The sequence below is a fragment of the Rhinoraja longicauda genome, chromosome 4 (genome assembly GCF_053455715.1).
Source record: "Rhinoraja longicauda isolate Sanriku21f chromosome 4, sRhiLon1.1, whole genome shotgun sequence".
Lineage (NCBI taxonomy): Eukaryota > Metazoa > Chordata > Chondrichthyes > Rajiformes > Arhynchobatidae > Rhinoraja > Rhinoraja longicauda.
This window is the reverse complement of record NC_135956.1, coordinates 42,664,941-42,737,029: the sequence shown is the minus strand read 5'-3', so window position 1 is coordinate 42,737,029 and position 72,089 is coordinate 42,664,941. Positions and strand designations below refer to the sequence as shown.

General features: G+C 44.9%; 1 protein-coding gene across 5 annotated transcripts; it reads right to left on the bottom strand.

The window, feature by feature from the left end:
* Positions 1 to 22,921: 22,921 nt before the first annotated feature.
* stard3nl (STARD3 N-terminal like) lies at positions 22,922 to 65,710 on the bottom strand. Of its 5 annotated transcripts, none has more exons than XR_013547173.1 (9): positions 65,531 to 65,705; positions 40,127 to 40,400; positions 38,229 to 38,306; positions 38,058 to 38,135; positions 35,185 to 35,238; positions 34,961 to 35,081; positions 33,939 to 34,037; positions 27,976 to 28,074; positions 22,922 to 25,283 (listed from the first exon to the last, which is right to left on the bottom strand). XR_013547173.1 is itself a non-coding variant. In XM_078397586.1 (9 exons), the coding sequence occupies exons 2-8, from the start codon at positions 40,349 to 40,351 to the stop codon at positions 28,034 to 28,036; spliced, it is 696 nt and encodes a 231-aa protein (XP_078253712.1). In that variant the 5' UTR covers positions 40,352 to 40,400; positions 65,531 to 65,706; the 3' UTR covers positions 22,922 to 25,283; positions 28,031 to 28,033. The 5 variants fall into 5 exon arrangements, 4 of the variants coding, with proteins under 4 accessions (XP_078253712.1, XP_078253709.1, XP_078253710.1 ...); XM_078397586.1 differs by having other exon boundaries at positions 28,031 to 28,074; positions 65,531 to 65,706; XM_078397587.1 differs by having other exon boundaries at positions 25,197 to 25,286; positions 28,031 to 28,074; positions 65,531 to 65,708.
* Positions 65,711 to 72,089: the final 6,379 nt, after the last annotated feature.

Genomic DNA, 72,089 nt, shown 5'->3' with positions numbered 1-72,089 from the left:
CAACATTGGGAACATGTTTCCTGCCTCTAATGTGTCCAATCCCCTAATTATCTTATATGTTTCAATAAGATCCTCCCTCATCCTTCTAAATTCCAGTGTATACAAGCCTAATTGCTCCAGCCTTTCAACATACGACAGTCCCGCCATTCCGGGAATTAACCTAGTGAACCTACGCTGCACGCCCTCAATAGCAAGAATATCCTTCCTCAAATTTGGAGACCAAAACTGCACACAGTACTCCAGGTGCGGTCTCACCAGGGCCCGGTACAACTTTAGAAGGACCTCTTTGCTCCTACACTCAACTCCTCTTGTTATGAAGGCCAACATTCCATTGGCTTTCTTCACTGCCTGCTGTACCTGCATGCTTCCTTTCAGTGACTGATGCACTAGGACACCCAGATCTCGTTGAACATCCCCTCTTCCTAACTTGACACCATTCAGATAATAATCTGCCTTTCTATTCTTACTTCCAAGGTGAATAACCTCACACTTATCTACATTAAACTGCATCTGCCATGTATCCGCCCATTGACACAACCTGTCCAAATCACCCTGCAGCCTTATTGCATCTTCCTCACAATTCACATTACCCCCCAGCTTAGTATCATCTGCAAATTTGCTAATGGTACTTTTAACCCCTTCATCTAAATCATTAATGTATATCGTAAATAGCTGGGGTCCCAGCACCGAACCTTGCGGTACCCCACTGGTCACTGCCTGCCATTCCGAAAGGGACCCATTTATCCCCACTCTTTGCTTTCTGTCTGTCAACCAATTTTCTATCCATGTCAGTACCCTACCCCCAATACCATGTGCTCTAATTTTGCCCACTAATCTCCTATGTGGGACCTTGTCGAAGGCTTTCTGAAAGTCGAGGTACACCACATCCACTGACTCTCCCCTGTCAATTTTCCTAGTTACATCCTCAAAAAATTCCAGTAGATTTGTCAAGCATGATTTCCCCTTCGTAAATCCATGCTGACTCGGAATGATCCTGTTACTGCTATCCAAATGCTCAGCAATTTCGTCTTTTATAATTGACTCCAGCATCTTCCCCACCACTGATGTCAGACTAACTGGTCTATAATTACCCGTTTTCTCTCTCCCTCCTTTCTTAAAAAGTGGGATAACATTTGCTATCCTCCAATCCACAGGAACTGATCCTGAATCTATAGAACATTGAAAAATGATCTCCAATGCTTCCACTATTTCTAGAGCCACCTCCTTAAGTACCCTGGGATGCAGATCATCAGGCCCTGGGGATTTATCAGCCTTCAGTCCCATCAGTCTACCCAAAACAATTTCCTGCCTAATGTGGATTTCCTTCAGTTCCTCCATCACCCTAGGTTCTCCGGCCCCTAGAACATTTGGGAGATTGTGTGTATCTTCCTCAGTGAAGACAGATCCGAAGTAACGGTTTAACTCGTCTGCCATTTCTTTGTCCCCAATAATAAATTCCCCTGCTTTTGTCTTCAAGGGACCCACATTTGCCGTGACTATTTTTTTCCTCTTCACGTACCTAAAAAAACTTTTGCTATCCTCCTTTATATTATTGGCTAGTTTACCCTCGTACCTCATCTTTTCTCCCCGTATTGCCTTTTTAGTTAACTTTTGTTGTTCTTTAAAAGAGTCCCAATCCTCTGTCTTCCCACTCTTCTTTGCTATGTTATACTTCCTCTCCTTAATTTTTATGCTGTCCTTGACTTCCCTCATCAGCCACAGGTGTCTTTTACTCCTCTTAGAGTCTTTCCGCCTCTTTGGGATAAATTGATCCTGCAATCTCTGCATTATTCCCAGGAATACCTGCCATTGCTGTTCTACCTTCTTCCCTGCTAGGTAGGGCCTCATTCCAGTCAATTTTGGCCAGCTCCTGCCTCATGCCTCTGTAAACCCCTTTGCTATACTGTAATACTGACACTTCCGATTTTCCCTTCTGCCTTTCCATTTGCAGAGTAAAACTTATCATGTTGTGATCACTGCCTCCTAATGGCTCTTTTACCTCTAGTCCCCTTATCAGATCAGGATCATTACACAACACTAAATCCAGAATTGCCTTCTCCCAGGTAGGCTCCAGTACAAGCTGTTCTAAGAATCCATCTCGAAGGCACGCTACAAACTCTCTTTCCTGCGGTCCATTTCCAACCTGATTTTCCCAGTCTACCTGCATGTTGAAATCTCCCATAACCACGAGAAAAGAGCGGAATTCGCATCCCTGCACAAGGGAATCTATACGATGGAATTCTTACATTCCGCAATTTAAATTCCGACCATCATTTCGCAAAGTTACACTGGACATTCCCTACAGTAAGAGTTTGCTCGTCTCGGCACCTTCCAATGTGCTGGCAATCGGCTAATCCAGAATGGGAAAACAAAGCTGATGCGCTCCCTTATTGTTCTTTTACGTTACACCTAAATAATCGACCAGGTTCCGAGAGAATCTGGGACGTTTGGCTTGGTTGCAGCTTGATGCTTTTCAATAAGACGGAACGCAGGGTTTGGGAATGTACATTTTCAACCCGAGGGATAAGTTATACAGGCATTTGGACGGACAAAGACTGATTAGGGATAGTCAGCATGGTTTTGTACGTGGGAGGTAGTGTCTCACAAATCTGATTGAGTTTTTTCAAGACGTGACCAAGAAGGTTAATGAGGACAGAGTTGTAGACGTGTACATGGATTTCAGTAAGTCATTTGACAAGGTTCCGCAAGGTAGGCTGTTCTGGAAGGTTAGATCGAATGGGATCCAAGGAGAGATAGCTGAATGGATAGCAAATTGCCTCCATGGAAGGAAGCAGAGGGTGATGGTGGACGGTTGCTTCTTGGAAAGGAGGCCTGTGACTAGTGGTGTGCCTCAGGGTTCAGCGCTGGAGCCGTTATTGTTTGTCATCTACATCAATGAGGGCAAGATTAGCCAGTTTGCTGATGATACAAAAGTGAGTAGTTTTGCAGACAGTGAAGATGGTTGTGAAAGATTGCAGCAGGATCTGGATTGATTGGCCAGCTGGGCTGAGGAATGGTTGATGGAATTTAATACAAAGAAGTGTGAGGTGTTGCATTTTGGGTCGTCTTACAAGGGCAGGACCTACGCAGTGAATGGTAGGCCTCTGGGTAGTGTTGTAGAGCAGAGGGATCTAGGAGGGCAGGTGCATGGTTCCTTGAAGGTCGAGTCACAGGTAGGTAAGGTGGTAAAAAAGGCTTTTGGCACATTGGCCTTCATCAGTCAGAGTATTGAGTATAGAAGTTGGGAGGCCAAGTTGCAGTTGTATAAGACGTTGGTGAGACCGCATTTAGAATATTATGTTCAGTACTGGGCAGCGTGTTACAGGAAAGATATTGTCAAGGTTGAAAGGGTTCAGAGAGAATTTGCGAGGATGTTGTCAGGACTAGAGAGTGTGAGCTATCGGGAGAGGTTAAGTAGGCTGGCTCTCTATTCCTTGGAGCGCAGGAGGATGAGGGGTGATCTTATAGAGGTGTACAAAATCATGAAAGGAATAGATCAGGTAGATGCATAGAGTCTCTTGCCCAGAGTAGGGGAATTGAGGACCAGAGGACATAGGTTCAAGGTGAAGGGGAAAAGGTTTAATAGGAATCTGAGGGGTAACTTTTTCACACAAAGGGTGGTTAGTATATGGAACAAGCTGCCAGAGGAGGTAGTTGAGGCTGGGACTATCCCAACGTTTAAGAAGCAGTCGGACAGGAAAATGGATAGGAGAGGTTTGGAGGAATATGGACCAAGTGCAGGCAAGTGGGACTAGTGTAGCTAGGACATGTTGGCCGGTGTGGGCTAGTTGGACTGAAGGGCCTGTTTCCACACTATCACTCTGTGATTCTATGACTAATCAAATTCCACTCTAAAAGATGTTTAGTCCTTAACTCTATTCCAATGTTGACACCAGTAACGGGGTATTTAACAAGCGAGATCAATTTCAGTTTAATTTTGCTTGTGGTGATTATTAATATGGTACTCGAAACGTTTGAAGGTGAGGTTGAATGTGATGTTTAGGAATTAGTTTATTGTCACATGTACCAAGATACAGTAGAATACATTATTTGCATGCAATATTGCAAATCATACCATGCACAAGTACAATTAAAGCAGGTAGTGCAAAGGAAAAAAAATATCAGAGTGCAGAGTAGAGTTGTACAGCATTAGTGGAACAGAGAAAGTACAAGATTCCCAATGAGGTAGTTTGGTAGACCAGGAGTACGTGAGGACATTGAGTAATCTGATAATATCAAGAACGAAGCTGTTTGTAAATCTCATAGTATGTGCTCAAGCTTTTGTTTATTTCATCCGATAAAAGAAGCCGGGAATGACCAGGGTGAAAGTAGTGCCCGATTGTTGTTGGATGCTTTCCCACGATAGCGTGAACTGATGATGGGGTTAATGTTGATGCCTCTCTAAAATAAGACATGGAGATTTTTTAATCCATTAAACTTTAAATCTTCCCAATAGTTGCAATTTAGCACCCTTAGGGACTGTGTAGGATGACTATACACTCCATCTCCCTTACATCCACTGTGAATGTTTAAAGCTTTTGTTTGAGGTCGTGACAATTTTAACACAAAGTGTAGCTGTCTCTAAATGAGACGAATAAAAAAATTGAATTGCAAATCGGAAACAATAGAGAAAAAACTATCAGAAGGCTAGGCAGCATACATGAAAGAAAAATAAGTAACATTTAATTCCGAAGTGGCTTCGACTTGCAACGTTTACTGCTTCTCTTTCCGCGGATGTTGCTTGGTAAAACCGAAGCGTGTAATATGGTAAGTTTGAATAAATCCACAGTTTTTATTAAGCGACTGTTTTTATTAGGCATGCTTTTGTCGAGAGATAGTTTTGTCGAGAAAATATACATAAAGGAACTTAAAACTCACAAATATCATAAATGATCTAGCAAGCGTAATGGGAAGTCTGACTTTATCTCTTTGCTCTGGCATCTTTACGAATCTCATCCAGGAATTGAAATCCTCTCAAGAAAGAGAATGTAGATTCTGTGCACATTGTTTGTGAGGATCTGAACGTTAGCGGCCATTTCAGAGACCGAAATCCCGTGAACACCGCGCTGGCGTGATGCCAGAGAAGAGGTTGGGTGAATTGGGCCTCCAGTTTCTCCTCAAACAGGCGAATCTTCATATTTGGGTTCATTTATCTAACGGAATTCACCCGTGCTAAAAGATACAAAGACTTGTAATACAAGAAGTGTCCCGACCTGAAATCTCACCTACCCATGTCCTCAAGAGATGCTGAGTTACTCCAGCACTCCGTGTTCTATGAAATACAAGTTCATAATTTCATAAATTCAAGCAGCAGAATTAGGTCCATCAATTCTACACTGACATTCATTCGCGGCTTATCTACCTTTCCCTCTCAATCCTATTTTCCTGCCGAAATATAAACCTGATGTGTATTGAAATTTTCCTGCATGGGAATCGAACAACACTTCAATCCTCTCCTACTTGCCTTCTTCAGCATTTGGCTTTATCTAATTGCAGCCACTTGCATTAATCGTATCCGGGGCAGAAAAGTGTGACCGATTCCTAATCACAAAAATCTCCAAATTACTGAAGTTATTTTCTGAACTTTGCGCAATAATTAAGAGTGGGGATAAATGGGTCCCTTTCAGAATGGCAGAACTAGTGGGGTACCGCAAGGTTCGGTGCTGGGACTGCAGCTATTTACAATATACATTAATGACTTGGATGAAGGGATTAAAAGTACCATTAGCAAATTTGCAGATGATACAAAGCTGGGTGGTAGTGTGAACTGTGAGGAAGATGCTATGAGGTTGCAGGATGACTTGGACAGGTTGTGTGAATGGGCGGATGCATGGCAGATGCAGTTTAATGTGGATAAGTGTGAGGTTATCCACTTTGGTGGTAAGAATAGGAAGGCAGAGTATTATCTGAATGGTGTCAAGTTAGGAACAGGGGACGTACAACGAGATCTGGGTGTCCTAGTGCATCAGTCACTGAAAGGAAGCATGCAGGTACAGCAGGCAGTGAAGAAAGCCAATGGAATGTTGGCCTTCATAACAAGAGGAGTTGAGTATAGGTGGAAAGAGGTCCTTCTGTAGTTGTACAGGGCCCTAGTGAGACCGCAGCTGGAGTACTGTGTGCAGTTTTGGTCTCCAAATTTGAGGAAGGATATTCTTGCTATTGAGGGCGTGCAGCGTAAGTTTACTAGGTTAATTCCTGGAATGGCGGGACTATCATATGTTGAAATACTGGAGCGACTAGGCTTGTATACACTGGAATTTGGAAGGATGAGAGGAGATCTTATCGAAACGTATAAGATTATTAAGGGGTTGGACACGCTAGAGGCAGGAAACATGTTCCCAATGTTGGGGGAGTCCAGAACAAGGGGCCACAGTTTAAGAATAAGGGGTAGGCCATTTAGAACTGAGATGAGGAAAAACTTTTTCAGTCAGAGAGTTGTGAATCTGTGGAATTCTCTGCCTCAGAAGGCAGTGGAGGCCATTTCAAGAGCTCTTAAGGATAGCGGAGTCAGGGGGTATGGGGAGAAGGCAGGAACGGGGTACTGATTGAGAATGATCAGCCATGATCACATTGAATGGCGGTGCTGGCTCGAAGGGCCGAATGGCCTCCTCCTGCACCTATTGTCTATTGTCTATAAAGAAAATGTAATAAACTATCGAATACCGTGGTTAACAGCGATATTTGAAGTTTTAGTTGGTGTGACCAGCTCCGTGTTAGGGAATTATTTGGTGATGTAGTAACTATCATGTTTACGACCTGCTGCTAAACCCACCCTGGAGTGCGCACCTGACTTGCTGCTAGTACGATTACAGTGTGTGCCCTTGACATGTCCCATTTACAAATACAGGAACACTGTAGTGATAACTGTGAAGTGGTACATTTTGCTAGGAAGAATATGAAGACAAGTTATTACCTGGTAGGTAGAGGAATAAAGAGATCACAGAGTACATATACTTCTCAGCACTAAAGATTGCACTCAAAGTTTATTTTCTGATGGGTAAAATAGGGAAATTATTTTAAATCTGCTGCATCCAACCTATCCCACACAGTACAGCATAATGTCCGTTCGAACATGATGCCAAGTTAAATTAATCTCCTCCGTCTGTGTATGGCCCACAGCCCTCCATTCCCCGCATATCCACTTGCCAGTTGAAAGCCTCTGACATGCCACTATCGTATCTGCCTCCACCACCACCTCGGGAAAACAAATTCTAGATAGTAGGTGAATCGAGGGATATTGGGGTAGGACAAGAAAATTATGCTGGGATTCTAGAAAATCATCAACCATAATCTTGTTAAATGATAGAGCGGCCTTGAGTGCCCAATACTCCTGCTTCCGCTCTGTTGATACGTTCATAAGGGAGTTCAGACAGTCGTACTAGAGAGGCAAGAATAACGAGTTAGAGGGATTTAGATGAGACAAAATGAGAGCAGGCTCATATCGAGCATTGCTAAGGACTGGTTGTGATGAATGGCTACTTGTTGAGCAATGTTCAGTTACTTGTTGAGCTTAATCCTATTAACCAAATGATTATACATACAGAAAATACTGGTTTACCTCATCTGGAATATTGTTTCCGGTCTAGGCAACGTACTCTGGGAAGGATGTCAAGGCCTGAGAAGCGTAACAGATGGGAATCACAAGGACAGCACGAGGGAAAGAAGCCTGAAAGCACGTGCAGAGTCTGGAAATGCTAAGCAGCCCTTTTCGAATGGAAAATGTAATACAACTGTTCAAAGGTTGAAAGAAGAGAAGCTAAAACGTTTGGGTTTAGTGAGCCATTATTTTAAATAGTTTTGGTGCTCACAGCGAAGGAGGAATTCGTTTGCTTCCAAGTCAATGCGATGCAGATTTTCTACATTGATATTTAGATAGGAAAGAATGTCCCATGGACGATGATTAAGACAGTCCAATACACACGGGAGTTGGGAAAATGGGAGGTAATCTCATGGAGATAGGTTTTGATGGAGAGTGTGGTTGGCAGAGTGGACATTACAAGGCTGTTTCCTCGGAGTGGTGGGTTTGCATCCAGGTGCAGAATCTCAGAAAAGGGGTGAGCATTTTGGGTTCACACGATGAGACATTTCTCCATACAAACTGTTACACGTATTCTGACATTATCTAAGAGTGCTGTGCATACTCAGTTATTTTCTATATTCTGACTTAAGAATAAGGGGTAGGCCATTTAGTGCAGTGTAGCCTCTGTATTTCTGTTCATGAAGTCTTCTGTGGACAATGGTCATTGACAAATCCACACCTGAACAGTGTTTCTGATCTGTGAGACAGGTATTTGGGGATTTTTCTTTATTATAGTGAGAATTCGTCTGTCATCAGCTGTGGAGATCTTCCTTGGCCTGCCAGTCCCTTTGCGATTAGTAAGCTCACCAGTGCTCTCATTCTTGTTAATGATGTTCCAAACAGTTGATTTGGGTAAGCCTAATGCTTGGCTGATGTGTCTAACAGTTTTATTCTTGTTTCTCATTCTCATAATGGCTTCTTTGACTTTCATTGGTACAACTTTGGTCCTCATGTTGATAAACAGCAATAGAAGTTTCCCAAGGTGATGGAAAGACTGGAGGGAAGACTAGGTGCTGAGAGCTCTCTTAGATCTGCATTAAGGAGGCACTTAAACACACCTGAGCAATTACAAATGCCTGTGAAGCCATGTGTCCCAAACATTATGGTGCCCTGAAATGGGAGGGTCTATGTATAAACACAGCTGTAATTTCTACATGGTGAAACTAAAATGAATAAAAATGGCCCTTATTAAAATCTGACAATGTGCACTTCAACCACATGTGATCTTTTTTTCCATTACAAATCTCAAATAGTGGAGTACAGAGGCAAATAAATAAATGATGGGTCTTTGTCCCAAGCATTATGGAGGGCACTGTATGTATGTAACTGGTGTTCATGGGTGTTTAAACAATAATGGAATTGGAAATAGAGATGGGATGAGAAAATGCAAATGCAGTATTGCATCAGCCATGGTCATGATGCAATTTGGAGCAGGTTCAAGGGTCAAATGACCCATTCCTTCTTATTTCTACAATCCGACATTCTAGGGAAAATAGTCAGGGTACGTTCAAAGAATATTTTATTTAAACAATTATTTGTTGTGATCTGGAATTCATTAGTTGAAATCAAATGGGAGCATATTCAATTGTGAAAAGGAAATTAGATAAGCCTAGGAAGGGAAAGTACCACGTGCTGTGAAAAGGTGCAGGAAAATAACTCAGCAGGTCAGGCAGCATCTCAGGAGAGAAGGAATGGGTGACGTTTCGGGTCGAGACCCTTCTTCAGACTGATGTCAGGGGGGCGGGACAAAAGGAAGGATATAGCTGGAGACAGGAAGATAGAGGCAGAACTGGGAAGGGGAGGGGAAGAGAGGGACAGAGGAACTATCTAAAGTTGGAGAAGTCAATGTTCATACCGCTGGGCTGCAAGCTGCCCAAGCGAAATATGAGGTGCTGTTCCTCCAATTTCCGGTGGGCCTCACTATGGCACTGGAGGAGGCCCATGACGGAAAGATCAGACTGGGAGTGGGAGGGGGAGTTGAAGTGCTCAGCCACCGGGAGATCAGGTTGGTTAAGGCAGACTGAGCGAAGGTGTTGAGCGAAACGATCGCCGAGCCTGCGTTTGGTTTCGCCGATGTAAAGAGGTTGACATCCAGAACAGCGGATACAATAGATGAAGTTGGAAGAGGTGCAGGTAAACCTCTGTCTCACCTGGAAAGACTGTTTGGGTCCTTGGATGGAGTTGAGGGGGGAGGTACAGGGACAGGTGTTGCATCTCCTGCGGTTGCAGGGGAAAGTGCCCGGGGATGGGGTGGTTTGGGTAGGAAGGGACGAGTGGACCAGGGAGTTACGGAGGGAGCAGTCTCTGCGGAACGCAGAAAGGGAAGGGGATGGGAAGATGTGGCCAGCAGTGGGGTCCCGTTGGAGGTGATGGAAATGTTGGAGGATGATTTGTTGGATTCGCTGGCTGATGGGGTGGAAGGTGAGAACGAGGGGGATTCTGTCCTTGTTACGAATGGGGGGAGGGGGAGCAAGAGCGGAGCTGTGGGATATAGAAGAGGTCCTATTGAGAGCCTCATCTATAATAGAAGAGGGGAAGCTCCGTTTCCTGAAGAATAAGGATATCTCTGATGCCCTAGTGTGAAACAGCTCATCCCGGGCGCAATTGCGGCGTAGATGTAGACGTGCTGTGAAAATATCTGTGCATGTGTTTAGAAGTGCTGTGTGGAACAAATGGAGAGGCTTGAAATATTTTACAGAACCGCAAACGGTTATTTTAACTGTTCACGGCATGCCACATCCTCTGCATTAGCAGATATCTGATTAACCGTCCTGGAAGTTGACAAAACAGGAAATAATGTTAACTTAATCATAAACTTTAATCTTCTGCTCTTAGCCTAGCTCTCAGACAGGCCATGGTTGAACCTATAAAGTTTCGTCCATCTTTGTTCTGTTCAGTTACTTGAGAATTGACATCTTTTGCCACGAATACCTAGCACAATTGTTGCTTCTTCTCTCTCTCTTCCTCCCTGCCTCACCCTCCCTTCAAAATGTTAAAAGTAGCAAAGTATAAGCGATGATAATGAAAAAAAAACGAAGTCAAATTAATAACGTGGCAAAATTGGAATAAAATGTTTCCCTGTCGGCTTTACTTTCTTTTCTGTCAAATACATGCGAATGATGTATGATCTGATTAAGGCGTTCACAAAATTAACACGATTTGCTCGGGTAAATGCATTGAAAATTATCCTTCGATAATGGATCAAAAACATGAGGATATTAGTGCCATGTCAATATGCACTTTTATCTTTAGGCTAGAAAGTTATGTTCCAATACCATTCCAGAGACTTGAGTCCCTTTATCCAGACTGGCGGACTATATGGTGCCAGAGACGTCGTCTTTCCGAGCCCCTTTCATCCACATGTGAAATTAAATAGATTTCAGATCACTACAACCTCTGAGGAGAGGGATAGTTCTTTCGCGTGTCGCAGCTAATATTTGAGTATTTATCCCCGTCAACATTCCGAAACAGAACATTTCGTCTTCATCATATTCTTTTTTGCGAGAACTTGCAAAATGGGTGCTGTGCTTTATTTCAAGTGTGACTTCAATAAACACTTAATACTTCTGGTATATTACATAAAATATTGGGATGTCCTGAGATTACGTGATGAAATATAAATGCAAGTATAACGTTCATAGTTGGGTCACAAATTAAAGCATACAGGGTGGGGCAGAAGCGTGGGGGAGGGGCATATACAGTGATGAGACTGTGGTTAAATTATCCCTCTGCCAGTCTCGAGAATTGAGCTCAAACCCCACTATGGCCGACGTGGAAATTTAATGCAGCTAACAATCTGTACTTACAGAATGAACAAAAATGTTAGCCTTGCACATTTAAAGCAAAACGAGCACATAACAACAGCAAGGGAACGAAAAAAGTAATTTGCTTTCACCATCCTCAAATGCTGGGGATTTTGAAGAACTGCTGAAAACACGAGCGTTCAACAGAAAGGAAACGGTTAATGATATAGTCCGGGACCATTGGTTTTTGGACCAATATCAAATAATTTTCAAGTGCACAATAAAATCTCCAACATTTTGGTCAAATATTTCTGTTAGTTTATTTGCAGAGTATGGATTGGGTTGATGAACTAAAGCGAAGGGTATGCTGGAAAAAGTAGTTTATCCCTCGAGTTCCACATAAGTTAGCAAATCTATATTCTAAGGGTCCAGGTTGGATCTTGTTGATCCACACTAGTAGGTAACTGGGAGGCGTGAAGCGAGATTTGTGTTGAATCAGTGATTTCATAACGGACTGTTAGTTGTTTCGGCTTTAAGGTGATTTAAGAGGCTCAGGCTGCAGCCAAAGCTGAAATCGAACGAATGTATGTAGGTTAATTGGCTGGGTAAAATGTTTAAAAAAAAATAAATTAAAAAAATTTTAAAAAATTGTCCCTAGTGGGTGTAGGATAGTGTTAATGTGCGGGGATCACTGGGCGGCACGGACTTGGAGGGCCGAAAAGGCCTGTTTCCGGCTGTATATATATGATATGATATGATGATATAACAATCCCGAAGTAAAATTACCCTTTCTCGGAAGCTGACGGCAGTTTGGAACTGGGCTTGTGGCTGCTTTGTTGTGGAGTAAGGTAAAGCGGCAGAGCACTGGCAGGGAGAAATAAAGAACTGCAGGTGCTGGCTAATACATAAAAAGGACAGCGTGCTGGAGTTACACAGCAGGTCAGACAGCGTCTCTGGAGAACATGGATACGTGACGTTGCAGGTCTCGATCTGAAACGTCACAAATCCATTTTTCTCCAGAGATGCTGCTGAGTTACTTCAGCACCTTATGTCCTTTAGGGCAACGGACGTATTCCAGTATTTCTCTTATTGCATCTATTAATGATAAAATAAAGAAAATGTCCCTAAACTGTACCCACTAAACAAAGTGAACCACTTTCGTTATAAACCGCCGGCCTGAAGTTACTCGGTCTCCCTTCTTTCTCGTGCTCTTGCACCTCGCTGTCTCTTTGGACAAGCCTGCCCTTTCCGCACGTTTTAATACCGCAGGCAAGTCGCCAAATGGCGTTTCAATACCTGGGAGAGTTTTCATTAAACTACTATTTGACTTGAGATTCATACCAGATGAAAGGTGCTCCTTATAGATCACTTTTTAAGAGCGAGCGCGTTTTTTTGCTGTGATTGTGTATAACATGCAGCTCACGCCAGGGGCGAGTTTCTGGTGAATGCGACATCTAGTTCCATCCGCGAGTTAAATGAACTACATTTTAGGAAATATTACATCTCATCGGTAATCTTGGCCCTTAGGTTATCGTGAAATAACGTGGAAAATATTTGTTTAGTGAGATTTTATTATTTAAAAAAATTGTATCATATTTTATAACGTTTTGAAATGGGTTGATTTCCACTTATTCACTCGATGCCTCTCTATTCGTTGTAATGATTTCACTTATTTTTCGTTATAGCAATTCCTAAGAGTGCTGTATATCAATGGGGTCTAGAAGGCACCGTGGCTATTCAACTATACAGTTAAAATGTAGACTAACTACATGGATTATTATTCTGTCATTAAGGATGATCATTACACTGCCCATCCCCGTCCCAATACATACACACACAGTAACCAACAGCAACCATACATGAATGCGACAAGAGGTAGGATGGTTGCTCATCCCTCTAATGTGCAAGGGCGCCACTGCTGTATTTTCACCACCTTATCACTCTCCAGTGCTGCTCCTGGAACCCTTTAATGTACCAGGGAACATTGGGCAACAAGGTCATTAAATATTTGATGGGGGGGACACAGATGAGAGGTATGTGTAGTTGCAATCAAGTGAGTCATTTGAGAAATAACAATGATGCAAGAGAGTAGCACAAAATTAGGGGCACAAAAAGAGGCCACACAATATTCTTGGCAGATACAAATAAGGAGAATCCTAAATCATTCTATGCATATTAGGACAGTGTGATCGCCTGTGCAGTGTTGGACAGATACATTTACAACAGGTAGATAGGCAGACAGATTCCCATCAGCACGTTTCCCTGATGGTTAGCTCATAATTTGGCTCAGCTCAAGTCCATATCCTTCAGGATTTGACTAGCTTGGTCAGTGTCATACAGCAGGAAAATTGGCCCTACAGACCAACTCATTCATGCTGACCTAGATTCTGAGTGAGGGCGCAGTCCCTCCTCATCAGTCCCTCCCCTGCCTCCTGCCTTTCCTGCTTCCTTTTCTTCTTCCCACCTCTCCTGCTTCCTCTCACTCCTCCTTAAGCTGGAACTCCCTTGGTTTATAAGGAGTAAGGCTGACAAGTTGCAGGTGAACATTGCAGGACGGGTCATCACAACATATAGGGTCTGTTCAGGTCCTCACGTGATTTGGAGCTCCTTTGTGAAAACATTTTGCAGAAATGGACCCTCACAAAATTGATCGGCCTGTTGCTTTCCTGATGCTACCCAATTTGTAAGCCACTTATTGGTGTTGTAAAATGCAAACTGAGTTGTGATTTTGGGCAGTGCTGTGGCAGAGCTAGTGGACCTGCTGCCTCACAATGCAGCCACCCGGCTTCAATCTGATTTCATGTGGCACAAGGAACTGCAGATGCTGAAATCTCGGGTACTGTCTGTACAAAATTTCGATATTCTCCCTGAGAATGCACCATGGGTCTCTAGGTTCCCTCCAAATCACAAAGATTTTAAAAAATGTGTTGATAGTTTAATTACCTTGTCCAATTCTAAATATTGCCCTCACCCTGCAGGTCAGACATGTCCAAAGTCCGGCCCGGGGGCCAATCGCGGCCCGAGGTCAGATTTTATACGGAGCTTCTGTCTTAAAATTTATTATTTATGGCCCGCCAGCACTAACAGAATGAATAAATCATACAGGTTCAAAATGAAATTCCTCTTTTCACATCATGGTGGCAGCACCACTCTGTCCGGCAGTGTGAACCATGCTGTGACCCCTTGCCGCCAATTTCTGCCATGACTACTCTAAATAAAAAGTGGAAAATTTGTACCGAGGGCCGCCGCTTCCAGGAAAGATGGAAATTGCATTATTTTTTCACTGAAAACCGAAACAATTGTGTTTGCCTAATTTGTCAAGAGACTGTTGCCGTGTTTAAGGAATTCAATGTAAAGAGGCACTACGAAACAAAACATGCGAATGCATATGACAGGCTAACAGGAAGCGATCGTGCTGAAAAAGTAAATCAACTCCATGCTGCCTTGGCCTCACAACAGCGGTTCTTCTCGAGGGCCCTTGAGTCAAATGAAAACATCACCAAAGCAAGCTACGAAGTGGCCATGTTAATCGCTAAACATGGCAAACCGTTTACGGAGGGTGAGTTTATTAAAGACAGTGTCATGCAAATGGTGGAGAACATTTGTCCCGAGAAGAAGCAAGAATTTGCTAATGTTTGCTTGGCGGCAGCTGGAGCCGGTTTCCAGAAATGCGAACATTGGCAAAGAAAATGCTGAGCTTGTTCGGCTCCACATATTTGTGTGAGCAGACATTTTCAATTATGAACTTCAACAAGAACCATTTCAGGTCAAGACTCAGTGACTCCCACCTGCGTGATATTTTACGCATCTCAACCACTGCTTTCAAACCAGACCTGGCCTACATACTGAAGTCAAGATCTCAGTATCACCCTTCTCATTAATGTCAGTACCTGTTTCTTGGCCATCTGAAATGAATAAATTCTAGTTTCTGAGTATTTTGAATTTGCGTTAGATTTGATATGTCAGCTTTTTCAAATGGTAATAGCTGTCACTATGAAAAGCAACAAAAAAAAAGTATAAATACAGTACTGCACATGGACTTACGGCATTTATTGTATTTATCTTAAGTTGTTATGTTATGTTATGTTTTGATAAGATTAAGATTTATCTGCAACTTAAATGTTAACAGACAACATCTAATTTCCCATAAGTTACCTAATGCATTTCAATTGGGAGTGTTTGTCATACGGTTGTGTTTGAGTCTACATGGTTCTCAATATTGTTGTCCTCTTAAACAAAATATTTAAAAGTGAGGACTGGTTGGTTGCCCTGTTTAGGTACTCCAGACACCTGGACTATCTCCGACATCTCCCTCCCGTTTCTGGACCTCACCATCTCCATCACAGGAGACAGACTAGTGACGGACATTTACTATAAACCCACTGACTCGCACAGCTATCTGGACTACACTTCTTCCCACCCCGGTCCCCTGCAAAAAGTCTATCCCCTACTCCCAATTCCTCCGTCTACGCCGCATCTGCGCCCGGGATGAGGGGTTTCACACTAGGGCTTCAGAGATGTCCTCGTTCTTCAGGAAACGGGGCTTCCCCTCCTCCATTATAGATGAGGCTATACTAGGGTCTCTTCTACATCCCGCAACTCCGCTCTTGCTCCCCCTCCCCCCACTCGCAACAAGGACTGAATCCCCCTCGTTCTCACCTTCCACCCCACCAGCCAGCGGATCCAACTAATCATCCACCAACATTTCCGTCACCTACAACGGGACCCCACCACTGGCCATATCTTCCCATCCCCTCCCCTCTCTGCGTTCCGCAGAGACCGTTCCCTCTGCAACTCCCTGGTCCACTCGTCCCTTCCTACCCAAACCACCCCAACCCCGGGCACTTTCCCCTGCAACCGCACGCGATGCAACACCTGTCCCTTTACCTCCCCCCTCAACTCCATCCAAGGACCCAAAGTCTTTCCAGGTGAGACAAAGGTTCACCTGCACCTCCTCCAACCTCATCTATTGCACCCGCTGCTCTAGATGTCAACTTATTTACATTGGCGAAACCAAGTGCAGGCTCGGCGATCGCTTCGCTGAACACCTGCGCTCGGTCCGCATTAACCAAACTGATCTCCCGGTGGCCGAGCACTTCAACTCCCCCTCCCATTCCCAGTCTGACCTCTCTGTCATGGGCCTCCTCCAGTGCCACAGTGAGGCCCACTAGAAATTGGAGGAACAGCACCTCATATTTCGCCTGGGCAGTTTGCAGCCCAGTGATATGAACATCGACTTCTCCAACTTTAGATAGTTCCTCTGTCCCTCCCGTCTCCTCCTCCTTCCCAGATCTCCCTCTATCTTCCTGTCTCCACCTATATCCTTCCTTTGTCCCGCCCCCCTGACATCAGTCTGAAGAAGGACCTCGACCCGAAACATCACCCATTCCTTCTCTCCCGAGATGCTGCCTGACCGGCTGAGTTACTCCAGCATTTTGTGAATAAATACCTTCGATTTGTACCAGCATCTGCAGTTATCTTCTTATACTATATATTGTTCTTTATGTTATTTGATTCTTTAGATATGAAAGAAAGGCAAAATTGTTTTTAGGTTTTTCACACCTGAATGGCTTACAGTTGGGTACATGTTCATTTAAAAAATGACTATTGTTGTGTCATTGCAAATAAAATAGTTACATAACTGGATTTTTATGTGACTTTTATGGTTCAAAAAGTCTCGAGAGGGGCCATTGGCCCTTGGGTATTTTCACATTATCAAATCTGGCCCTCTTTGAAAAAAGTTTGGACACCACTGCTGTAGGTGAAACTGATGAGAAATTGATGAGAATGTGGAAAGAATGGGTTAAAGGGGAAACAAAATGCAGAGATTACTCTGAGCCAGCATAGATTCAATGCCTGCAAGGGACACCTTACCCTTCATAAACTATGAAAATATGGATTCTGTTATGCAGAACTCATGGAGCAACTTGTAAGCATCTGCATCTTTGATGTTCAAAAAAACAAATGAAATGCAGACAATGTAGCCAAGTTACTGCAGTGAAGACGAGATGAATGGGAAAAAACCCCAGAATTGACAGAGTAGGAAGGATCTATCAGTCAAGGTCAAAGTAGCAGCAGCAATCAGCAGTAGCAGCAGTAGCAGTAGCAGCAGCATTAGCAGCAGCATTAGCAGCAGTAGCAGCAGCAGCAGCAGCAGCAGCAGTAGCAGCAGCAGTAGCAGCACCAAGCTGTGTTGCTTGGGAAGTAGTGTGTGGGGATTGTGTGGGGATAGTAAGGAGTAAGACCTGTGTGATCTCCCGGACTAGTTTCGATCGCCTAGCTTGGGGTCGGAGAGGAATTTCCCGGATTTTTTCCCAAATTGGCCTGGGTTTTTTATCCGGTTTTTCGCCTCTCCCAGGAGATCACTCAGTTCTTTTGGGTGGGCGGTTGGAGCGGTTGGAGTAGCGGCCGGGCGGTAGGTTTAGTAACCGAGCGCGGGGCTTTGTTTGGAGAGTATGACTGCCAGGGCAGTTTTTTGTTCTGGGTGTCGGATGTGGGGAATCTGGGAGTCTGATAGTCTTCCAGACATCCACATCTGCGCCAGGTGTGACGAGATGGGGCTCCTAAGGGACCGTATTAGGAACCTGGAGCAGCAGATTGATGACCTCCGTCTGATCAGGGAGAGTGAGGAGGTTATAGATAGGAGTTACAGAGAGGTGGTCACTCCTAGACCACGGGAGGTAGACAAGTGGGTCACTGTTAGGGGGGGCAAGGAACAGAGGCAGGGACTAGGGAGTACCCCGGTGGCTGTACCCCTTGGAAATAAGTACTCCTGTTTAAGTACTGTTGGGGGGGACAGCCTACCTGGGGGCAACGACGGTGCCCGGGCCTCTGGCAAGGAGTCCGGCCCTGTTGCTCAGAAGGGTAGGGAAAGGAAGAGGAGAGCAGTAGTAATAGGGGACTCTATAGTGAGGGGGTCAGATAGGCGTTTCTGTGGACGCAGTCGGGAGACCCGGATGGTGGTTTGCCTCCCTGGTGCCGGTGTCCGGGATGTGTCTGAGCGTGTCCAGGATATCCTGAAAGGGGAGGGAGAGGAGCCAGAGGTCGTGGTACATATAGGTACCAACAATATAGGTAGGATAAGGGAAGAGGTCCTGAAAGGAGAATTCAGGGGGCTAGGAAGAGAGTTTAAAAAAAAGGACTTCCAAAGTAATAATCTCAGGCTTACTGCCTGTGCCACGCGATAGTGAGAACAGGAATGGAGTGAGGTGGAGGATAAATACGTGGCTGAGGAACTGGTGCAGGGAGCAGGGTTTCAAGTTTCTGGATCATTGGGACCTCTTCTGGGGGAAGTATGACCTGTACAAAAAGGACGGGTTGCATCTGAACCCGAGGGGAACCAATATCCTGGCGGGGAGATTTGCTAAAATAACTGCGGAGACTTTAAACTAGTACGGTTGGGGGGAGGGACTCAAACACAGATAGCTAATAGGCAGTGTGTGAGGCAGGAGGCAGAAAAGGGAAACACTCAGACCCAATATGTAGGAGAGAAAGAAGGGAAAAGAAATAAACTGAGAATAAGAAATGATGGGTCCCTTAAATGTGTATATTTTAATGCTAGGAGCATTGTAAGAAAGGTGGATGAGCTTAGAGCCTGGATTGACATCTGGAAGTATGATGTTGTGGCGATCAGTGAAACATGGTTGCAGGAGGGTTGCGATTGGCAATTAAATATTCCAGGATTTCATTGTTTCAGATGTGATAGAATCGGAGGGGCAAGAGGTGGGGGTGTTGCATTGCTTGTCAGGGAGGATATCACAGCAGTGCTTTGGCAGGACAGACTAGAAGGCTCGATTAAGGAGGCTGTTTGGGTGGAACTCAGAAATGAGAAAGGTTTAGCAACACTTATAGGGGTGTATTATAGACCGCCAAATAGGGAACGAGAATTGGAAGAGCAAATATGTAAGGAGATAGCAGATATTAGTAGTAAGCACAGAGTGGTGATTGTGGGTGATTTCAATTTTCCATATATAGACTGGGAATCACATTCTGTTAAAGGGCTGGATGGTTTGGAGTTTGTTAAATGTGTGCAGGATAGTTTTTTGCAGCAATACGTAGAGGTGCCTACCAGAGAAGGGGCAGTGTTGGACCTCCTGTTAGGAAATGAGATGGGTCAGGTGACGGAGGTATGTGTTGAGGAGCACTTTGGGTCTAGTGATCATAATGCCATTAGTTTCAATATCATTATGGAGAAGGTCAAATCTGGACCAAGGGTTGAGATTTTGGATTGGAGAAAGGCTAATTTTGAGGAGATGAGAAAGGATTTAAAAGGAGTGAAATGGAAATTGTTGTTTTATGAAAAGGATATAATAGAGAAATGGAGGATATTTAAAGGTGAAATTTTGAGAGTACAGAGTCTTTATGTCCCTGTTCGGTGGAAAGGAAAGAATAATAATTTGAAAGAGCCGTGGTTTTCCAGGGAAATTGGACACTTGGTTCGGAAAAAGAGGGAGATATACAATAAATATAAGCGGCAGGGAGTAAATGAGGTTCTTGAGGAATATAAAGAATGTAAAAGGAATCTTAAAAAGGAAATTAGAAAAGCAAAAAAAAGATATGAGGCTGCTTTGGCAAGTAATGTAAAAGTAAACCCTAAGGGGTTCTACAGATATGTCAATAGCAAAAGGATAGTGAGGGATAAAATTGGTCCATTAGAGAGTCAGAGTGGACAGCTATGTGCTGAGCCGGAAGAAATGGGGGAGATATTAAACAATTTCTTTTCTTCGGTATTTACCGAGGAGAAAGATATTGAATTATGTGAGGTAAGCGAAACAAGTAGAGTAGTGATGGAAATTAGGAGGATTAAAGAAGAGGAGGTACGGACACTTTTGAAGAATATAAAAGTGGATAAGTCTCCAGGTCCTGATAGGATATTCCCTAGGACATTGAGGGAAGTTAGTGCAGAAATAGCAGGGGCTATGACGGAAATATTTCAAACGTCATTAGAAACAGGGATGGTGCCGGAAGATTGGCGCATTGCGCATGTTGTGCCTTTGTTTAAAAAAGTTTCTAAAAGTAAACCTAGCAATTATAGACCTATTAGTTTGACGTCTGTGGTGGGAAAATTAATGGAAAAGATACTTAGGGACAATATATATAATTATTTGGATAATCAAGGCCTGATTAGAAACAGTCAACATGGATTTGTGCCTGGAAGGTCATGTTTGACTAATCTTCTTGAATTTTTTGAAGAGGTTACCAGGGAAATTGATAAGGGCAAGGCTGTGGATGTTGTCTATATGGACTTCAGTAAGGCATTTGACAAGGTTCCACATGGAAGGTTGATTAAGAAGGTTAAATCGTTGGGTATTAATAGTGAGGTTGCAAGATGGATTCAACAATGGCTGAATGGGAGATACCAGAGGGTAACGGTTGACAATTGTATGTCAGGTTGGAGGCCAGTGTCTAGTGGAGTGCCCCAAGGATCTGTGTTGGGTCCACTGTTGTTTGTCATTTACATTAATGATCTGGATGATGGTGTGGCAAATTGGATTAGTAAATATGCAGATGATACTAAGATAGGTGGAGTAGTTGATAGTGAGGTAGATTTTCAAAGTCTACAGAGAGACTTGGGCCTTTTGGAAGGGTGGGCTGAAAGATGGCAGATGGAGTTTAATGCTGATAAGTGTGAGGTGCTGCATTTTGGTAGGACAAATCAAAATAGGACGTACAGGGTAAATGGTAGGGAATTGAGGAATGCAGTGGAACAGAGGGATCTGGGAATAACTGTGCATTGTTCCCTGAAGGTGGAATCTCATGTGGATAGGGTGGTGAAGAAGGCGTTTGGTATGCTTGCCTTTATAAATCAGAGCATCGAGTATAGAAGTTGGGATGTAATGTTGAAATTGTACAGGGCATTGGTGAGGCCGAAACTGGAGTATGGTGTGCAGTTCTGGTCGCCAAATTATAGGAAGGATGTCGACAAAATGGAGAGGGTACAGAGGAGATTTACTAGAATGTTGCCTGGGTTTCAGCACTTAGGCTACAGAGAGAGGTTGAACAGGTTGGGTCTTTATTCTTTGGAGCGTAGAAGGTTGAGGGGGGACTTGATAGAGGTTTTTAAAATTTTGAGAGGGACGGACAGAGTTGACGTGGGTAGGCTTTTCCCTTTGAGAGTGGGGAAGATTCCAACAAGGGGACATAGCTTCAGAATTGAGGGACAAAGGTTTAGGGGTAACATGAGGGGGAACTTCTTTACTCAGAGGGTTGTGGCTGTATGGAATGGGCTTCCGGTGGAAGTGGTGGAGGCTGGCTCGATTTTATTATTTAAGAGTAAATTGGATAGGTATATGGATAGGAGGGGATTGGAGGGTTATGGTCTGAGTGCAGGTAGATGAGACTAGGTCAGGGAGAATGGTCGGCGTGGACTGGTAGGGCCGGACAGGCCTGTTTCCATGCTGTAGTTGTTATATGTTATATGTTATGTTAAGGTCATCGGTTGCTCGTGGCATCATCATCATCATATATATACAGCCGGAAACAGGCCTTTTTCGGCCCTCCAAGTCCGTGCCGCCCAGTGATCCCCGTACATTAACACTATCCTACACCCACTAGGGACAATTTTTACATTTACCCAGCCAATTAACCTACATACCTGTACGTCTTTGGAGTGTGGGAGGAAACCGAAGATCTCGGAGAAAACCCACGCAGGTCACGGGGAGAACGTACAAACTCCTTACAGTGCAGCACCCGTAGTCAGGATCGAACCTGAGTCTCCGGCGCTGCATTCGCTGTAAAGCAGCAACTCTACCGCTGCGCTACCGTGCCGCCCATCATTGATATCTTTTACATTGTGATGTTCCTTTTCATCTCAGCAAGCGAGCTTTTGTTTCCTCCAACCTGCCGGTAAGTGGTTATCTTTACCTGGTCAATATCTAATCCCAGCTGCTCTGCTGCTACAAAATCACATGAAATGCAGACAATGTTCCCCATAGCTGGATGACTGAAACTAAAAACAATACTCCAAGTGAGGCCTTAGTAATGTCTTGTGCAACTGCAACGTATACTCCTAACTTCTGTACTCTGCCCTTATCGATGAAGGCCAGCATGCCAAAAGCCCTTTTCACCACTCTGTGCACGTGTGTTGTCACTTTCAGGGAATTATGTACTGTTCTTCCAGGTCCCCCTGTTTTACAAAAATTCCCAGACCCTATTATTCACTGTGAGAGTCAAATCCTGGTTTGACTCCCAAAATGCAACATCTTGCAGTTATCTGAATGAAATTCTAGTTGTCATTCTTCGGCCCACTTACCTAGCTGATCAAGATTATTGATAGTCTTCTTCACTGTTTGCAATGACACCTATTTTTGTGCCATCTGCAAACTTACTAACCATGGCTTGTACATTCCCATCCAAATCATTGACAAAGATGACAAAAAGACCCAGCATTGACCCGAGGCACACCACTAGTCACGGACCCCTTGACTGAAGAACAACCTTTCACCATTGCCCCGTTTCCGTGAGTCATGATCTCCCACACACAAAGTCAATAATCAACCTGTCTTTCCAAATGCATCCATATATCACCCATGAAACATCATTAGGGAAGCTGCAGAAACATTGTTACGCATTGAATAGACATTCCTAAAATACTTCCCAATTTTAATTAATTTTTCTGTGGTATATGTTAATCCATAATCCATTTACTTCATGAATAAAACAAGCCATAACTTCAGATGCAGGTATTACATACAGCAGTAGAGAACTGATTCTGCATTTATTGATCATTTTTAATTCCAGCAATTATTTATTAACATGTTAAGTGGTCAAACTGTGAGATTGAAATAGGAGACAGTAATTTTGTGTAGAATTTGTCCTGGCATCAATACGAAGCAGGGCCATTCTGCCTCTAATTTATCAATACTCAATCTTGTTCCCACAGTAAAATGCCTATTTGAAAGGTAGCTGCCAGATTAGAAAAATTGAATTAATGGGTAGAGAGACTAAAAGAATAATCACTGGGCCATGACTTACTGTTAGTTCTGCAAAGGAAGGGATACATTCAGAATATTAACAGAGTTGGAACTTTACCTTAAAAATATAATTAGAATACAAAACAGTCTGAGGCCGCAGACAGAAAGAGCATGCCAGTTAATAATTGAACAATTACTCAATCATGTTGAACAAAGAGCCTGCTCTTGAAATCATTTGAGATAAAACAATGTTCCAATAATCTGAATGAAATTGAAAACAATTCTCAATTGTAATTAAAAATGGATGTCACACATGAAATATGATGCCAATTCAAAGCTATTGGAATAGCCACAAAGCTATTTAGTGTGAGTGCAGGAAAAATGAGCTGCAGCACATCAATATCTCACTGAATCCATTCACATTAAATTAGCGATTCACATAATTACACTAGAGCTTTACTGAAAACATTACACTAGGTTAAAGTGAGATTATGAATAAATTCACTTCAAATTTTAAATGTATTACATTATTTTCTCAATTTTGGACAGACATTAATTTCATGCAAGTACTCTTTAAATGCATTATATTATCTGCCCGCTGTTCTTCTCCAATACTAGACTTGCCCATGAGAAGCTGTGTAACAAATGAACACAAACACAATTATCTAGTAAATAGCGATATTAGTAGTTCACTTTCATTGTCTCTTGCAGTCCTGGGAAGAGAACGTACATCATTACGAGGTCTTATTTCAAAACAAACTTTTTCAACTATCTCAGAGTCTCAAATAGCTGAAATCTGATGTGAAATAAAACACAGGCTTTACTCCCTTCGCTGGCAAGAGGCAGCACTCTTTGTGAGTGGTGGTTTGGAATTCGAAGACCTGAATGCTGGAGACAGATTGTAAGGGATAGTAGGGGGAGATCTGGGTGAAGCCATTTATCTACAGGTCAAAGGCAAGCAGGCTTCCTTGGAGTGGGATAGCATGCTCTCTTTGGGCAAGGGAGGTTGAAAAGGCAACTGCCTTGCTTGGTGTAGAGGTCAGCCAACTTTGGTACAACATCACTGCAACATCTTGCTATTAAAAATATTTTCTACAGGCCCAGGATCCTGAGTGAGGAGTTAGCAACCGCTGCAGGTGCCAAGGTGTATTTTTTTTTAATTAGAGAACTATTTGACATTTATTACCGCAAATAATTAAAATGCTACTGAGTTTTTTTTTAAACTTCCACTGTTTCAACTATTAAAAAGCAAGAGATTCTCTAAACCAAGGACGGGAATTTTGCACTCTCTTAATCACAGGAGGAACTGGATCCCTGCGTGCTCAGTAGAGAGGTCAGCTAGCTAACAGTCTTCTTATAAGCTTCTGTAGAGAATTTGTTGCTATTGCAAGAATGACAAATGATTAAAAAATAATAATTTCCTCACGATGCCTGGAGAAAGTTATGACATGCATTGACTCTCTGGGGACATGGACTGACACACGCATGCAGCGGGCACTCATGCAATGCTCCCTTTCATACATACCTTTACAAATAAGGCAAAATCTGAAAACAGTTCAGAACACATTATAATTAACATGGTTTTCTGTGTTTGGCCCATTTCATTTAAAATAATGAAAGACCAAACAAAAATAATCAAGAATCATAGTGCAACACAATGCTTAAAGTGAACAGGCCCTATCGCAGCGAGCAGATAATCTGATCACACCCTTCAGTAATCCTTGAATGTTATTTTAAGTAGATTAACCCTGAAATTATTGATTTCAAACACAAAAAAAGATATTTTGAGATAATCTTGTGCAGAATGAATTGCACGATTGATACCAGTGGTTTAGTAAAGGCAGGATAAAGAAGCCATTTCAGAGATGGCAGAAGGCAGTACGGTAATGAACTCCCAACAGCTGAAGGGTTCTTGAGCACAGTGAATCACAGACTTCTTGCTACAACAATCTTGCCCAAGAATAATTCAATTGCCAGGCGAATCCTCAAACTCTACCATGTCAGAGATTTCCATTGTTTCTTTCAATCTGAACTTCATCCATGTGTCCACTGCTTTGGGAGAACGCAGAAAGAGAACAGAAGAAATTACATTAGAACAACTTCTTGGATCAAAACACCAAAGAGCAACAATGTAATCAATGCACTGGGGGTTGAATTTATATCACCGCTGATGCATACAAATGCAAAGTATAATAATTTCATCCGGCACCAGAGGGATTACAATAGTGAATTCAGTATTTAATACTGAATTCAGTATTGGACAATTCAGCATACAGAACCAGCAAGCCAGGGCCACAGGAAAGCAGATATACTACACAATACCCACACTAGATTGCAACAATTGCACTGGAAGAGTAGAAGCTAAGACTGGCAGCAAACACAAACAGAAATCCAAAAATATTCAACGGACAGACACTTCAACTATAAAAAGCCCTTGCCAGGAATTTCCCCTGCAACCGTGACACATGTCCCTGCACCTCCTCTTTAACCTCCATCCAGGGCCCTTGCATCGCTAATGTAGTTGTTGATGTATTGGAAAAAGAGCTTAGGGAGTGGGTCCTGAAACAAGACTGCTCCATCAATCCCACAAAGGACAGACAAAGCTTGAGGTTCACAGGACTAACTCCTGGGATGGTAGAGATAGACACAAAATGCTGGAATAACCCAGTGGGCCAGACAGCATCTCTGGAGAAAATAGATAGTGATATTTTTGCTTCTTTAGACCGATTGTTGAAGTGGGGGGGAGGACTGGAGAGAAAAGACCAAGCCAAATCAGGATTGGCAACAAATGGTCTCAGGCAGGGAGGTTCCCTGATAGGCCAATTGTTGGCTAGGGACTGCGCGACCCCAAGAGCTATACATCGTTGCAAACTTCTAGGGACAGTGCGATCCCACGAGGGATACGGTTTTGGGATCCTAGAGGGATACTGCATTTTGTGTCTATATTTGGTATAAACTAGCATCTGCAATTCCTATTTATCACATTCTGGGATACTAGAACTGGATTTTGAGGACAGTTCAAGAGGCCGAGCTTTGTATTCATCAATGAGAATGAGGGGATATAATAGAAACCTACCAAATTCTGACAGAATGCATGGAGGCTGATTCCCCTGGTGGGATATCAAACATGAGTCAGACTCTCTGGTTTATTTGACAAGGGATATAGGACAGAAATAAGGAAAAACGTATTCACTCGAGGGTGATGAACTTCTCGAATATGCCACCACAGATTGCATGGAGGCCTAGTTGCTAAATATATTTCAGGAAACAGGTAGATTTACAGGCATAAAAAGGTATGGAAGGGTATGGGAACAGCAGGAATATGGAATATGATCAGCCATAATCATACTGAAGAGATCAGGCTTGACGGACCAAATGGCCTATTTCTGCACTTTTCTTTAATGTGCTGCCTTAAAAATATTCAAAGAATCTTCCAGAGCCCTTTGAGGAAATATGTTTGAAAGACTATTCAAAATCCTAAAGATGTGGTGGAATTTCTTCTCTCAGAGTGTCAGGAATTTTTGGAATTCTCTACCGCAGAGAGCTGTGAAGTGGAGTTATTAAATATATTCAAGGTGGAAAGTACAAGGGACATGGGGAATGAGTAGGAAATAGCTCTGAGGTTGAAACTGGATTAGCCATAACCTTCCTGAACATCAGACAGATTCAAGGCATGGATTGGCCTCTCCTGTTTCTTAAGTTCTTATGATTTCACAATACCCAGAACAAACTATTGCCTCACCCGCTATAAATGGGAGACCCCTTGGTTTTAAAGTGATCGCTTGTTCTAGATTATCTCAAGAGAAAATCACGTTCCCCTCAAGAATTTGTGCTTCCGGACTGTAATCTCCAATGAGGTTTCAAATTTAGAGTACAATAAATACCAGTTATAGCAGTAATCATTAAGTTCATTCCCAAAGGCATTTGTTAGTTGTGAATCTAAAGCAATAAGATGCATGGGCTGTGGACCACAACAGGAAATAAAGACAGTTTGTACATTTCGACTAGAACACAACCTAGCAGTCTGGTGTCAGGGACTTTCAATGCTTTGAAGATATTTGCATACATTCATCGCAACAGTCTATCACCAGGTGCAAACAGTCACTTGGAAAACATCTGTTCTGTATTAGGAACTTCTGTATTTGGAACTATTGCAACATACATATTCTCCTCAGCCCAGTTGAAGTATTAGGAATTAAGTAACTTTAGTGACAGCCAGCAGCTGATTTGCTGCTCATCTGAGATAAACCCAGTGGATCAAGGGATTCACCATACAATTTCAAAGGAAAACAACAAAATTGAGGAAAAACAAAAAACGCCAGAAAAAATATGTCTGGCAGTATCAGTGGATGAAAGATTCCCCTGACCTGAAACATCCACTCTGTTTTACTATGGAAGTTGCTGCCTGACCTGCTGAATGTTCCTTGGTACTTTCTGCATTAGTTTCAGATTTCCACATTTGTAGGAGTTTTTGCTTCAAAAACTAATTGAAATGTTCAGCATATTTCTTTCCAAGAAAATCAATGCGTGTGGTCTTGGATGCAGGCAGAATGTCATAGGGCGGGCCAGAAAGGAGAAACAAAAAACAGTCAATGGTGGTGGGGATGCAATAAAGAGTGCTTGCAAATAAGAAACCCATTCAATTCCATCCCAAGATAGATGTGAGGAATATTTCAGGAAGACATCTGTCTTCCTGAATAATTGTGAAACCATGCAGCTCTCAATCATTTTATTCACTCACGGGCCTGTAGTCGAGCAAAGCAAACAGGAGTCAACTGATGCACCATTTCCCACACCTGCTAATGCACTGGATACTCAGAATCATCTTCTTCTTCAGAACCTACAAATTAAGAACAGATTAACATCAGTTTCCAGATCATAGAAACTGCCATGGAAATGGTTGTTTGGCAATTTGTATTCATGCCAGCAAAAACGACCTCTGGGACATCTATCATATAACTTTGGGTCTGGCGTCACAGATTGGACAAAAACAGGTTTCCTTTCCTAAAAATAACCAAATATTTTTAAAATAATCGAATGGTCCCAAGACCACCAGTACCAATGCTATATTTTTATTCCAGAATTCTTTAAATAACTAAATGTAATTTTGCCAGCTGCTTTAGTGGAAATGGAACATCTCCCCAACTTATCAGTTCAGCTTTCTATTTTCCTGTTATACCCAAAGTTCACAGGCACAACATAAATTCTCTACTTTTCATCAACATTCTGTGCTGTATAATTTTTATGACTCTACTAGACCAAGTGGACTCGTTGGGCCCAAACCTCTCCTGCATTGGTGCAGCACCCTCTCCTCCCCCCCTCCCCCTCCCCTATCACCCCACCCCCCCCCCTCCCCTCCTTCCCCTCTCTCCCACTCCATCCCCCTCAACCCCTCCTTATCCTCCCTCATCCCCCCGCCCCTCACTCCACTCCCTCCCTAGGAGATAGATTTAAACTTTAAAATGTGAATACTTTAAAAATATAACACCGATTTCAATGAAACTTCTTTCATTGGCACCAAAGGGACGACAGTGAGTAAGGTGGGCCTAAAATTGTCGCGCTATCGTGCACCGTTTTGGCCGTAGTTCAGGAACAAACAAACAAACGTTTTAGTATATAGATGACTATGTTGCCAATGAAAATATGCTCAAAAATATGTTTTCTTAAATTTCTTCACAGGAGACAGCAATCTAGTGAATCAATGGTATATCCTACGTTGCATCAACACCCTTTCTGTAGCACAGACCAAAACAGGTGACCTCCTGCCCTGTATCAGAGGATCGGTATCAATAGAGGTTTCAACCAATTTCTGCATAAAACATTTGCAAGACAGGGGATGTGGTTATCAGACCTATCTAATTGCAGCACTTCTCAAATTCAAGGGCAGTCGAGTTTTGTTTTTGTGGCATGCACAAGGGCATTGAGGTAGAGTTACAATGAAAATGTTGCTTGCATCAGCATAACAGCCACATAGACTCGGACAACACACAAAACATCAATTATACACAAATTGTGCCAGACAGTGGAAAGAAACAAAACTTCCAAAAAAATCAAGACATCAGTGGAAAAACACAAAGTCAAATTTAATGAAGAGTCCAATGCTAGTTCAGTCTCACCCTACAGACAGCATTAAACTGTGCACCTTAACACTGCAGTCTAAAGTGGGAAGGTGATTGGCCAAAGATCTGACAGATATCCGCTTGAATATGCTGAAGGTCCATTCATTGTTTAGCACCTATTTATAATTTACAATTACACTTCTGAGAATCAGCATCAGTTTCCCTTGTAGTGACAAGAACGGGATTTATACGAAAACCCCCCAACCAGAAAGCAGAAGTGCCTATTTTAACTGACACACCATATGTTTGATTGATGCAACAAATGCTTTCAAAAGAAATTTTAAACACTGTTTAAGGATTACAGTTATTGGGATGAATAATAATAATAATAATAATAATATTCATTTATTGTCATTGCAACGAGTACAACGAAATTAAAAAACAGCCAATCCTGACGGTGCGTACAAACATATATGCAATAAATGCAAAAACAAATAAATACATAAATACAATTAAATTAAGTACAAGATTTTTTAACGGTGTTGCCTAGTGCACAGGTAGTGTTCAGTTCTCGTATGGCCCTGGGGTAAAAACTGTTCTTAAGTCTGTTTGTTCGGGATTTGATTGACCTGAAACGTCGACCAGAGGGCAGATGAACAAACAGACGGTGGCCGGGGTGGGATGGATCTTTTATTATTTTGCCTGCTCTACTGAGGCAGCGCAGGCTGAACAGGTGCTCCAGGGAGGGCAGTGAGCAGCCGATGATTTTCTGGGCCGTCGTGATGACCCTCTGAAGGGCCTTCCTGTCCTTTTCTGAGCAGCTGGCATACCATGTGGTTATACAGTATGCCAGCACACTCTCGATGGAGCAGCGATAGAAGGACAACATGAGCTTCTCCTGCAGGTTGGTTTTCCTGAGGATCCTCAGGAAGTGGAGTCTCTGCTGTGCCTTCTTTACTGTGGTGATGGTGTTGGTAGACCAGGTGAGATCCTCTGCGATGTGCGTACCCAGGAACCTGAAAGCTGGTACCCTTTCCACGCAGACCCCATTGATGTAGAGTGGGTCGTAATCTCCACTGGTTTTTCTAAAGTCAATTATAAGTTCCTTTGTTTTGGAGGAGTTCAGGACCAGATTGTTCACTGAACACCATGCTGCCAGCCTTTGGATTTCATCCCTATAGGCTGTCTCATCTCCTTCTGAGATAAGTCCAACCACAGTCGTGTCATCCGCGAACTTGATGATGGTGTTGGTGGGATGGGTGGGGGCGCAGTCGTGAGTGTAGAGGGAGTAAAGGATGGGGCTCAACACACAGCCCTGTGGTGAGCCGGTGCTCAGTGTAATGGTGGAGGAGAGGTGAGGGCCTATTTTGACTGTCTGGGGGCGGTTGGTCAGGAAGTCCTTGATCCATTTGCAGATGGTTAGGGAAAATCCAAGGTCGGAAAGTTTGGTGACCAGTCTGCTCGGGATGACCGTGTTAAAGGCAGAGCTGAAGTCGAGAAAGAGCATCCTCACATAGCTCCCCTGGTGTTCAAGGTGGGTCAGTGCAGTGTGAAGAGCAGTGTCGATGGCATCCCCTGTAGACCTATTTGCTCTGTAGGCAAACTGGTATGGGTCGAAGGTGGGTGGGAGGCTGGCTTTGATGTGCTGCAGGACCAGTCTCTCGAAGCACTTTGTGATGACCGGTGTGAGTGCTACCGGACGGTAGTCGTTAAGACCGCTGATGACAGGCTTTTTCGGCAGTGGGATGATTATGGCGGACTTCAGGCAGGGAGGGATGGTGGATTTTAAAAGGGACAGGTTGAAGATTTTTGTGAAGACCTCAGATAATTGGTCTGCACATTCCCTCAGCACTCTGCCCGTCACACCATCGGGGCCTGCAGCTTTCCTGGGATTCACTGCTCTGAGCACTCGCTTAACGTCATACTCCTGCACAGTGAAGGTGTTGCTCTCAGGTGCTGGAGAGGGTGTAATGTCTGCCACTGTAGCTTTCACCTCGAAACGAGCAAAGAAACAGTTAAGTTCCTCAGCCAACGAGGCGTCGCCGTCGGCAGTCGTGCGGTTGCTGGTCTTGTAATTGGTGATGTGCTGGATGCCTTGCCATACCCGCCGTGGGTCATTGTTGGAAAAGTGGTCCTCAATCTTCCTCTTGTAGGACGCTTTGGCATCCTTGATGCCTCTCTTCAGGTTGGTTCTAGCAGCACTGTATAGAGCTCTGTCACTAGACCTGAAGGCGGTGTTACGGTCCTTGAGGAGAGACCTGACATCCTTTGTCATCCAGGGTTTTTGATTGGGGTACAACCGGATGCGTTTGTCGACGGTGACAGTTATTGGGATGAACACTATTTCTGGAAATTTCTTGGTTACTTAGGGAAATAATAGATTCCTATTATTGGTTAAAAATAATAGATTCCTTTTATTGCAGGAAATAAATTATGTTGATCAAAAAAAATTGCTAAATATTTGTGTATGATGTTTTGTATAAGGAGGCTACTCTTGCTTATTGACTGTGCATAAGATCTCCTCACAGATAGGGATCTGGTAGCTACACTACAGCAAACGTAAATCATCGCAAAAGCCAAAATATTCAACTTCCAACATTACCACCCTGCTTAGATTTCAGGAGTGTTGAGAAGTGATCAAATTTCTAACCCCCAAAAATGTTAGAAAGTTCCAACAAACCTTGTCTTTATTACAGGAAAATATCTTGTTCCCACAAATGGGCATGCCAGGAAAATGATAATAGGATAATAATTAAGTCCTTGGGAATGAGGTAAGTGGTGCAAGTGCAGACAGACAGACAAGTGGATGGAAATCTGGGTGAAGGGAAAAGCAAGAAATCGAGAAAATGCTCGTGCAAATTTAGAGGTGTGCTGTCATCAGGGGTAGTGTGAATTGTGAGGAAGATGCAATAAGGCTGCAGGGTGACCTGGACAGGTTGTGTGAGTGGGCGGATACATGGCAGATGCAGTTTAATGTAGATAAGTGTGAGGTTATTCACTTTGGAAGTAAGAATAGAAAGGCAGATTATTATCTGAATGGTGTCAAGTTAGGAGGAGGGGGAGTTCAACGAGATCTGGGTGTCCTAGTGCATCAGTCAATGAAAGGAAGCATGCAGGTTCAGCAGGCAGTGAAGAAAGCCAATGGAATGTTGGCCTTCGTAACAAGAGGAGTTGAGTATAGGAGCAAAGAGGTCCTTCTACAGTTGTACCGGGCCCTGGTGAGACCGCACCTGGAGTACTGTGTGCAGTTTTGGTCTCCAAATTTGAGGAAGGATATTCTTGCTATGGAGGGCGTGCAGCGTAGGTTCACTAGATTAATTCCCGGAATGGCGGGACTGTCGTATGTTGAAAGGCTGGAGCGATTGGGCTTGTATACACTGGAATTTAGAAGGATGAGGGGGGATCTTATTGAAACATATAAGATAATTAGGGGATTGGACACATTAGAGGCAGATAACATGTTCCCAATGTTGGGGGAGTCCAGAACAAGGGGCCACAGTTTGAGAATAAGGGGTAGGCCATTTAGAACGGAGATGAGGAAGAACTTTTTCAGTCAGAGGGTGGTGAAGGTGTGGAATTCTCTGCCTCAGAAGGCAGTGGAGGCCAGTTCGTTGGATGCTTTCAAGAGAGAGCTGGATAGAGCTCTTAAGGATAGCGGAGTGAGGGGGTATGGGGAGAAGGCAGGAACGGGGTACTGATTGATAGTGATCAGCCATGATCGCATTGAATGGCGGTGCTGGCTCGAAGGGCTGAATGGCCTACTCCTGCACCTATTGTCTATTGTCTATTGTCTATTGACTCTTAGGAGACGATTGGTGGTGCCAGATAAGAGTCGTTAATCCTCATTTTTACAGATGACAGCGATACCGCCTGGGTCTCCAACACAATACAGCAAGGCCCAATAGCGCCAGTTGGATGTCATACCGCCAGGGAGATTTATTAAAGCAATAATCTGTCAGTTATATTAAAACCTGCACTCTTTAGAATGAAGAAAGAGTAAAAATGTTTCACTGGTTAGCTCCTTGGACATGTTCTGCCATAAAAATTGATGTAAACTAAGCAAGGAAATAGGTTCCAGGAGATCATCAGATTGCAAGTGGTTTATACCGAGATGAAAACCATAAAACATATTAGAAGGGAAATGCACTCTGGCAACAGGCTCAAGAGTTTGAGACATTCTGTATCATATCATGCAACAAAGAGATAAGAACCTGTACAGTAAAGAGGTGAGAAATGTTGGCAGATAATTGGAGTGGCGTTGTAATTTCTTAGCAGAGAACTTTATTTCAGCATTGAGACACCATGAGGACCACTAGCAATGAGAAGGGGCAAAGGGCATGGCTACTACATTTCTGCTGAATGTCCCTGGTTGTTACCACGTGAGTTGTTGCTGCAATAACTGGTTCATCAACAGCTCATGGGCCTTTTGCTCCTTATTGTCAATTCATGCAAGCACATGAATGTATATTTCAAAATGAATGAATCAAATCAAATCCTCAATATTCTTCTTGTTATTGTCACACAATAAACACGCTACAGGAAATTAATGGCCAACATTTCCCATAAAAAGCTGTTACTAGCTCTATGAAATCAAACGCAGTTAGAGATGATGTTACTATTTCCAGCATTCTTTAGCAATACTCACCCACAACAGATTCAGGAGGAGAATAAAACTGGCCATCTGAGAGAGGGCCAGGTAGAATAAGAGGTGCTTGGTCTGATAAGTCAGATATAGTAAAGACTCCTGGAATAAAAAGGATAATATTGAGATGAAAGACACTAGCTGAGTTATTACATTACTTAGAAGCTATACAGACACTCCCTGACCTAAGTAAGGGTTATGTTTTATAAACCCTTACGTAAGTCAGATTTTATGCAAGGCAGAATCACCGTAAAACTAGATAAAAACAAAAAAAGAAAGGTTCTGGAACCGAGGGTGTTGGAAAATTCGTTCAACCTGTACTCCAAATGTAGTCTGACCAATGCCTTATAAAACCTCAGCATTACCTTCCTGCTTTTATGTTCTAGTCGAGTAACTCAGCAGGTCAGCCTGACCCACTGAGTTATGCTCGAGTAACTCAGCAGGTCAGCCTGACCCATTGAGTTACTATAATACTTTGTGTCGTTTTATCTTAAAACGAGCACTGATACTGCTGGTCTGCACCAGCGAGCCCTTCTTCAGCAGCTGCCACACCGACTGGTTGATGCGGCTGTTGCGGCTTACGTTGTAGCCCTTGCCCGACAGGGCCTTCTTTAGGCTGCCACCAGGAGGCACGGTCACCATGGGGCTTCCTCCCTTCTCAACAGATGATGTTTCTTCCAGTCGGCTGTCTCTTTGTCCACTGTACGCCACCCACCCCACCCCCCCCGACATCTTCCACCTTGATGAGGAGAAGGCAACGGAGGGGGAGTGGTGAAGACGTCAGCAAACCCAAGGGAGGAGGAGGTGGCAGGGGAAATTTTGTTTCTAATTCAAAAATGGTACTATAACAGTAGAGTAGACCGGGAATAGGTTGTTAAGCAAAAGACCAGATAGGCAACATTGAAAAGACAGTGTAGACTTCAATACTCGTGATTCATCTTTTATCAGGACTTTGTATATCATCTGCTCTACCTAGTGTACTGAGGGATAGTAAACTTAAAAGTAAATAGAGAAACTTTACTAACTGTTTTCATCCTTTGCCTCTTGTGGCAAAACTTTAAAATCCAGAAACCACGTCTCGATCCAGGCCAGTATGAAGGAGACTATTGGCAGCAAATAGGCAAAGGCTGTACCTTCCATCAAGAGCTAAAGTGAAATCAGACATATTTAGGTTAAAGAAATTAGGTGCAGAAGTATATCTCAGCATAAATCTTTTGGACAGAATTTAAGGTTCATGATTACTTCATACCTTGGAAATTATGACCTTTACAATTAGAAAGGCACTGGTAACAGCAGTTGTAATCTGGAACAGAAGAAGCATTCCCAGTTATGGGGCTTTGAGCACTCATGAAAACTTCTGCGCCTAATCTAACTGTTACTTGAATGAAGGCATATTTACAGTGAAAAGGGAACTCAAGGTAAAGGAACCATTAGGAGGTAGCGACCACAATATGATAAATTTTAATCTGCAATTTGAGGGGGAGAAGGCGATATCGGATGAGTTGGTATTGCAGCTAGTCAAAGGGGATACAGAGGCATGAGGGACGAGCTGGCCAAATTTGACCGGAAAGGGACTCTAGCAGGGATGACGGCGGAACAGCAATGGCAGGAATTTCTGGGAATAATCCAGAAGATGCAGGATCTTTTCATTCCACAGAGGGAGAAAGATTCTAGGGGGAGAAAGAGGCGACCGTGGCTGACAAGGGAAGTCACAGACAGAATAAAACTAAAAGCGAGGGCGTATAACATAGCAAAGTTTAGTGGGAAGCCAGAGGATTGGGAAACTTTTAAAGAACACCAGAGAGTAACTCAAAAGACAATAAGGGGAGAAATAATGAAATACAGAGGTAAGCTAGCCAATAACATAAAAGAGAATAGCAAGAGTTTCTTCAGTTATATAAAGAGCTAGAAAGAGGCAAGAGTGGACATTGGACCGCTGGAGAATGATGCAGGAGAAGTGATAATGGGGAATAAAGAAATGGCAGAGGAGTTGAACAACTTTTTTGCATCAATCTTCACAGTGGAAGACACCAACAACGTGCCTGAAATTCAAGAAGTCAGGGAGTCAAAGTTAATGGAGTGGCAATTACTAGGGAGAAGATGCTTGGGAAGCTGAAAGGGCTGATGGTGGATCGGTCACCTGGGCCAGATTGACTGCACCCTAAAAAAGAGGTGGCTTTAGAGACTGTGGTGGCATTGATAGTGATATTTCAGGAATCACTAGTCAGGAGTGGTCGCAGATGATTGGAAAACTGCCAATATTATCCCACTGCACAAAAAGGGAGCAAGGCAGAATAGTAGGAACTTTAGGACAGTTAGTCTGACTTTGGTGGTTGGTAAGATTTTAGAGTCCATTATAAAGGATAAGGTTACAGAGTACTTAGAGGTTCATTTAAAATAGGCTGAATTAGGCATGGCTTTGTGAAGGGGAAGTCTTGCTTGACAAATTTGCTGGAATTCTTTGAAGAAGTAAATAGCAGGACAGACAAAGGATAGTCAGTAGATATTGTTTACTTAGATAAGGTGCCATACGTTTGGTTGCTAAGGAAGATAAGAGCCCATGGTGTCAAAGGGCAGATACAAGCATGGATAGCAGGTTGGCTGGATGGCAGAAGACAAAGTGGCAATAAAGGGGTCTTTTCGTGGTTGGCTGCCAGTGACTAGTGGAGTTCTGAAAGAGTCGGTGCTGGGGCTGCTACTCTGCACGTTGTATATTAATGATTTGGAAGAGGGGGATTGAAGGCTTTGTGGCCAAGTTTGTGGATGATACGAAAATAGCTGGAGGGGCAGGTAGTGTAGAGAAAGCAGGGACTCTGCAGAAGGACATGGACAGGTTGGGAGAGTGGGCAGAGAAATGGCAGATGGAATCTAGTGTAGCAAAGTGTGTAGTCATTCATTTTGGTAGTAGGAACAATGGCGTAGACCATTTTCTAAATGGGGTGAGAATCCAGAAATTGGAGGTGCAAAGGGACTTGGGAGTCCCTGGTGCAGGAATCCCAAAAAGTTAATCTGCAAGTCGAATCGGTAGTAAAGAAAGCAAACACAATGCGAACAGCATTCATTTCAAGGGGGCTTGTATACAAAAACAGAGATATAATATTGAGGCTCTATAAGGCGCTGATAAGCCTGCATTTGGAATATTGTAAGCAATTATGGGCACCATGTCTGAGGAAGGATGTGCTGGCTCTGGAAAGGGTCCAGAGGAGGTTTACAAGAGTGATCCAGGAATGAGTAGGTTAACCTATGATGAGCGTTTGTCGGCACTGGGCCTGTACTCACTGGAGTTCAAAAGAACGAGGGGTGAAGTCTTTGAAACATACAGAATAGTGAAAGTCTTGGATAGGGTGGACGTGGAGAGGATATTTCTACTAGTTGGAGAGTCTGCGACAAGAGGTGATAGCCTCAGAATTAAAGGACGTTCTTTTAGGAAGATGAGGAGAAATTTCTTTAGTCAGAGGGTGGTGAATCTGTGGAATTCTTTGCCACAGAAGGCTGAGGAGGCCAAGTCAGTGAATATTTTTAAGGCAAAGATAGATAGATTCTTAATTAGTACAGGCGTCAGAGGTTATGGGGAGAAGGAAGGAGAATGGGGTGAGGAGGGAGAGATAGATCAGCCATGATTGAATGGCAGTGGACGATGGGCTGAATAGCTAAATTCTACTCCTATTCCTTATGACCTTATGAAAAGCAAGCTGGTGCTTTACCATTTCTAGTACTCTCAGTGTCTCCAACATGTTCAGGATGCTCTGTTGTCTATGCAGTGGGAAAACAACATTTGGAGGAAAAAGCTAATATTCTCATCCAATAGATCAGTTATTGATTATTGGTTGTCAGGATACAACGTCTATAATCACCATTGCATTAGATTTGCCTTTTGGAACCAAACAAAAAGGCAAGTTTATTGCTCAGGTGATTGTAGAGAATATATCCTCCTTCTTGGTTCAATGGGACAGTTAGCACTAAGAGCGTTGATTCTTTCCCCTGCAATATAGTGCCATAACCTAAAAATCAGATGTGTACAATTTGTTTCTGATTTTTGCCTGATTTGAAAAGAGTTGTGTTTCTGGGCTACATTTAATAGATGTCAATTTCCTATCAGAACAGTCAAGAAGAGTCACTCACCGCAATCACCCACCAGTGGCGTAACCTACACAGTGCGTATGCAAACACCAGCATAAAGAATCGAAATACTGCCAGTAACTGCAAAAACAAAGAGAGATAGATAAAACTCGCACCAGGTTTAGAATGTAGCAATATGCAAGTTCTTCAAGGGAAATGAGAAAATGTACTCACAAATATATCGAAGTAAGACTTGCGGAAATCATAATGAATAACTTCATTCTTTAAACTATAAATTATGCCTCCTTCTACCTAGAATTCATAAACAGAAAGATAAATAGAATCACTTTGTCAGCAGTTGTTATTGAAACTGAGTGAAATAATGTTACATCTAGAAATGTTTGGCAACTTATTTTGAATTTAAAATGTGGATCAAATACACAGAACAATTTTTACCACTCAAAGAGACAACACTTTATTAATAATTATTTCAACAAAATTAATGTGCTCTGTTTGTGGGATTCTAAACAGTGCCGCTATTAATGCCACATTGTCACAGTGTCATAGCCCGGAAACAGGCCCTTCAGCCCAAGTCGTCCATGCTGATCAAGATCCCCATCTAAGCTGGTCCCATGTGTCTGTGTTTGGCCCATATCTTTCTAAACCTTTCCCATTCATGTACCTGTCCAAGTGTGTTTTAAATGCTGTTATAGAACTTGCCTCAACTTGAGGGGCAACTCAACCAGAGGGTGGTTGTCCATATACCCACCACCCTGATTGAAAAAGTTTCCCTTCAGGTTCATATTAAATATTGCCCATCTCATTCAAAAGCAATACACCTCACTTATCTGCATTAAGCCCCATAAGCCCTTAATTCCTCAGTACTCTTGGTGAGATGAAGAGCCTGTTGTAATTTTTGATAACCTTCTGTATTATTTACGATACCGCCCACTTTAATGTCAGCTGTAAACTTATTAAATCTTGCCTTGTACATTTTCATCCAAATCCCTGAGGCACACCACTCGTCACAGGCCTCCAGTCCGAAAAACAGCCTTTCACTGCCACCGTTGCCTTCTTTCCATGAAACCAATTCTGTATCCAGTTTGCTAGATCTCCAAGGATCCCATATGATCTAACCTTCCAGAGCAGCTACCATGCGGAACCTTATCAAAGGCTTTGCTGAGGTCCATATAACATATGTCTACAGCAATGCCCTCATCAACCTTTTTGGTTATCTCTTTCGACTGTGGGAGGCAACCGCAGCACCCGGGGAAAACTCACGCAGTCACGGGAAGAACGTACAAACTGTACAGACTGCACCTGGAGTCAGGATCGAACCTGGGTCTCTGGCGCAAGTCTACCACTGCGTCACCGTGCCACCCAGTTCAAAAAAATGAAAGTAGGAGATCGACTCAATTGCAAAATTGAAAGCAAACGTTCCCTGAATATTACAAAAGAAAATAAATCAGATCCACAAAAAATCATGTTGTGCAATTCTGGTCAACTAACCACTGAAATAAAGCTGCTGGCTAAAGATCATAGGGAAAACAGAATTTACTGTCAGGAGAAAAATAGATAAAACTGCAAAAGTCTTCAGGCACAGACCAGCAAAAGAATTTACACATAATTGGGTTTACAACTCTTTCTCGACAAGGAGCAAGGTTGCTAATGGTGTGGAACCAGGAGAGAAAAGGGAACAGGGGTAGAAATATCAACACAAAGCTTATTCATACAGGTTATCTATTGTTTACTGTGACTTCCCAAAAACGTTACTGTCATTAGATAAATAAAAAAATGACCTGATTGTTATGTCTGATTTTGCAATAAGAAACTTTCTGACCAAATCATAGCTGACATCTAAACTATAAAATGAGTATTCCTGACAAAGGCAGAAAACATAACCGGAAACTGGCCTTGATGCCATCTGATCCCAAGGAAAGCTTGTGAACAACTACTCTCTATCCATTTTTGGCGAGATCCTGCCCTCTTTGCTTTCGCCACAAGCCAAACCTCCCACCGATGCCTTCTCTCAGCCGTTACTTAACCACACAATTCAATCCACAAGGTCATTTCATTAAACTACAGAATTATTGAAACCTATTGCAAATCAATAAAAAGAGTTTAATACTTACATTCAATTCAATTATCCACAATAAACCAACAAATAGTAGATCAAACGTAACAAATAAACAGAAAGTCCTCCTGACATCAGAAATATTTCTTTTCTCAATTGGTTTATACGAGTCTAACCTAGCTGCAACTTGGGCTGCGGTGATGGATTGCACAGTACTGAGGGAGGCACTGTGTCCAAAGGAATTGACTCCAGCATTTTCCGGGCCAGTCGGCAATTTGCTCATCCTGCAAGGGCCTGGCGCCAATCATTAACAGATTCAGCATCACCACAAGCTGCAAAAGAACAGAAAGGTAAGAGCTCAGGAGTGCAGTTTTAAAATGATTTAATAAAACTAACTAGACTCGAATGAAGATAAAAGTGAACAACTTATTGGTGGAAATCAGCAACCACAAATTATCATATAGTAAAAGGGAAATAAACTGTTCTCTTCTTTCTACCCCCCCCCAACCGGCATTTACCCCAGTAAATAAATAATGTGTCCCCAGAGAACAGTGCCCTTCTACAATTAGAAGCTTGATAACTATGCTAGAGAGCACCTTTAAAATAGAACAACACTCCACGCACTTCCCAAGAACATTAATGAAATTTGACAAAAACACACCAGAAAATAGTAACGGATCAGTCAAAAACATGATGAGCTTGATAGGTCTTAAAGCAGGAAAAGGAGGAAAGAAGTAGAGAAACAGTGTGAAGGACCTGAGTAGCTATCTCCCAGTTGCCAAACATTTTAACTCCCCTTCCACTCCCGTACTGACTTTTCTGTCATGGGTCTCCTCCACTGTCAGAGTGAGTGAGGCCACACACAAATTGGAGCAAAAGCATCTCATATTTCATTTGGGCAGCTTACAACCCAGCATATTGATTTCCCTAACTTCAAGTAACCCTTGCTTTCCCTCCCTCTCCGTCCCCCCCATACCCTAGTCCTCTTGCTAATTTCACCGTTTGTATCCCATCGTTATCCTTTCGTCTCCTGCCAAAAATGAACCATTGATGACTCCACCTTTCCCGAGTCATCGATGCAGAATCTCCTTTGTTCTGTACCTTACAATACCTCTAGTTTCCCTCCCTCCCTGACTCTCAATCTGATGAAGGATCTCAACCAGAAACGTCACCTATTCCTTTTCTCCAGAGATGCGGTCTGACCCAGAGTTACTCCAGCTTGTTACGTCTATCTTTAGTAGCTGAAGACTTGGCCACAGATGATGGAGTGATTTTAATCAAAACCGAAAGTCCAGAAATAGAGGAATACAAAGATTTCAAGGATCGGAGAGCACTGTGGATTTTAGAACTTGGCTATGGAGGAACACAGAAAACCAGAATGAGGATCTAAAATTGCAGCATTGCTTAACTGGGAGTCAGTGATTCTCCACAAGCTCCGAGGTGATGGGTGAAACAGATGTAGTGCAGGTAAAGATCTGCTGTGGTTATAACACCAAGTCAGAAGCTGGGTATCCTGGAGCAAGTGACTCATCTCCCAACACTCGAAGGGCTTTCCACCCACTATGCAAGTGCAACTCAGCGATGTGACAGAAGGCTTTCCACTCACCTACATTAATGTAGCTGCAACAACACTATTCAGAAAAAAATAGCCTGCTTGATTAGCATCCCAACTGAGATACTAACCATTCAAATGAACTATCGTTGTTGCAGCACCATGTGCCACCTTCAAAATTGCAGGCTACTCCAATAGCATGTCAGAAGTGCACCATGGGCATGTGAACACCAATACCTGCATTTTGTCCTTAATGTCACACGTAATTGTGTCTTGATAATATATTGTTGTCCCTTTTGCAGAGTAGACTTGATGGTCCGAATGGCCTAATTCTGCTCCTATCACATGACCTCATGAGTACAAAAACAGGGAAGTAATGTTGAACCTGAATAAAACACCACAGAGCTCATAAAAATGGGAAGCGAAACTCTATCACCAAAGGGTGGTGAAAGGCATAAAAGCCATAAAGTGTGAAGAGTCAAATACGAACCACCAGATTCAGGAGCAGCTACTTCCTCGTTGTTATCAGTCTACTGCATGGACATCTCAGAAACTAAGGGTGTCGGCCCAACCTACATCTTTTTAAACTATTTTTAAACTGCACTTTCCTGTGTAGCTGTAACACTACAGTGCCTTTCCAATAATGTTTGGGAAAAAGACCCATCATTTATTTATTTGCCTCTGTACTCCACAATTTGAGATTTGTAATAGAAAAAAATCACGTGTGGTTAAAGTGCACATTGTCAGATTTTATTAAAGGCCATTTTTATACATTTTGGTTTCACCATGTAGAAATTACAGCTGTGTTCACACATGGTCCCCCCCCCCCCCCCCCCCCCCCATTTCAAGGCACCATAATGTTTGGGACACATGGCTTCACAGGCGTTTGTAATTGCTCAGGTGTGTTTAATTGCCTCCTTAATGCAGGTAGAAGAAAGCTCTCAGCACTTTCCTCCAGTCTTTCCATCACATTTGGAAACTTTTATTGCTGTTTATGAACATGAGGACCAAGTTTGTGCCAATGAAAGTCAAAGAAGCCATTATGAGACTGAGAAACAAGAATAAAACTGTTAGAGACATCAGCCAAACCTGAGGGTTACCAAAATCAACTGTTTGGAACATCATTAAGAAGAAAGAGAGCACTGGTGAGCTTACTAATCACAAAGGGACTGACAGGCCAAGGAAAACGTCTGCAGCTGATGACAGAACAATTCTCTCTACAATAAAGAAAAATCCCCAAACACCTCAGAGCTGCCAACCTTATCAAACCAAAAAAAGGAACACAGATGGCAAAAAAAAGAGAGGAATTTTTAGTGAAAAAAAGGAATTTTGCAATTTAACAAAACTTACAACCACACGCAATACAGGTTGTACTTTCAATACAGGAAATTGTGATGTCCAGTGCTCAACCTATTATCTCCATCATTTATCTACATGAAATAGTCCAGAATGGTTCAATCCAACAAAGTACATGTATCTAGTGTTTCATTTTCGGTCCTCAAACTAAGTCAACAGAGGTTCTAATGTATGTTTGTCCACTCATATTCAGTCCTTGCTGGAGAGCTTTTTGTTATAAGCAATGGTTGCCTGTTTGCACTTCTCCAGAAACCTTTCACTGAACTTCACTTGATGACAACTGTTTTTTTTAGCACAGCTATACACTTTCTGTGTGAGGAAATCTGAGTGTTTGTGTGCTAAGACTTGGGCAAAATTCAGTGGAGTTTTTCCTTTTTAAAACTGGCAATTTTAAACCAATGCCTTTGGTCAACAGAGTGATAATATTAATTTTCAGCGATGCAGTTGAGTTTATTTTGTTTCTTGGTGGTTAATGAAGTTGCGCAGCCTTAAAATGACAACAATTAGAGAACTAGTCCGTCTGAAGTACACTACAGCTAAATAAAAAAACAGGTTTGATGGAAGGATTGAGCTAAACTGTTTCAGCAGTCACACAACCTGGAGTCAGTGCGGCCTTTAGTGCAGGATGCACGGCTGCCTCAAGACATACCAGTGAGTAGTCATCAAAAGTGACTCCGGGCTGGCGAAAGGGGGAATCTATCTGGGTCTGACCTGAAAAGCAATTGGTCCCAGGCAGGAGAGTGGCTGCAAAGGCTCACCCCCCCCCCCCCCCCCCTCTCTTCTCTCCCCTCCTTTCTTATCCTTTTCCCTTCCTACCTACCTCTGTATGTTGCTGGCAAACTGCGCTCTCTAGAAGTCGGCTGCCAAACGCCAGGTTTCAGCCCAGTCTGCAGCCATGGCGAGCCGCCTTTCAGTCTGTTGCTGATGGAGGCGGCAGCTCGCGCTCCGGGCCACGGCGGTCCATGGTCAGGGACTCGTGCTCCGGGCCGCGGCGGCCCAGGGACAGTGACTCGTGCTCCGGGCCGCGGGACTCGTGCTCCGGGCCGCGGGGGCCCAGGGTCAGGGACTCGTTCTCCGGGCCGCGGGGGCCCAGGGTCAGGGACTCGTGCTCCGGGCCGCGGGGGCCCAGGGACAGTGACTCGTGCTCCGGGCCGCGGCGGTCCATGGTCAGGGACTCGTGCTCCGGGCCGCGGCGGTCCATGGTCAGGGACTCGTGCTCCGGGCGGCCCAGGGACAGGGACTTGTGCTCCGGGTCGCGGGACTCGTGCTCCGGGCCGCGGGGGCCCATGGTCAGGGACTCGTGCTCCGGGCCGCGGGGGCCCAGGGTCAGGGACTCGTGCTCCGGGAGCCCAGGATTTTTAAAAAAACGTATTTTACTAAGAAAAATCGTACTGCCAAAATTATCTAAAAAAAAGTAATAAATATGGCAAAAACGTAATGGTTGGCAGCTCTGCACCTGTCCGACAGATCAGAAACACTCTTCAGGAGTCAGGTGTGGATTTGTCAATGACCACTGTCTGCAGAAGAATTCATGAACAGAAATACAGAGGCTACACTGCAAGATGCAAACCACTGGTCAGGTGGTCAGGTTACAGTTTGCTAAGAAGTACTTAAAAGAGCAACCACAGTTCTGGAAAAAGATCTAGTGGACAGATGAGACGAAGATTAACTTATATCAGAATGATGGCAAGAGCAAAGTATGGAAGAGGGAAGGAACTGCCCAAGATCCAAAGCATATCACCTCATCTGTGAAACACAGTGGTGGGGGTGTTATGGCCGGGGCATGTATGGCTGCTGAAGGTACTGGCTCACTTATCTTCATTGATGATACAACTGCTGATGGTAGTAACATAATGAATTCTGAAGTGTATAGACACATCCTATCTGCTCAAGTTCAAACAAATGCCTCAAAACTCATTGGCTGGCGGTTCATTCTACAGTAAGGAGGTTCATTCTACAGTAAGACAATGATCCCTAACATACTGCTTCTTCTTCTTGCGTTTGAGGCAGCAGAAGTTATGTAACGCCCTCGAGGCGCTGTAGACAAAAGTGGCAATCCCGTGAGTGTCGTTCTCGGTGCAGGCGGCCAGGGCATAACCAGGGATCTTCAGATGGGAGCTGTCACTTTTGTGAGTCTCTTGGAGCAGGATTGCAGTGACTTCGTGGGTCTGTAGCAGATATTCAATGATGGTGGTCTTCGCTTTGGTGAGGCCTTCCGCATTCAGCTGCAGCAAGGCGATGCCATCCGGTTCGACATCCGTAGGTGCCCGCCCTAAGAAGGGCGCATGCTCCGGGTTGGCACCAACTGCAGCGACTGAGGTAACATTTGGGCTGCAAGCTGTTGTTGTTGTTTGTTCGTTGTTATTTCTGCTATTTCTGCTTCCTCTACTGCTGTCTCTCTTTGTTGTCGTTTGCCTGACCGAGGTCAGTTGACAGGGCTCACCAGGAGGAATGGTGCTAAACATACTGCTAAAGCAACAAAGGAGTTTTTCAAAGCTAAAAAAATGGTCAATTCTTGAGTGGCCAAGCCAATCACCTGATCTGAACCCAATTGAATATGCCTTTTATATACTGAAGAGGACTAGCCCCCAAAACAAGCATAAGCTAAAGATGTCTGCAATACAGGCCTGGCAGAGCATCACCAGAGAAGGCAACCAGGTGATGTCCATGAATTGCAGACTTCTAGCAGTCATTGCATGCAAAGGATATGCAACAAAATTTAAACAGAATGCTATCCACTCACCTACATAAATGTAGCTGCAACAACAACACTTCAGAAAAAATAGCCTGCTTGATTAGCATCCCAACTGGGATACTAACCATTCAATTGAACTATCGTTTTTGCAGCACCATGTGCCACCTTCAAAATTGCAGGCCCAAAAAAGGATGTCAGAAGGACAAGGGGACTATGGGCATGGGAACAGCAACACAAGCAGTTTCTCCTTAGTCACATGTAATTGTGTCTTGAAAATATATTGTTGTCCCTTTTGCAGAATAGATGATAGTCCGAATAGCCTAATTCTGCTCCCATCACATGACCTATGTACAAAAACAGGGAAGTAATGTTGAACCTGAATAAAACACCACATAGTTCATAAATCAGGCATATGAACGAGGTAAAAAAAGAGGAAAAGAGAGGGGTACAGCGGGGGTCAAAAAATTGGAAAATTTACACACAAAATTACTAGTTTCAAGCCTCTTTTAGTGCATTTCAAAGTAAAAACACATCACAAAATAATGTGAATATGTCACTGTATACTAATAACATTTTAGAAACATAGAAAATAGGTGCAGGAGTAGGCCATTCGGCCCTTCGAGCCTGCACCGCCATTCAATATGATCATGGCTGATCATCCAGCTCAGTAACCTGTACTTGCCTTCTCTCCATACCTCCTGATCCCTTTAGGCTCAAGGGCCACATCTAACTCCCTCTTAAATATAGCCAATGAACTGGCCTCAACTACCTTCTGTGGCAGAGAATTCCACAGACTCACCACTCTCTGTGTGAAGAAATGTTTTCTCATCTCGGTCCTAAAAGACTTCCCCCTTATCCTTAAGCTGTGACCCCTGGTTCTGGACTTCCCCAACATCGGGAACAATCTTCCCGCATCTAGCCTCTCCAACCCCTTAAGAATTTTATATGTTTCTATCAGATCCCCCCTCGGTCTTCTAAATTCCAGCGAGTATAAGCCTAGTCTATCCAGTCTTTCTTCATATGAAAGTCCTGCCATCCCAGGGATCAATCTGGTGAACCTTCTCTGTACTCCCTCTAAGGCTAGAATGTCTTTCCTCAGATTAGGAGACCAAAACTGTACACAATACTCCAGATGCGGTCTCACCAAGGCCCTGTACAACTGCAGCAGAACCTCCCTGCTCCTATACTCAAATCTTCTTGCTATGAATGCTAATATACCATTCGCTTTCTTCACTGCCTGCTGCACCTGCACGCTTGCTTTCAATGACTGGTGCACCATGACACCCAGGTCACGTTGCATCTCCCCTTTTCCTAATTGGCCACCATTCAGGTAATACTCTGCTTTCCTGTTCTTGCCACCAAAGTGGATAACCTCACATTTATCCACATTATATTGCATCTGCCATGCATTTGCCCACTCTCCTAATCTATCCAAGTCACTCTGCAGCCTCCTAGCATCCTCCTCGCAGCTAACACTGCCACCCAGCTTTGTGTCATCCGCAAACTTAGAGATATTGCATTCAATTCCCTCGTCCAAATCATTACTTTTGAAGTAAATTCACACATTAATTGATAATCAGCCCAAAAAAGTGGTCATTGGCTTTTCTGCTGTGTTTTATATTTTAACCCCGTCTTAATTAATTTAGTTATATAATCTTCCACTTAAATTTAATATTTACTCATTACAGTTCCATCACTGATTTTCTGGCACTCTTGGTTCCAGAGCTTTGCTGGTTTATCGAGCCGGCTATGGGGAAAGATGTGCTGGCTCCAGGAGGGCTGGAGTTCCAGAGCCCCGGCTGTAAGTTGCAAATTCAATCCACCGATCGGCCGTGGAAGTCCCAATGAATTCAAGATTGGCTGCCTTGCCCAGCCTAGGTGCCACATTTTCAGGAAATTTTATGATTGAACAGCTCTGACTAAAGTCAGGAAATTTTGTGATTGGACAGCTCTGATTAAAGTCAGGAATTTTTGTGATTGGACAGCTCAGATAAACAAATATCTGGATTGGTGAAATAAAAATTAAACGCTGAAAAAGGTCATAAACAATTGATTATTAAGAAACAACCGGTTAAGAAAAATACCTCCGGAGACCCCTTGTTTGGCATAGCAACCCTGTTTATAGAGGAGGAAAACAAGGGTGGTATAGACAGGTAACTGCAGCAGGGGTTCCACTGGCTCTCCCCCTTCCCCCTCCAGCCAGGTGACCCCCAGTACTCCCCACATCGGTCCTCATGCCCCCCTCTGCCCTGCGAACCCACCACCCCCCCACCATACATCCCCTCCACCTGCCCCCCTGCCTCCATCCGACCCCAACCCCTACCATTGCCGGGTGTTCACCATCCCCCCTGACCTCCCCCTTTCAGACACCGAACGGTCGGTCCTCAGCAGAGGCCTTACCTTTGTTCCCCTCCGCCCCCACATCAACGAGTTCCGCGTCCGCCATGACGTGGAGCTCTTCTTCCGCCGCCTCTGAGCCTTTTTCCATGGTAAGGAGTCCCGACCCCCCACTGATGACCCCTTCTCTCGTCTCCAATGGACCCCCTCCTCTTGGACCCCCCCGTTTGGCCAACTACCCTCACTAGAACATTTTATCTCAAACTGCCGGCGTGACATCAGCCGCCTCAAATTCTCCACTCCCCTGACTAACTCCAACCTCTCCCCTCCTGAACGTGCAGCCCTCCACTCACTCCGCAACAACCCGGACTTAATCATTAAACCCGCTGACAAGGGAGGGGCTGTGGTAGTCTGGCGTGCTGATCTCTACCGGACCGAGGCCAGACGACAAATATCAGACACCTCTTCCTACCTATCCCTGGACCATGACCCCACCGATAAACACCAGACCTTTATCAGCAGCACCATCACTGACCTTATCATCTCTGGCGATCTACCCCCCAGTGCCTCCAATCTCATAGTTCCCCAGCCCCGCACGGCCCGATTCTACCTCCTACCCAAAATCCACAAACACAACTGCCCCGGCAGACCCATTGTCTCTGCCTGCTCATGCCCCACCGAACTTATCTCTACCTACCTCGACTCCATCCTATCCCCCCTGGTTAAATCCCTCCCCACCTGCGTCCAAGACACCTCACACGCTCTCCATCTCCTGGATAACTTCCGGTTCCCAGGCCCCCACTCCCTCATCTTCACCATGGATGTCCAGTCACTCTACACTTCCATCCCCCACAAGGATGGTCTCCAAGCCCTCCGTTTCTTCCTCGACCGTAGAACCAGCCAATCCCCATCGACCAACACTCTCCTCCGCCTAGCAGAGCTGGTTCTTACCCTCAACAACTTCTCCTTTGACTCCTCCCACTTCCTCCAAACCAGAGGCGTAGCTATGGGCACTCGCATGGGCCCTAGCTACGCCTGCCTCTTTGTCGGGTACGTCGAACAATCCCTGTTCCAGACGTACACTGGCCCCATCCCCGAACTCTACCTCCGCTACATCGACGACTGCATTGGTGTTACCTCTTGCACCCATGCAGAACTCACTGACTTCATACACTTCACCTCCAATTTCCATCCTGCCCTTAAATATAACTGGACTATCTCTGACATCTCCCTCCCGTTTCTGGACCTCTCCATCTTCATCACAGGAGACAGACTAGTGACGGACATTTACTACAAACCCACCGACTCGCACAGCTATCTGGACTACACTTCTTCCCACTCAGTCCCCTGCAAAAAGTCTATCCCCTACTCCCAATTCCTCCGTCTACGCCGCATCTGCGCCCGGGATGAGGTGTTTCACACGAGGGCTTCCGAGATGTCCTCGTTCTTCAGAAAATGGGGCTTCCCCTCCTCCATTATAGATGAGGCTCTCACTAGGGTCTCTTCTACATCCTGCAGCTCCGCTCTTGCTCCCCCTCCCCCCACTCGCAACAAGGACAGAATCCCCCTTGTTCTCACCTTCCACCCCACCAGCCAGCGGATCCAACATATCATCCACCAACATTTCCGTCACCTACAACGGGACACCACCACTGGCCACATCTTCCCATCCCCTCCCCTCTCTGCGTTCCGCAGAGACCGTTCCCTCCGTAACTCCCTGGTCCACTCGTCCCTTCCTACCCAAACCACCCCAACCACGGGCACTTTCCCCTGCAACCGCACGAGATGCAACACCTGTCCCTTTACCTCCCCCCTCAACTCCATCCAAGGACCCAAACAGTCTTTCCAGGTGAAACAAAGGTTCACCTGCACCTCCTCCAACCTCATCTATTGCATCCGCTGCTCTAGATGTCAACTTATTTACATCGGCGAAACCAAGCGCAGGCTCGGCGATCGCTTCGCCGAACACCTGCGCTCGGTCCGCATTAACAAAACTGATCTCCCGGTGGCCAAGCACTTTAACTCCCCCTCCCATTCCCAGTCTGACCTTTTTGTCATGGGCCTCCTCCAGTGCCATAGTGAGGCCCGCCGGAAATTGGAGGAGCAGCACCTCATATTTCGCCTGGGCAGTTTGCAGCCCGGTGGTATGAACGTCGACTTCTCCAACTTCAGATAGCTCCTCTGTCCCTCCCTTCCCCTCCTCCTTCCGAGATCTCCCTCTATCTTCCTGTCTCCACCTATATCCTTCCTTTGTCCCGCCCCCCTGACATCAGTCTGAAGAAGGGTCTCGACCTGAAACGTCACCCATTCCTTCTCTCCCGAGATGCTGCCTGACCTGCTGAGTTACTCCAGCATTTTGTGAATAAATCGATTTGTACCAGCATCTGCAGTTATTTTCTTATACTACTGGTATAGACCTCTGCCCTGTATCTCTACCCTCCAGGGAGCCCAGGGTCTCTACCCTGCCTCACCCCAAGACAAAGGGCCGAGAAATGTGTGGAGGAAGAAGGAGTAATCGAGACAAGTGTTGCGGAGGGAGTTAAAATACACCCGCGAAAGACAGCAAAAATAGTAATGCCAATCAGAGCTATGGTAAACTCCCGAGCCGAAGAGACAGACAGCCAGACACCACAAGGATATACATGGCAAGGAAACCACAAGACATGTTGGTAATGAGAGATAAGTATTCTCCTTGACCAAATCCTTACTGGACCCCACTGAGAAAAAAAACCTAATGGGACATGAAATCTGGGAGGCGTTACACGGAGCGACAGGCTTTGGGAGAATGCCACTAGCTAGAGATAGACAGACTGAAATGCTGGGAACAGGAGAACAAAGAAACACTGTGAAAATGGTCATGTGATGGACATCTGGTGAGAACAGAACTGCAAGTAACCATGGCTGAGCAGCATGGCCTTGAGAAGAGTGTCTGGGAACGGTTGTTTATTCAGCACTTGGCTGTGACAACTCAAAATGATGGACTTTAGAATTGTGAGAGCCTTTTTTTAGGGTTGGTTAACTGAAGTTACCCCCTGAGCAACCCGTACCTTACCTTCCATCATGGCACCACCACTAATCCTTCAGCATTTCTTACAGAACCGCCCGAACATTGCGAAGAGCCACTTCATGACTGTGCATTGGCAAATGAACTATTAACCAGTCCGACAGGACCTATAGGATGGACACTGGAACTTGGGCTATGTAATAGTTGCAGACAATGGGGCCATAATAGAAGGCTGGTTCCAAAATGCACTCTCCACCCAGCAGGCAGAACTTTATGCTCTCACTAGGGCGTGCATTTGGCGTGCCAACAAAAGACACTTAACATCTATACCGATTCTCAATATGCCTTCGGCGTTGCCCACCATTTTGGAGCCCTCTGGCAGCATAGAGGCTTTTTAAAGTCTTCCGGCACTCTTATTAAAAACTCCCTTTATGTGACAAATCTGTTACATGCCCTAACTCTCCCACATCGATTAGCCATTATTAAATGTAGTGCACACACACAAGGCATAGATGAGGTTTCTAAAGGAAATGCCCTCGCCGACACCACTGCCCACGCGTCGGCCTCCTACTCCCTTAATATTGTTCCCTCTGAACAAAGAGTTCTTGCACACAGAACAGCTCTGCCAGACATGGGTGAAGTTAAGTTAATACAGGGGAACGCCTCTGCCGTGCAAAAAAATCTTTGGAAACAAGAGGGCTGTGCCATTGATACCCCAATGGGCCTCTGGCTCACCCCTCTTGGACGAGTCTGTGTACCTGATGCAATCTTACCTGGACTGTTAACCTACATACACTCTCTTACTCATGCTGGAAAGGAGGGAATAGTAAGGATGACCAAAGAAACATGGTGGCACCCGAAAATTCAGCAAGAGTGTGGGATATGCCAGCGGAGCAATCCTGGTAAGGCAGTAAAGGGTCCAAAGGGAGTCGCTCCAATGCCATCCCGCCTTTTTGAATGCATACAGATAGATTTTATTGAAATGCCGCATGCAGTGTTATAAATATTGTTTAATAATTGTTGATTTATTTAGTAGATGCATTGAAGCCTTGCCTACTACGAATAACAACAGAAACAACTATTACATTGCTGCTAAAAGAAATCATAGCCTGCTTTGGTTTGCCAAGCACTATCAGCACTGACAATGGTCCTCACTTTATAGCCACTGTTAATAAGGAAATATGCCAGCATTTTAAAATCAAGCAACAATTTCACTGTGTTCACCATCCACAGGCTTCTGGTATAGTCGAAAAGGCAAATGGGATACTCAAGACCAAATTGATTAAGTTAATGGGGGAAATGGGGCAAAGTTGGATTAAGGTCCTTCCCCTCGCTCTGTTTGAGACAATAGACAACAGACAATAGGTGCAGGAGGAGGCCATTCGGCCCTTCGAGCCAGCACCGCCATTCAATGTGATCATGGCTGATCATTCTCCATCAGTACCCCGTTCCTGCCTTCTCCCCATACCCCCTGACTCCGCTATCCTTAAGAGCTCTATCTAGCTATCTCTTGAATGCATTCAGAGAATTGGCCTCCACTGCCTTCTGAGGCAGAGAATTCCACAGATTCACAATTCTCTGACTGAAAAAGTTTTTCCTCATCTTTTTTCTAAATGGCCTACCCCTTATTCTTAAAACTGTGGCCCCTGGTTCTGGACTCCCCCAACATTGGGAACATGTTTCCTGCCTCTAACGTGTCCAACCCCGTAATAATCTTATACGTTTTGATAAGATCCCTTCTCATCCTTCTAAATTCCAGCCCCCAAAACAAGCATAAGCTAAAGATGGCTGCAATACAGGCCTGGCAGAGCATCACCAGATAAGACACCCAGCAACTGGTGAAGTCCATGAATCACTGACTTCAAGCAGTCATTGCATTCAAAGGATGTGCAACAAAATACTAAACATCGCTACTTTCATTTACATGATATTGCTGTGTCCCAAACATTATGGTGCCCTGAAATGGGGGGACCATGTATAAACACTGCTGTAATTTCTACTTGGTGAAACCAAAATGTATAAAAATGGCTTTTATTAAAATCTGATAATGTGTACTTTAACCACATGTGATTTTTTTCTATGACAAAACTCAAATTGTGGAGTACAGAGGCAAATAAATAATGTTTGGGACAAAGACCCATCATTTATGGAGAGCACTGTATATTCTGCACTCTACTTATTTTTCTCTTTGCACTACCCATTGTGTCTGTGTGTGGCTTGATTATACTCATACAATACAACTTGACTGGATAGCACTCAATGTATCTCTGCACAAGTGACAATAATAAATCAGTACCAATATCTACAAAAATGGTTTCAGCAATGATACATTTGAGCCATAAAGTTTATTTATTACTAGACGGGCGTGGATCCGTTGGGCCCAAACCTCTCCTGCGGGCCTGGCAACCCTCCGTCCAAACCTTTCCTGCGGGCCCGGCAACCCTCCCCCAACTGACGATACTCACCCACTCCTTCCCCCTCAACCCCCTCATTGGCCGCCACTCCCATCACTCGGGTGTGTCCCAACCCCCTCCGACAGCAAACCCCCCCCCCCCCCAGCTGCGCACGCGCAGATCCGGCGGCCATCTTACGCAAGTGTTGGATCAACGGGCCCCAACTGCACAGGAGCGGTCCCATTGGGTTCTGCGCACGTGAAGGGCAAGTGAAAAAGGGCAAGTGAAAAAAGGATGTTTAAAGTTTAGAAAGTGAATAACTTTAAAAATATAACAACCATTTGAACCGCATGCCAATGGTAAGGTGGGCCTAAAATTGTTGCGCTGTTGTGTCCCGTTTTGGCTGTACTTCGGGAACAAATATATCCACAAACCCACAAATATACAAGAAGAGAGTTTTAGTAATATACTAGAAAAGAGGGCCCGTTGGGCCCGTCCCCACACCCCCCATTCTCTCCTCCCCCAGCCCCACCCTTACTCTCCAAGTGTGCCCGTTGGGGAGGGCCCGTTGGGCCCGTCCCCACACCCCCCATTCTCTCCTCCCCCAGCCCCACTCTTACTCTCCAAGATGTTTTTTTTTTTTTTCCTAATCAGATGTGCAGTACTTTGGTCAACGTGGGTTGTTTTTAAATGTGCTATACAAATAAAAGTGACTTGACTTGACTTGACTTGACTTGCAATAACAAAAAAGACTTCTTGGAAGCTTTTCGAAACAATGTAGCCGTCACAAGCTGAAAACTAAATCCTTGCTGAAAACTAAATCCTTTTCTGGAAACTTTTGGAAACAAATGTAGCCCCTTGAAGAAAAGGGTTAGAAATGAAAATTTAAACTTTAATATCTCTCTAGCTTTAAAAAGGTAGCTTCAATTTGAACGAAAGTACTTACAATAGTTGCCCAGGTTAATTGTGAATACGGCGGTACAAAAATCGTAGCGCTTTGGTGTACCGTCTTGGAGGAGTAGGGTTTGTAAGTTAAACTTCCGTACATACACACATACATCCCTACATACGAACGCAGAGTTTTAGTATTATACTAGAAAAGAGGGCCCGTTGGGCCCGTCCCCACACCCCCCATTCTCACTCCCCCAGCCCCACTCTTACTCTCCAAGTGTGCCCGTTGGGCCCGGAAAAGAGGGCCCGTTGGGCCCGTCCCCACACCCCCCATTCTCTCCTCCCCCAGCCCCACTCTTACTCTCCAAGTGTGCCCGTTGGGCCCGTCCTCCTGATCTGTGTATGTCAAGTGACCACTATAGCCTTCATTCTTTTTTTTTTTCCCTAATCAGATGTTTGTTTGTTTTTTCCTAATCAGATGTGCAGTACTTTGGTCAACGTGGGTTGTTTTTAAATGTGCTATACAAATAAAACTGACTTGACTTGACTTGACTTGCAATAACAAAAAAGACTTCTTGGAAGCTTTTCGAAACAATGTAGCCGCCGTCACAAGCTGAAAACTAAATCCTTGCTGAAAACTAAATCCTTTTCTGGAAACTTTTGGAAACAAATGTAGCCCCTTGAAGAAAAGGGTTAGAAATGAAAAATTTAAACTTTAATATCTCTCTAGCTTTAAAAAGGTAGCTTCAATTTGAACGAAAGTACTTACAATAGTTGCCCAGGTTAATGGTGAATACGGCGGTACAAAAATCGTAGCGCTTTGGTGTACCGTCTAGGAGGAGTAGGGTTTGTAAGTAATCTTCCGTACATACACATATACATACATACATACGGAATGTTGGACCGCAGAGTTTTAGTATTATACTAGAAAAGAGGGCCCGTTGGGCCCGTCCCCACACCCCCCATTCTCACTCCCCCAGCCCCACTCTTACTCTCCAAGTGTGCCCGTTGGGCCCGGAAAAGAGGGCCCGTTGGGCCCGTCCCCACACCCCCCATTCTCTCCTCCCCCAGCCCCACTCTTACTCTCCAAGTGTGCCCGTTGGGCCCGTCCTCCTGATCTGTGTATGTCAAGTGACCACTATAGCCTTCATTCTTTTTTTTTTTCCCTAATCAGATGTTTGTTTGTTTTTTCCTAATCAGATGTGCAGTACTTTGGTCAACGTGGGTTGTTTTTAAATGTGCTATACAAATAAAACTGACTTGACTTGACTTGACTTGCAATAACAAAAAAGACTTCTTGGAAGCTTTTCGAAACAATGTAGCCGTCACAAGCTGAAAACTAAATCCTTGCTGAAAACTAAATCCTTTTCTGGAAACTTTTGGAAACAAATGTAGCCCCTTGAAGAAAAGGGTTAGAAATGAAAAATTTAAACTTTAATATCTCTCTAGCTTTAAAAAGGTAGCTTCAATTTGAACGAAAGTACTTACAATAGTTGCCCAGGTTAATGGTGAATACGGCGGTACAAAAATCGTAGCGCTTTGGTGTACCGTCTAGGAGGAGTAGGGTTTGTAAGTAATCTTCCGTACATACACATATACATACATACATACGGAATGTTGGACCGCAGAGTTTTAGTATTATACTAGAAAAGAGGGCCCGTTGGGCCCGTCCCCACACCCCCCATTCTCTCCTCCCCCAGCCCCACCCTTACTCTCCAAGTGTGCCCGTTGGGGAGGGCCCGTTGGGCCCGTCCCCACACCCCCCATTCTCTCCTCCCCCAGCCCCACTCTTACTCTCCAAGTGTGCCCGTTGGGCCCGTCCTCCTGATCTGTGTATGTCAAGTGACCACTATAGCCTTCATTTTTATTTATTTTTCCTAATCAGATGTTTTTGTTTTTTTTCCTAATCAGATGTGCAGTACTTTGGTCAACGTGGGTTGTTTTTAAATGTGCTATACAAATAAAACTGACTTGACTTGACTTGACTTGACTTGCAATAACAAAAAAGACTTCTTGGAAGCTTTTCGAAACAATGTAGCCGTCACAAGCTGAAAACTAAATCCTTGCTGAAAACTAAATCCTTTTCTGGAAACTTTTGGAAACAAATGTAGCCCCTTGAAGAAAAGGGTTAGAAATGAAAAATTTAAACTTTAATATCTCTCTAGCTTTAAAAAGGTAGCTTCAATTTGAACGAAAGTACTTACAATAGTTGCCCAGGTTAATGGTGAATACGGCGGTACAAAAATCGTAGCGCTTTGGTGTACCGTCTAGGAGGAGTAGGGTTTGTAAGTAATCTTCCGTACATACACATATACATACATACATACGGAATGTTGGACCGCAGAGTTTTAGTATTATATAGAAGATAGACTAGACCGAGTGGGCCCGTTGGGCCCGTCCTCGTAGGGTTTCCATTGTAACCGGGAGGATGGGAGGGAGGGAAGTGGGGGGGAGGGTGGAGTGGAGGAGGGAGGGGAGGGGGAAGGAGGGGAGGGGGATGGGGAGGGAGAGGGGAGGGAGGGGGGTGGGGGGAGGGTCTATTTTACTTTAAAATAAACAGCGTTCTTTGTTGAAAAGGAAATAAACTTATCTATAGAGCATCAGCTTTTTTAAAATAAATAAAATCAAACTTAATGAAAATCACATTCCTCATTTTAAATAAATGTCTTTGTTATAAATGAAATCAAACAGCGGGAGAGGCGACGGCGACTACACCTCCCGGCGGTCAGCGCTGCTGGGACGGGAGGGAGGGAGGGATGAGGGAGGGAGGAGAGTGGGGAGGGAGGGGTACCTCCCCTTTTCCCAGTACTCTTCTTTCCCAAACCACCAAGCCCCCTGTTGTCCCCCTCCCCAGTCCCCATTCTCAGACCCCCCCATTCTCTCTCCCCCAGATACACTCTTACTCTCCCCCCCCCTTTCCCCAGCACACCCCTTTCCCCGTTGGGCCCGTCCTCGTAGGGTTTCCATTGTAACCGTGAGGCAGGGAGGGAGGGGGGAGGGAGGGAAGAGGGAGGTGTGGAGGGAGGAGGGGAGGGGGAGGGAGGGGGAGGGGGGAAGGGGGGGAGGTGGAGGGAGGGGGGAGGGAGAGGGGGAGGGGTGGGGGGAAGGGGTGAGGGTGGAAGGGGGAGGGAGGGGGACCTCCCCTTTTCCCAGTACCCCTCTTTCCCCGTTGTGCCCGTCCTCGTAAGGTTTCCATTGTAACCGGGAGGGGAGTGGGGGGGAGGGAAGGGAGGAGGGAGGTGTGGAGGGGGGAGGGGAGGGGGAGGGGGGAAGGGGCAAGGGGGAGGGAGAGGGGAGGGAGGGGGTAGGGAGGGGGGAAGGGGGGAGGGAGGGGGACCACCCGTTTTCCCAGTACCCCTCTTTCCCCGTTGGGCCCGTCGTCGTAGGGTTTCCATTGTAACCGGGAGGAGGGGAGGTAGGGAAGGGGGAGGGAGGGAGGAGGGAGGTGTGGAGGGAGGAGGGGAGGGGGAGGGAGGAGGGGAGGGGGAGGGAGGGGGAAGGGGAGGAGGGAGAGGGGAGGGAGGGGGGTAGGGGGGAGGGAGGAGGGAGGTGTGGAGGGAGGAGGGGAGGGGGAGGGAGGGGGGAGGGGAGGGGGGAGGGAGAGGGGGAGGGGGAGGGAGGGAGCGTGTAAGGGGGAGGGAGGGGGACCTCCCCTTTTCCCAGTACCCCTCTTTCCCCGTTGGGCCCGTCCTCGTAGGGTTTCCATTGTAACCGGGAGGAGGGGAGGGAGGGAGGAGGGAGGTGTGGAGGGAGGAGGGGAGGGGGAAGGGGGAGGGAGAGGGTTAGGGGGGAGGGGGAGGGGGGAGGGGAGGGGAGGGAGGGGGACCTCCCCTTTTCCCAGTACCCCTCTTTCCCCGTTGGGCCCGTCCCCGTAGGGTTTCCTTTGTAACCAGAAGGGGGGAGGGAGGGTGGAAGGAGGGGGGAGGGGGAGAGGGATGGAAGGGTGGAGGGAGGGATGGAGGGAAGGAGGGAGGGGGGGGAGTTAGGGGAGGAGGGGTGAGGGAGGTGGGGAGGGAGTTGGGGAGGAGGGGGGGAGGGAGTGGGGATGGAGGTGGGAAGGAGTGGGGAGGAAGGGGTTGAGGGGGGAAGGGGGGGGAGGGAGGGAATAGGGGCCCCATGCTGATCTGTGTATGTTAAGTGACTTGCACAACTTTAAAAAACTGGCAGTTGCCTTTCGCAACAATGTTGCAACAATCTCACACAAGCATTGTGACGTCACAAGCTGAAGATGTAAATTTAAAACCGAGCTGATCTCTCATTGGTGCACGGGTGCCATTGTGACATCACGCGCTGAAGCCCCTTCAAGAAAAGGGTTAGAAATGAAAATTAAACTTTAATATCTCTCTAGCTTTAAAAAGGTAGCTTCAATTTGAACGAAAGTACTTACAATAGTTGCCCATGTTAATGGTGAATATGGCGGTACAAAAATCGTAGCGCTTTGGTGTACCGTCAGGGAGGAGTAGGGTTTGTAAGTTATGGACAGAAACTCTTCGGAATCTTTGCGTACATACACATATACATACATACATACGGAATGTTGGACCGCAGAGTTTTAGTAGTATATAGATAGATAGATAGATAGATATATAGATACATTAATAATGAATTTGTCAAGCTTGAAACTCATGGAATAAAAAGGGATGCAGTAGCATGGATACAATATTGATTAAGAAATTGAGTTGTAAAAGTTTGTTTTTGGACTATGGTATGGAAAGGTTTCTCGAGGGTCAATACCAAGACCATTTCTCTTAATATATATTACTGATCTGCATTTGGGTAAATGAATGAATGAAAATGAATAAGTTTATTTGCTAAGTATGTGCATATACAAGGAATGTGCCTTGGTGCTCCGCTCACAAATGACAACACAAACATACTGTTCACAATTAAGAATAAAGCATAAACACATCAAAACAATAAGGATACAACATTACGGTCTAAACATATGGGTGAAATGGTGCTTAATTTAGGTTTAAAAAAATAATTTTAATTATTAATTAAATCCAAAAATAAATTAGCCATATATAACTATAATAAATAAATAAGAACTGATGGAACAATGGGAGAATTAAGCAATAGAGCAAGGACATTTGTGCAGTCTGATAAGATTATCACATCAAGGTTAGGTAAAAGAACAGGACTGATAAACAAAATAATGATGTCTACCGAGCAAAGAGATAGTCCGGGGAGACTTATTTCAGATCAAATCAAACAGAATAACAGGGTCTAAGAGACATAGTAGGCAGGCAGTCTAGAAGAAAAGAAGCTACAATCAAATGAACACAACAGGAAGTGACCTTGCTACAACCACTCAAAGGGGAAGCCACTGAGGTTCTGAGGAACAGAATGTGACTCTGTTAAGCATTGCTTCTTCTAGATGCAACATATTTAACTAATTTGTTGTCCTTTCTGACAACACCACTGTTGTTGGCTGTATCACTGGTGTTGATGAGTCAGCATAAGAGAGATAAGACATGTGGTTGAGTGGTGGTAAAATAACAACTTTTCGCTCAACATGACTTGCCCTGGGCCAGCACCCAGATGTCATTATGAAAAAGGCACACCAGTGCCTGCTGAGTTACTCCAGCTTTGTGTGTCTATCCTCTATTTTCTTATAAGCTTGAAGAGATTTAACGTGTTTCTGAATACATTAATAAACTTTGAACATATTACCGTAGAAAGTATCTTCAATGGCACAAGACATTATGGCCTGGTACGGCAATTCCAACGTATAGGAAAGCAAGAAGCTGCAGAGAGCAGTAGACTTCGTCCCGGTCTATCATGGGAACAACTTTCATCTCCATCTCCGTCTTCCATCTCTTTACGAGGAGTTGCCTCAATAATCTATCATCAAAGATCCCCAACAAAGGGGCCTTGCCCTCTTTTCACTGATATCACCGGGCAGGAGGTACAGAAGCCCGAAGTCCCACATCATCAGGTTCAGGAATAGCCACTTTCCTACAACTATCAGGTTCGTGAACCAACCTGTACAAATCTAATGTGTAGGAAAGAACTGCAGATGCTCGTTTAAATCGAAGTTAGACACAAAATGCTGGAGTAACTCAGCGGGAAAGGCAGCATCTCTGGAAAGACGGAATGGGTGACGTTTCGGGTCGAGACGTCACCCATTCCTTTTCTGCCTGTCCTGCTGAGTTACTCAAGCATTTTGTGTCTACCTTCGGTACAAATCTAATTCTATGGGTGAAAATGTTTTTCCTCATCTTAGTCCTAAATGCCCTACCCCTTATTGTTAAACTGTGACCCCTGATTCTGGACTCCCCCAACATCGGGAACATTTTTCCTGCATCTACCCTGTCCAATCCTCTAAGAATTGTATATGTTCTATAAGATCACCTCTCATCCTTCTAAATTCCAGCAAATACAAGCCCAGTCGACCCATTCTTTCATCATATGTCAGTCCCACCATCCTGGAAATTAACCTGGTGAACCTACGCTGCACTCCCTCAATAGCAATAATGTTCTTCCTCAAATTAGACCAAAATTGCATACAATATTCCAGCTGCTGTCTCACCAGGGCTCTGTACAACTGTAGTAGGACCTCCTTGCTCCTAAACTCAAATCCTCTCGCAATTAAGGCCAACATGCTAATAGCTTTCTTCACTGCCTGCTGTAACTGCATGCTTACTTTCAGTGACTGATGTACAAACACACCCAGGTCTCGTTGCACCTCCCCTTCTCCTAATCTGACACCATTCAGATAATAATCTGCCTTCCTGTTCTTGCCACCGAAGTGGATAACCTCACATTTATCCACATTATATTGCATCTGCCATGCTTCTGCCCACTCATCCAACCTATCCAAGTCACCCTGCAGCCTCATATCATCCTCCTCGCAGCTCACACTGCCACCCAGCTTTGTGTCATCCGCAAACTTAGAGATGTCACATTTAATTCTCCCGTCTAAATCGTTAATATATATTGTACACAACTGGGTCCCAGTACCGAGTCTTGCGGCACCCCATTAGTCACTGCCTGCCATTCTGAAAAGGACCCGTTAATTCCTACTCTTTGTTTCCTGTCTGCCAACCAGTTCTCTATCCATGTCAATACCCTATCCCCAATACCACGTGCTCTAATTTTGCACAATAATCTCTTGTGTGGGATCTTGTCAAAGGCTTTTTGAAAGTCCAGATACACCTCATACACTGGCTCTCCCTTATCCATTCTACTTGTTACATCCTCAAAAAATTCTAAAAGATTAGTCAAGCATGATTTCCCCTTCATAAATTCATGCTGACTTTGACCGATTCCATCTGCTTTCCAAACACGCTGCTATAACATCTTTAATAATCAACTCCATCATCTTCCCCACTATCGATGTAAGGCTAACTGGTCTATAATTCCCCGTTTTCTCTCTCCCTCCTTTCTTAAAAAGTGGAGCTACATTGGCTACCCTCCAGGCCACAGGAACTGATCCAGAGTCGAGAGAACATTGGAAAATGATCACCAATACATCCATAATTTCTAGACCCACCTCCTTGAATACTCTGGGATGCAGACCACCAGGGCCTGGGTATTTATCTGCCTTCAGTCCCAACAGTTTAACTAACACCATTTTCTGACTAACGTGGATTCCCTTCAGTTCCTCCTTCCCACTAGATCCTCGGCCCCTAGTATTTCCGAAGATTGGTTCCATCTTCACTAAGGAAGACAAAGTACTCATTTAACTGTTCTGACATTTCCTAATTTCCCATTATAAATTCACCTGTCTCTGACTGTAAGGGACCTTCACTTATCTTTTCCTTTTTACATACCTAAAGAGACTTTTACAATCAGTTTGTGGCGGCTCCCAAGGGTCGGTACATTCCACTATCGAACCCCTCGGCACGGGAATGGACTAGCCCGGGGGCAGCCCTTAGCTACAGGGATAAAGGGCAGGGGTTTAGGCACGATTATTCTCTTGCAGACCGACTGGACAAGAGAACAGCAAATAAAATTCCTCCCGAAACACCTGGCTCCTCGCCTTCATTTCGGGCCCATCGCTGCGCCACATTGGTGACCCCGACGCTCCATTGGTGTCGTAATGGAGTCAAAAGACAGAGCCGCCGGTCCGTCCGCCTCACAGGCTGACCAAGACCTGTCTCTCGACGCGGTCTCTGTTAAACTACCGACATTCTGGACCGCTCGGCCTCGCGTCTGGTTTTACCAGGCGGATGCCCAATTTCAGCTGTGGGGCATTACGGTGGATGACACCCGCTACTTCGACCTGGTGGGGGCCCTCGACCAGGACACGGCCAGAGAGGTCATTCAGTTCCTCGAAGACCCCCCGGTCGCCGATAAATACCTCGGCCTTAAGGAGCTTCTGCTCCAGATTTACGGGCTCAGCCGGATGGAACGGGCTGCCAGGCTCCTTCATATGGAGGGCCTAGGCGACCATCAAGCCTCCTTAATGAGATGGTCGCGCTGCTGGATGGACATACGCTGTGCCTCATGTTTGAGTACGTTTAGCTGCATCTGCTGCCGGCCGACATCTGCCTGCAGCTCACCGACGCCTCGTTCGCTGACAGTCACTCCAGCAGCGCCCGATTTCCTCAGGTTGGGCGGGGGAGCTGTGGAGGGAGTGATAGCTGTGTCCTGGAGGCCTGTGAGATCGCCCCCCCCCCCCCCCCACGGCCGTTGCGGGTCCCGCACCAGCAGGCTTCAGGCAGCACCAGCAGGATGCCGTCCTTGGGCATCGTCCGCCCTTCGAACAGCCCATGGGCGTCTCCACTCCATATGGTCCCCAAGGCAAGCGGGGGCTGGCGACCCTGCAGGGATTATCGGCGGCTGAATGTCACTTCTGATTCCGATGACCCGTGCTCCACATCCAGGACTTCAACGCCCATTTGGCCGGAGCTACTATCTTCTCAAAAGTGGAATTGGTGCGGGGCTATAACCAGATCCCGGTACACCCGGAGGATGTGCCCAAGACGGCAATCATTATGCCGTTTGGATTGCACGAGTTTGTGCGGATGCCGTTCGGCCTTAGGAACGGCGCGCAGGCTTTTCAACGGTTGATGGACGGGGTGTGTCGCGGTCTCGAGATTCTGTTCATCTACCTCAACGACATCTTGGTGGCAAGCCACTCGCGGCAGGAGCACTGTGCCCACCTCCGGCAGCTCTGTCAGCGGCTCAGCGAGCATGGTTTGGCTGTCAACCATCGCCAAGTGCCGGTTTGAGGTGACCACCATCGACTTTCTCGGCCACCGTGTGACTTCACAAGGTGCGGTTCCCCAGCTGGACAAGGTCGATGCCATCCGCCGGTTTCCCCGTCCATCCTCTGTGCACGGCCTGCAGGAGTTCGTCGGCATGGTGGCCTTTTATCACCGTTTTGTGCCATCCGCGGCCCACATCATGCGGCCGCTGTATCATCTTCTGGCGGGTAGGCGCAAGGACGTCGAGTGGACCGACGACGCAGTGGCGGCATTTGACGGAGCGAAGGAGGCCCTTGCTCGGGCTGCGCTGCTGGTTCACCCGCGGGAGGATGCCCTGACCGCCCTTACGGTGGACGCCTCGGAGTCGGCGGTTGGTGCCGTGCTGGAACAACTGACGGATGGGGGTTGGCGGTCACTGGCCTTCTTCAGCTGGCACCTCAACAACGCCCAGAGGAAGTACAGCGCATTCGACCGTGAGCTCCTTGCTCTGTACCTGGCGGTGCGCCTCTTCCGCTACTTCCTGGAGGGCCGTCCATTCACCGCTTACACGGACCACAAGCCGCTCACCTTTGCCCTGGCAAAGGTTTCCGACCTGTGGTCTGCATGGGAGCAGCCGCAGTTGGCGTACATCTCGGAGTTCACCACCTCCATCCGCTTCATCGAGGGGAAGGAGAACGGGGTGGCTGATGCTTTGTCCCGCAACGCCTTTGACGCCGTTTTCGAGGTGGCGCCCGGCATTGACTATTCTGCCCTGGCAGAGGCTCAGCTCACCGACGGTGAGATGCCCGTCTACCGGACTGCCATCTCCAGCCTTCGCCTTGAGGATGTCCTTCTCGGCCTTGGAGGAGCAACAATACTCTGCGATGTGTCGTCCGGTCAGCCGCGCCGATTAAATGGGGGCAATCAGAACTGCACACAATACTATAAATGCAATCTAACCAAAATATTACCAAATTGAGAAAGAGATTTATAGATCTTGGCAGCTGAATGCACATTTGAAGCTCGAACAAGCGAACTTAAGAACAGTCCATAACAGGAGCACGGAGAGCGTGGAAAGTTATAGGGCCAGAGAAGGATTAGGAAAAATGAGGCAATTTTAAAATGAGGTATTGCTCGGTGAACAAAATTCGTTTAAAAATGGTCAGCAAAACAGCCTCAGGTTCACGACATGTAGATAAGGGCAATTGTCTACAAATATAAGACATGACAAGGGAGGATGAGAGGAGACAGATATGGAAACATGTAGTCAAAGCAATTAAGCCGATTTGCGGTTCAAACCCATCTTTGTGTCAAATGTAAGTCATGGAAAATCTAGTTCAAATTCTGATAGTTACTACTAGAGCTGGAACTTCTGCTCAAGAACGCAATTTATAATATGAATTCTGGTTTATAGCTGTCAGAAGTGCACTGATAATGTTCTAGAGGAGTAGCATCAATTCACAACAAAAGGCGCAGAAAGAGAGGGTGCCATGAATTGTGCAGATAAACCTCAGGCCGGATTATTCACAAAATGCTGGAGTAACTCAGCAGGTCAGGCAGCATCTCAGGAGAGAAGGAAAGGGTGACGTTTCGGGTCGAGACCCTTCTTCAGACTTCTTCATTCCTTCTCTCCTGAGATGCTGCCTGACCTGCTGAGTCACTCCAGCATTTTGTGAATAAATACCTTCGATTTGTACCAGTTATTTTCTTACACAACCTCAGGCCGGAGATTGGGGCTTCGAGGAAGTGGGAGATTTAGCCAATTACCTGCCAATCGCTACTTTCATTATGACAAATCTGCAAAGAGCGAATGTAAACAGCGGCTAAAGACTGTGCTCCGCCCCCGCATCAGCTAAACGGTTGGCATGGCACCTGCACCTGCACCCCGGAGCAAAGGCCCAGGAACCCACCATCCCTGGAGGAGAAGTGAAGGTGGGAGCCGGCTCGGGGAGACTGTCCGCGCTGGGGCCCTCGGGTCCGTCCACGGAGGGTGCGCCGGGGTCTCCAGCAGCGAGTCTGGGACCGAGCCACGGGGAAGAGCCCGACACACAATCTACCCGCCGCCGCGGCCCGCGGCCCGAGCCCCCAACCCGGCCTTACCTGAGCGCCTGAAGGTGCTGCGGCCGCAGCGACTGTGCTGCTCGGCGGAAGAGTTTGCAGACGGACCGCAAGTCCCGTGATCCCAGCAGTGCCCGCCCCAGTTAAAGGCGGAAATGAATGGAGGGGGTAGGAGAGGGGGAACGAGAAACAAGAGGGTAGAAAGATGGGGAAAAGGAGAAGGGGAAAAGGGGAGGGGGAGAAGGGGAGGGGGAGAAGGGGGAAGGGGAGAAGGGGAAGGGGGGAAGGGGAGAAGGGGGGAAGGGGAAAAGGAGAAGGGGAGAAGGGGGGAAGGGGAAAAGGAGAAGGGGAAAAGGAGAAGGAGAAGGGGGATCTTGATGCGAGGGCTTGTCAATTCAAATGCACAAATGTTTCAAGTGTCCCTGTCTCCACCACTTGACCAGGGAGCGGATTTCACAAAGCAACTAACCTCTGCATGAAAACAAATCCTTTCTCCTATTACTATTGTTTTGTAGGAATTTGGTTAGGCCGTATTTGCAGTATTATGTGGAGTTCTGATCACCCCAATACAGGAAGGATGTGGAGGCTTTGGATAGGTTGCAGGAGAAATTGAAAGAGAAGTTGGACAAACTTTTGTGTTTTTTCTCCGGGACACCAGTTATTGAGAGATCTCATCGAAATATATAAACTTATGAAAGGCATAAATAGGGTAGACAGAACCTTTTCACAGAACCAGGGTGGAAATGTCAAAGACCAGAGGGCATAGCTTTATGATCAGAAGGGAAAAGTTTAAAGGAGTTGTGCAGAGTATGTCTGTTTACACAGAGAGTGATGGGTGCCTGGAACGTGCTGGAAGACAACAACCCTCCTCCTTCACTGTCAGCAAGTCAAAGGAGATTGTGATTGATTTCAGGAAGTGAAGCAGTATACACTCCCCAGAATACATTGAAGGTGCTGAAGTAGAGATGGTTGAAAGCTTCAGGTTCCCAGGAATAAATATCACCAGTAATTTGTGCTGGACCCGACATATTCGAAGCTATGGCCAAGAAAGTGCACCAATGTCTCTATTTACTTATAAGGCTTAGGAAGTTTAGTATGTCCCCAACAACCCTCACCAGCTTCTACAGATGTACTTAGAAAGTATTTTATTGGGATGCATCACCATCTGCTTTGAAAACCGCTCTGTCCAAGAGCGCAAGAAATTGTAGAGAATTGTGCACGTAGCCCAACCCATCATGCAAACCGACCTCCTTTCCGTTGACATCTACATTTCATGCTGTCACTGCAAGACCATCAGCATAATCAAGGACTAGTCTCACCCTGGTGACTCCCTCTTTTCCCCTTTCCCATCAGGCAAGAGGTACAGATGTTTGGAAAACACACACCTCTAGATTCGGGTACAGTTTCTTTCCAGCTGTTATCAGGCAACTGAACCGTCCGTTCATCAGCTAGATTGTGGACCTGATCTCCCATCCACCTCATTGGAGACTTTTGAAGTATCTTTAATCAGACTTCATTAGACTATATCTTGCACTAAATAGTGTGCCCTTTATCCTTTATGTATAGTCTTTTCTTTGACTGGATAGCACACAAAAAGCTTTTCATTGTACGTCAGTACATGTGAAAATAATAAACTAAACTATACCATAGTGGCATTCAAGAGGCTTTTAAATAGGTACATGGATATGCAGGAAATGCAGGAATATAGATCACGTGCAGGAAGAGATTCATTTAACCTGGCATCATGTTAGGCATTGTAGGCATTTTCCACAAAATTCATCTAGCGCGCTGGTCTTCGTCAATGGATCAGTGGTGGTGAGAGTCAACAACTTCAAGTTCCTAGGTGTGCATATCTCTGAAGATCTGTTCTGGACCTAGCACATTGATGCAATCATAAAGAAAACCCATCAACATCTTGACTTCCTTAGAAGATTGGGAGATTCAGTATGTTGATTAAAACTCTCTTGAACCTCAACAGATGTATGATAGAGAGCATATTGACTGGTTGGATCACAGCCTGGTTCAACAACTCGAATGTTCAGGAACAACGGAGATTACAAAAAACGGTGAACACTGCCCTATCAATAATTACCTATTGAAAACTGTTTTTACAAACTTGTTATCCTGCTGTAAGTAGAAAAATCATTGTTATGTGATAATAAAACACTTGATTCTCAATATTTTTTCAGTATTAAAAATGCATCTAATAAAGTAAATTATCACACAATACTGTTTTTTAAAATTGTTGAGTAAATTCAAGATCTTAGCTACATCGAACCACCAGAGTTTGACGGCTACACTAAAAATACTGGTCTCCAATGTCCAAATATCATCATATCATATCATATATATACAGCCGGAAACAGGCCTTTTCAGCCCTCCAAGTCCGTGCCGCCCAGCGATCCCCGTACATTAACACTATCCTACACCCACTAGGGACAATTTTTACATTTACCCAGCCAATTAACCTACATACCTGTACGTCTTTGGAGTGTGGGAGGAAACCGAAGATCTCGGAGAAAACCCACGCAGGTCATGGGGAGAACGTACAAACTCCTTACAGTGCAGCACCCGTAGTCAGGATCGAACCTGAGTCTCCGGTGCTGCATTCGCTGTAAAGCAGCAACTCTACCGCTGCGCTACACTATTTTGTCTTAATTTTTTTATTTCCTTAGAGACTCATTCCAAACTAGCTCAAGTGCTTGGAGAAATTCAGATTGATATCAAGCAATTGATTAAAAGAAAAAACACTAGATCGGCCATGGCTGAATGGCAGAGTAGACTCAATGGGCCGAACGGCCTAATTCTACTCCTCTGACTTACGAGATTTTTATCATAGGCAACTCAACAGTCATATCACTGATGGCACTTTTGCATCAAGTATTCCGGTCCAGAACATGCAGGCAAGATTGGGTCTTTGCTCAGAACCCATTAAAAATTCCTTGTTCTGTACCTATCACACTCAGAATTCAGAATTACCTTTATTTGTCATCCAAAAAATAAGTATTTTGGACAAGATTTCGTTACCCACAGTCCAACAATAAAAGCAATAAAATAAGCAATTACACAACCACAACCAACACAAAAAAAAAAAAAAAGAAACATCCATCACAGTGAGTCTCCTCCAGTCCCCTCCTCTCTGTGATGGAATGCCAGAATGTCTTTTCTCTTACCCTGCCGTCTTCTCCCGCGGTCAGGCTGTTGTAGTTGCCACGTTCCAGGCTGCGCCGGACGGTGAAAGGTCCGCAGCGGGCCGACCTAAGCCCCGCGATCCGGTGCGAGCGAAGACGCTGCCGCTGCTGCTGCACGTCGGGGCGGTCGTGGCTTCCGACATTGAAGCCCCTGCCGAGCAGAGAAAAATCCCGCAGCCTATTTCAGGCTGCACAGGATGGTGAAATATCCGTGGCGGGCCGACCCAAGCCCCGCGATCCGGGGCGGGCGAACACACTGCCGCTGCCAGAGCTCCCGATGTCGGCATCCACGCGGCCCAAGCCGAAGGCGAGTCGCAGCCGCTCCCGCAGCCTCCGAAGACAGCTGGCTCCGCAGATGGTAAGTCCGGTCCGCGGGCTCTGCGAACCCAGGTGGTCCCAGGTGGAGGCCGCCAGCTCCAGGAGTTTAGCCGATGGTAGGCCGCAGCAGGAACGGAGACACGACCCAGAAAACAAAGGTCGGGTCTCCGTTCGGAAGGGACAAATTTACAATTTTACAGTTCCCCCCCCCACACACACATAGTACACAACCACAAAAAACACGACATCACATCTAAACACTACAATTAAGACAAAAACAACAAAAAACACAAAGACAAACGGACCGCAGGTAAGCCGCAGCTGCTAGGGCAGCGCCGCCATTTTGCTCCTCATGTAATTCTGGTTAATATTGGAGAAGTTGAACACTCTTGATATTACAATCCTATTACATCTTTATGTGATTTGTCTAAATATTTCCTGCTGACCATTAGATCAATACTACACCCTCAGCAAAGTGATCGCTCCTTTTTGATTCTAAGCTCCTCACATCAGGCCACATTTCAAAACTTGAATGTAATATCTTCCCTCATTACTAGTCTAATGAATTATTATTCAAAACTTCACTGTCACCTCCTCTTTTGCCCCTCTCTATTCAAACCCCTCGTAAACAGAAAAGGAAACTTCCTCACAAGGAACAGCAAACAAAGTGCTGGAGGAACTCAGCGGATTCCACTGTATCCACAATACCCAAATATCGACTAACTTGCCCTCCACAGCTATCCGTGCCAACGAATTCCACAGATTCACCACCTCTGACTAAAGTAATTCCTCCTCATCTCCTTTCTAAAGGTATCCTGAGGCTATGGCCTCTGGTCCTAGACTCTCCCACTAGTGGAAACATCCTCAGCTGGGTTCACTGGTATGGCCAATATGATGATGAGGACTATACTCTGTAGCAGGTGCCTTCTACTTTCACAACCTTGGTGGCTGCAACCTTTCTTTGTCTGTTCCGCCATTTAAGTAAAGGACCATACATCAGGTCCAACCTGGCAGGTGTCAGGGGCTATGGGGAAAAGGTAGGAGAATGGGTTTAGGAGGGAGAGATAGATCAGCCATGATTGAATGGTGGAGTAGGCGATGAGCCGAATGGCCTAATTCTGCTCCCATCATTTATGACCTTTCCTCATAAGCACATGCACAGACTGCACCGGTAGTCAGGATCAAACCTGCATCTCTGGTACTATGAGGCGGCAGCTCTATCCTTGCACCACTGCAAATTTTGTCCTTTCATTTAATCTGTCTATAACCTGTTAAATTCTTGTTCTCTTCACTACAGCTAGTTCTGCTATAATGTGATATTTGTGTTCTGAGAAAACCTTGTTTTATAGAAAATTGCATTATGAAAACAATTGTTTCAATGGGGAAAGGGGATTATGGGCTAGACAGTTTCAGACTCACAATTTAAAAAAAAATTAATTCTTAAAAATAAAGAACTAATTAATAGCTACAAGTTTATTTTGGATACTGCTAAAAATATTAAAGGCTATTTGTTAGATGGTTTAATACAATATTGTTGCTCCGGTATCAATAAAGTGATTCTTCTCAAGTTTAATGACCACCTGCAGTGAAATTCGCCAGACCCTTAATATTTTTCATTAACCATGGTTCTCTAATCTTGCCAGCCGCACCCATCACGCTAACAGGAACATGCTATCACTGAATTCTCCCTATCTTATTTTTAAATGTGTTCTACTTACCGACTCCGCTTTATCTGTAAGCAGCCTCCCCCTTTCAATTTTCTAGAGTTCCCTGCTGTTATGGAAATTAGTGTTGCCCAATTTATGACTTTAATCTGAGAACCAGACCTATCTTTATCCATATGTATCTTGAAATTAATAAAATTATGGATACAGGTCTCCCATTGACACATCAACCAGTTTTTGCACGCCCTCATTTCTTAAGATGAAGTTAGGTATAGCTTTTTTACGTCAAGCCCATCTACATCTTGTTTTGGAAAACTTTCCTCGACACACTTAGTAAATTATGCCTATCTAATCCCTTAGCAACAGGGCAGCCCCAGTCAACATTAAAGAAGTTGGACTATTGAGCACAGTGCTGGTTGCCACTTTACAGGAAGGATCTGTGACATTAGGAGTGCAGAAGGGATTCATCAAGAACAGCACCTCATATTTTGCATGGGAAGCTGACAACCCAGCAGTATGAAAATTGATTTCTCTAACTTCAAGTAATCCTTGCATCCCCTCTCTCTCCGCCAGCAAGTTTTTCACACAGTTTTTCATACAGAGGATGATGGCTATATAGAATGAGCTATCAGTGGAGGTGGTCGAGTCACATGCAATTCCATCATTTAAAAGGCATTTGGACAGGTACATAGGAAAGGTGTAGAAGGATACAGACCTAATAAAGGCACACAGGATCAGTATATATAGGCATCAGGATTGGCATGGACAAGGTGGGCCAAAGGACCCTTTCCAGTGCTGTACAGCTCTATAATTCCTTGACTCTAATACTCTAAATGCTTTCAAAGGGGATTCTCATATTTCTGATTTCCAGTATCTCCAGTATTTGCTTTCTCACAAGGGAATTTGACAGGCAGCAAAGAGAAATGAACTTTCAAAGCAGTGGGGAAACAGCAGGATGGAGTGGAACTGAGGATTTTCCTACCAGGAGCCACCTTCTCTGTGGTAACAATTGAATGATAACTTAATTTCTTGATCCGTAAAACTGGACAGTTTGTTCGGTGCCATTTATTTCCTCTTTTGGTTGTGATCATTAAACACATACTTTAGCACAATTTGTGATGCTCCACAGAATCAGTAGTCTGATACTATGCATATTAGTTACAAACACCAGAAATATTTAGTGAAAGCAAATTGAGAAATCAATCCTTTTGCGATTCTTGTCGTGTCAAAACCCATCCTGATTCAGAGTTTCATCCTGAAAAGTCAACAATTTCTTTCCCTCCACAGATGCTGCTCGACCTGCTAAATTCCTCAAGCAAATAATTTCCCCATCCCCTCCCCTTTCTGCATTCCGCAGAGACCGTTCCCTTCGAAACTCCCTGGAAACTTCCTCATAAGGAACAGCAAACAAAGTGCTGGATGAACTCA

Bases quoted from the DNA above. Each gene is read 5' to 3' on its own strand.
- stard3nl (XM_078397583.1), bottom strand. From the start codon at position 40,351: ATGAGCAAATTGCCGACTGGCCCGGAAAATGCTGGAGTCAATTCCTTT. The intron at 35,239-38,057 runs GTGAGTGACTCT...CTTCTGTTCCAG, and splicing joins GCCACTGGTGGGTGATTGCG to ATTACAACTGCTGTTACCAG. The intron at 34,038-34,960 runs GTTAGTAAAGTT...TTTTTATTCCAG, and splicing joins AGAGGCAAAGGATGAAAACA to GAGTCTTTACTATATCTGAC.